Genomic DNA, 72,089 nt, shown 5'->3' with positions numbered 1-72,089 from the left:
GTCCCTTTTTTTCCCTTCCTTTCTCACTACTCCTTTTTTTCTGAAAGCATTTGAAGCTATAAATTGTTAAAATAATGAAGAGAGTCTACTTTCATCTGGAATGAAATCAAAGGGAGTTACATGTTTCTGTTACATCACTGTACACAGGGTTTGAAATAATAGCTTCCATAATGGAAAAGAAAGAAGAAGGAGAGCAATAAAAGGTCAAAGGAGAACACACAGAAAAGTCACTCCTCTTTGTTGCTCAGTAAGTGTTTCTAGGAAACCCAAGAGGAGGACAGTAGTGTCCCTTGTGGGATCTAGAGCGGCCACAGTGGCTGGGATTCTGGGAGCTGTGTTCAAAAAAGGGGGCAGTACGGGTGTCAGGCTGTCTGAGAAGTGTAAAGGCCCCCCAAACAAACTCTGCTTCATGGAAAGAAAGGGACACTGTGGAGAGAGCTCTGGAGCTGTGGAGGAGGCCTGTGAAATCTTCAGTTGAGGCCTGGCTGACACTTGCACTAGAGAAGACCACCCAAGGCCAAGAAAAACATGCTCTAGGGGGAGTAGATGCTCAAACCCGGGGACACATGGACCCAGAAACAAGTTACATCCCTAACAGCTATTATAAGGGCTCTCAATACACAGAGCATCAAGACCTGTACTCAAGGGGGCATTATCTCCTTGAAGGGGCACAGCAAAGTGAACAGAGTATCAGTGAGCTATGGAATAATTTCACAGGGCCCAATTGAGGTGCCCCTGGAATCACAGCATGAAAAAGAAAGAAAAACATTCAAAGGTATACTTCCAAAAAACGCTTTAAGTTTGATTGACATTATAAAACCCCAAATACAAGAAGCTCACCAGAGATGCCCTCTGACCACCATACCTGCACTGTTGTGTATGCCCATACATAAACACATATGTATGTGTGCATACACACATACTACACACACATATATATTAAATATACACATAAATAAAAATAAAATTAAAGAAGTTTTAAATGTAGTTTTGCTTTTATCAGCTTTCTTTGGGTTGCTTTTGGTCATGTCTCTCTGTTATACTGGTATTGGCTTCTCTTTGAAATCATGCTGGCAGTGGCTCTATAAACTACTGTTAATACAACGGACATGATTAATTTTGACACGCAACAGTTTGTTTTGGAGCCTCACTCCTATAGTAAAGGAAGATTAAATGAGTCTATCTTTTGACTCTCTGTGTTTCTCTCCTAGACAAACAATTTTTAAAAAGTGAGTGGAATTGAACACGAGCATAGGGTTAAAATAAGCAAAATTAATTTCATAAATATAGATTAATTTCCACATTGTAGCTAATATATCAAAATGGAATAAGCCTCTACATTTTAAATAATAAAAACTCCTGAGATTTAGGTGACAAACAGGAGTGCTGAATTAAAGTAATTAGAATCATTAAGACAGCAGGTTGAATGATACTTTCAAGACTAAGGTGGTTTTTAACAGAAGTCATGATTCATGTTCAGCAAAAAAGGAAACTTAGAAACAACAGCAACAATTTATTCAACTTTTAAGATCTAGATCAAAACCCACCATAAACCGGGCGTGGTGGCACAATCCTTTAATCCCAGCACTTGGGAGGCAGAGGCAGGTGAATCTCCCTGAGTTCGAGGCCACCCTAGGCTACAAAGAGAGTTTAGGAACAGTCAAGGCTACAAAGAAAAACCCTGACTCAAGGGAAAATAAAATCAGAAACCAATAAAACAAAACAACAGTCAAACAAGCAAAGAAACAAGAAAACTACCATAGCTTTCCCTGACTCTTCTACGTAAAAGTCACGATCCTATTCTCTTGATTCTGGGACACTGTGTAAACATCTTGAGGATTCGCCTTGGCCTCAAGTCTTCTACTCACTTTGATTAGTGGGAAAATCTCTTCTTCTGAGGCATCGGGTCTGAACTCTCAGGGCAGGCAAATGTCCTGTCTTTGTGATTTCACAGACCCCGGTCCTTCCTCTCATCTAGGCCTTACTTTGCTTGGTAATTCCTGTCTGTGCCTCTACACTGTCAACTGAACGTGGAAAAAAAGCCTCTGTCAAAATCATGTGGATTACCAGGGCTTCTTTGCATTCCTGTCATAACAGGCTCAATTTGGAAAGATCAGGTGAGTCTAAGCCCTCCTAGATTCTCAACCTTTATTATCACATGCACAGAACTTGGTGTGCAGTAATCCTTCAATAGGTATTTGTTATGCTGGATTGAAGCAAGGTTCTTGTGCATGTATGATCTAAGGAGCATGGATATGTAAATGGTCCATAATAAAGCTAGTGATGAGCCAAACACTAACAGAATAATTTAGTTCTAATTGGAAGCAAAATAGAAAACTAGATTTTTAAGCACATGGATATAATGGCTAAAGAGGGAACTCTAGGAAAAGCAAAGTCTCTGGCATAGCAGAGTGCTCTGCAGAATAGTGTGCTGCTGTAAGGACTGCGGAACACTTCTGGGTCTTTGCCACACGGAATGTGAGGTGCCTGAGGATAGGGTGAGAGGAAAGAGTTGCAGACTCTGAGCTAGACTAACAAAGTGAGTGGATTGGATGCGATTTTGTCACTTTCTCTTCCCGAATCATTCTTTGAATGCAAAGGGAAGAGTATATATTTAGTGCAGAAGAGAATATATTTAGTGCCATTGAATGTATTATGACCCTAAATCTATTATTTGCTTTGGAATAGCATTGTTAGGAGATAATGTACATGCTATGATTTAGATGTAAAATGCCCTCTTCAGACTTGCACGTTTGAATCTTTGGTCCCCAGCTGGCACTACTGCTCTGGGAGGTTATTAGAATCTCCGAGATGGGGCCTACCCAGAGGAAGTGGGTTGCTGAAGGGGCTGGGTCTTATGGGTTATAGTTGGGCCTTTTGGTTTCTGTTCTGAAACTAAGGAAATGAAGACTCTCAACTGTCCACTCCCGGAAGGCTACTTGTTTCCTTGTGCCTTTCTCATCACGATGGACTGAACCCCCTCTAACTGTGAACCAATATAACTTCTTCCACCCTTAAACTGATGGTCTTTTGGTTTGTTTTGCTATTGCTTTTTTTTGGGGGGGGTTCAGCTATTTGATTACAGAGACGATAAGGTAATTAATAAATTATATTTGACAAAAGGGGAAACTGAGGCTCATGAAGCTAAACTAAATTTGACCCAGTCAGACAGTGGTCGGGGCAGGATTTAGACCAGGTATATCTCAGTATAACCCATCTGCTCTGTCTTACACAACAGCCTCATCACACAATATACAGTACACAAGAGCTGCCCCGCTCCCCTACATCCTTTAATGATCTTTACAGTTCTTGTTCAAATTGATAAATAATGTTTATAAAATTAGAACTATGTGCGCATCGGTCACTATAAGACTAAATAGCACACACATACAGACTTTCTCATAACAATTTTTGGTTGACTGAGGTTGACAATTAATTTGATTTTTATAGTTTCTTTTCTTTGCATCAAATGTTGTCTCAGATTCACATCTTCCGGTAAATGCTTGTTACCTACAGTTCTAAGCTGCAGGCTCTTTTATGCCCCTGGGAACCGGCCTTCTGCATTAGCACTGCCTTTTCTGGGTGGGCAGTTTCCTTCCTGGCCTGACACATTATGGTATTTCTGGGCCCTCCCTTTACTAAAACAATGCTACTGAGTGGGATCTGCTTCCCAGATCCTGGGTGCCTTCCTACGGTCCTTCATTTCATTACATGCTTCACCAACACTTTCCTGTAAGAGGATAAGAAGAAGGGAAATTTAATTGACTTTTATAATCCCATTTTGCTTTGTTTTGTTTTGACAAGTCTGAAGCTGTTTTCGTCTTCTTTTGGAGTTGATGGAGAGCGTGTCTCTAGATGGGAAATGTGCTGGGGACTGGTTCACTCAACAGCTATTTTATCCTCCCTTTTCTATGCTTTCATGTAATTTAAAAGTCTAGGAAATTAAAAATGAATTCCACTGACTTCCATCCACAGTGCAGTCCTACGGTCTCTCTTTTATTTCTCCTGCTGAAAAGAAATATGAAGCTGGGAAAAAATACACAGGGTTATTCTGCTCAGGCAGCGGGGAATAGTCGATGTGTTTCTGCATTGTTCAGAGAAGGAATCCTCCTGAAGAGAATCTCATGATCATCAGCTTTAAGCCAATAGTCCCTTCCTGTCTGGGATACCAAGCTAGATTCCAAGCAGAGCACATAACCTGTGTGAGCCAAGGAGACAGCAGAGGTGAACACTTGACACAAACAGCATCTCAGAGCTGGGAACTGGACAGGAGGGGCTTGTCTAGAAAGGAGGTTCTGTAGTTTGACTTGGAAATCACAGAGATTTCCAACAACAGTGTTGTTGAGGGTTAACTGCATGGGGCCAACCACCTATGCCTGTCACACAGAATCTTGAGTAATGCTGGAAGCAGCATAGATATATAACACATGTCAGGTAGTGGCCAGAGAGGTGAAAGGTTCAGAGCATTGGAGTTCTCTGCCAAAGTAGACACATTACTTCAGTACTCCAGCATCTAGCTGGGATACCAGAAAGCCCACAAAGAGAGAGGAGAATATCATGGTCCATTCTAATCATGCAAGGTCCGTGAGGAGAATGAATTAGAAGTTTGTGCTCTATAAAATGAAGGGGGCTGGTCAAATGCCTTCAGTTTTCTACAGACTCGACAGAATGATATATTTTTAAATATTTTTTATTGGCAAATTTTCATTGTGTATAAAATGAGTTTCATAAGGACATAATTCTATCTGTGACTGTGTTTATTCCTCGTGCTCTACCCTCTCCTTCTACTTTTAGGTTCCTTCCTTGTCCCAGGCAGTCTTTCAATATCTGATCTCTTAATTTGACGTCTGTTTTTATGGTCTCCCCCACTTCTCCTGTGTGTGTGTCTGTGTGTGTGTGTATACATATTTAGAAATTACTTTGTATATCTGTATAAAATCTAGGCTGCATAAAAGGGAGAAAATTATGTTCATTTTATGTTTGGTTTGTTTCCTATACTATCATGATCTCCTCTTGCATTCATTTCCCAGCAAATGACATAATTTATTCTTCTTTATGCTGAAGAAGGTACTGAACCAAGGTTTATTTTATGATATTGAAATCAAAGTTTTTATAATGTCTTTTCTATGGTCTAAAGCATTAAATAAAAATATGATTAGCCATTGGGCTAAAATATGACCAGATCAGAGGTTAAGAGCACTTACCACTCCTGCAGATGAACTGAGTTTACTTCCCAGCATCCATTTTAAGTGGCTCACAACCACTTATTCTAGCTCTAGGAGGATCCAAGGGCTGGCAGTTTTCATTCTTAGTTTTATTTGTAATGACTGCCATTCTAATTGGAGTGAGATGATACTATGTGTAGTTATGATTAGCACTTCCCCTACACTTATTTTAAAATCTGCACCATGCCTTAGGAATAAATACTTTTTCCTTAAACAACTTGTGTGATTTTGTGGTCTTCAACACGAACCTTAGCATTCTGCTTGTAGAAATAAAACGATCTCCAGCTCATAGTGTGTTGAATTATGAGTGTTTGATCTTAGGATAATGCACACGTGACACACACTGAATGGGAACAATGCACAGAACCTTGACCTTTACCCTGTACCCGCAGAGTGATCCTCTCACAATGGTGGTCAGTGACTGTGATCCATATCTCCTCATCATCTGTGCCATCAGGAGGGAGTAACTGCTAAGGAGGGTTTGGGTCACTGCATGTAGTTCTTGCTTGTGGCAGTTTGAATTTACAATGGGCTTGTTGGGTCGTAACCCTATCATAAGTTGAAGAGAGTCTGTATGTTTTATTCATGTATACATCTTAGAAATGCCTGCCTTATTTTTTAGGTGTTAATGCTGCTATTAAAAAAGGAGAGGAGGGGTAAGGGGAAAAGGGTGGAGGGCAGGCTCTAACCTTCTTGATATTTCTCTGATGCTTCTAGTATCCTTCCCATCATTGCTCTGGACACTTATTGTCCCTTCATTTTTTTTCTTCATTACCCTCCTTTCTGGGGGTGTGCAGCTGGTAGGCTCAGGAAATTCTCGTCTCATATTCTACATTTTTCTTCAGCGAATTCTTTCTAAATCTCAAGGTTATGTGTGACTTGATGAGAAAGGACTGAATGCAGGAAGTCCTTGCTGAGTCATGAATGAAAATGTAAAACTAATTGTTTCTCTAGTTTGAACTCTGCCATGAACTTTTCATTTTTTGGTGATGAGTAAGTGCATCGAAATACATTTGACAGTGAAAGTGTACACTCTGGTGTGAAGAGCCGCAGCTTCGGGATGACTGATCGGACTGTAGAGAAGTTCACTGAGATTTATTATAGGTAGACTTTGGTTAATTTTGCTGGATGACATTTTCAATTTGTAAGTTTGTTATAAGAAGTTTTAGTTCTATAAAATCTTTATTTTGTATTGAAAAGTAGATTTTTTCATACAATATATCTTGAATAATTTCCTCTTCTTTAACTAATAAAATTTTATTTTATAAAACCTTATTTTGAAGGATCATGTATTTTATATCTTTGATATATTTTTTTTTAAATTGAAAGTATCTTTTTTCTTTTTCTTTTTTGAGTGTTATTTGTGTGAGGTTTTCCTTTTAAATTCTAGGCTTTTTGCTTTGCTTTTAAATTTTAATTTTCATGTCTTGTTTTTATATTTCTGAAAACTTAGTTTTTCTGGTTTCCATTTTTCTCCTTGCTCTTTATGCTTTTTTGTCACATTGTCTCATTCCTTTGGAGAGACAGAGAACTTTTTAGCAAGGTTTGTCATCCCCGCTCTTACTGTTTCTTTGATCACTTCATCCTACTGTGTGATTTTCTGTCTGTTTCACTTCAGACGTTTTCCTCAGTGACTTCATGATTTCTTGCCACCACATCCCAAATCAGAAGCAAGTGAGCACGTCATAAAGATGAGGATGGTGAACTAGGTGACCAGATAGTGAAATCCCAGACTTTGTCCCAGGACTGCGTGTGAGCTGACTTTCCCAGAGGGAAGCTGAGATGTGGCATCAGCCTTGAGCAGCTTCTTAGTACTAAGACTAGGTAGCAGGATTGTCCTCGCTTCTGTGCCCCTATTTGGTCACACAAAAAAATTGGAATAAAACAGTACTTACCTTTACAGTTGAGCCAGAATGAATAAATTAGAGCGAACCCTCAGGAAAGGGCTAGACACAGAGAGCTGAGGAATTTTTATCATTATTCCATTGCCATTAACCATCATCACCAAAGTAGATAAATCCATCACGTGCTTCTGAACAGGCTGGCTCCTGCGGTTCTAATGCATGAGAAGGGGTGGAGCCAGGTGGTCTCATCAGACCCTCCTGCTCCCATTTTGACCCCTACTTCTCCTGTGCCTGGTGTCACTGTAATCTAACAACTCTTCACATTCATTCATAGGAACGAGAATGCTGAGACCTTGCGAGGGTGCATGTGGACAGACACCTGTGTGAGTGCTTGTTAGGTTGGTCAGGGTCAGGCAGGTACTGAGTGGCTACTGCTTTTCTCAGGATGCACTTAGACCTGCAGTCCACCCCTTGTCTTGACTTGGCCTTACAGCTGCCTTCCTACATAAAACCTACTATTGCATGCTACGTGGTTTTCTTTGGAACAGTTTGACTCATTTCTTAGAAATCCTGAAAGCATAGAAGGAAGAAACACCGGCAAGCATCCTAGCCTGATTCTGGGGTTCAGACCATTGGAGGTAAAGGGGTGTGTAGTTTCTTTTCTTCCCGTTTGTCCCTTTTCCGTCCCCTTTCCTCATCTCTGTACCTCCTCCCCCAGCTTATTCCTGTATGGATTTCAACCTTCTCAGGCTGCTTTGGGGACTGACATTTGTAATCACTGCAGCATGGTGCATAATGTCTGTGGCAAATTTATTTCCTCTCATATTTCTTGTAAGTGTTCCTGATGTAGAATGAATACTTTAGGTGGCTCAGAAGCAAATAAATGAGATGCAAAACTTGCCTATAATAAGCCTTTGTCATGAAGAACACATGGCTCTCCTTTTTGTCTGAAGCTATGAGGCCAATTAGAAGCTAGTTCTGGGACATGACAGTCCACCTCTTTCCAGGATGCATGGGTTTCCTCCTCAGCAGGGCTAGTCCCAGGCTGAAAGGAGTGATGCATGGTGCAGAGCCTAGACTCCTGTCTAGGGCCTTCTTCCACCGAGGATGCTTCAAGTATCTGTGAAGCTAGAGCTTGTGCAGTCACCCATAATGAGGGAGAAAGTTGTGATTAAGACACTAGAGTCAACATCTGTACATTAAAACCAGCCAATGGTCAGACTAGAGCCTGAGTCCCATCAAACCCATACTTCTTCCTGTCATGACAAATGATCCAGTCCCATGCAGTCCATCCATCTGGCTCCTGCTGCCTGCAATTGCCCTTAGTACTCTGGGGTTGGTTTATGTATTGCTTGCTTTTAATAAATTTGTTCTGCAAATATTTACGGAGTTAAAAGGTTCTGGGCAACACTGGTACAATCTCTGTCCTTTTATTTCTCACTAACAATGGAAACTGACCTGGATCAGGACTTCTCCATTCTACGTTGGTGGCAAGACACAGGGCAATCTGAAAGCATTAGAGAAAAATGGAGTCTCTGTTTTCTGGAAGCTTCTAATGGGTGGCTGGAACTGAGTTTTAAAAAGAGGAAAGAACAAGTAGGAGAGGTACCTATGTATGATGCTGAAATTGGGATTCAAATTCAAGTCTAAGTTGGTGGGTCCCAGCGTCAAGATCTTTCCTCTTGGTCACACATCCTCCCAGTCTGGAGCCAGGTTGGGCACTGATGATTTTTTTCTATAGAATAAGACGAGTCAGTACAGAATATTTTATACCCAAACTCTATATCCCCAAACTCAATACTGTTTTATCCTCCCAATGGAATCATGGGATTGTCCATGATATAGATCATCCAGGCTCAAAGTTCCAGCATAATACCATTGTTTGTCCATCTTTTTTCTTTTTCTAGGAGACAATGCTAGGCTGGTGATGTGAGATTTGTAATGACCAGGGATGTGGCATTTGGAAGAAAAAGTCTCTGTTGGGAGCTTGACACTAGATTTGGCAGAGGATCTTTCCTGTATTTACAATGCTCTCCTAATGATTATGCATGGAGAAACCACAGCTTTTTACTTACATTTGGTTGATAGTCGAATAGGAAATATGCCCTCTCCCTATAAGTTTGTGTGTCTGTATACTCTGTCCTCAATTGGTGGCACTGTTTGGGAAGGTTATGGAGTCTTTAGAAAGTGGAGTTTTGCTGGAGAAAGTATGTCACTGGGGGTGGGCTTTACGATTTTATTCTTGACATCACTTCCTGTTCTGTCTCTTTGCTTCCCATGTGTGGATAAAATGTGATGACCTGCTGCCTGCTAGGCTGTATTCCCTCCAGGGCTATAAACCTATAGAGCCTACTAAAGCCTACTTTTTTTTCTCAAGCTTGCCTTTTGTCAGGTTATTCTATGACAACAGAAAAAAAATCACAGCTGTATACCTGACCTGTTCAGGAGACACAGGATTCTCCTGTACTATGCTGAATCCACACTGTGCTAACCCCTATCTCTAAGTTGAGGCTCAGAGAGTTTAAGAGACCCTCCTAAGGGAAATCACGATACAGATGCAAGTTCAGCTGACCCCATAGCATTCTGTGTGTTGGCAAGGAGAAGGGTGTTTATATTGGAGCAGTCAAAATAATTTTACCATCATCTTCTACAGCTCCAAAGAAAAGAAAGCAAACTCTGTGTACAAAAATGTTCCTGAAATTTCAAAGGGACCAGGGTAATACCCCAGAACCAGCCTCCAAATCCCGCTGGCTTAAAATACTTGGAAATAAACTGGCTCAGAGACAGATCATATGCTGAAGGTTTAAGGCTTTATTTGACCACATGACTGTGTGACCCAGATCTTCAAAGCCAGTCTAGGGGCAGTTGGTGGGAGGATAGCCATCGAGGAAGAGACACTGTATTGTGCTATTCTGGGCATCGTCCGCACCTGTGGATGTTGTAGCTGTAGGACCTCTGGTGATGAAACAGGCTTTCTGGGAGCATCAAGGTTCTTGCTACTCAGAGATGGGAGAATGGAGGTTGATTTAGACCATCTTCTGTTACTGATGCCTAAGCCTGGATAATGTATAATGAAAAGATCTATTTATCTCAGAGCTTTGAGTTTTAAGAGCATCATACCAGCATCTGATTGGCTCTTGTGGAGCCCCCATGCCACATGATGAATGGGTTTACTGCCAGAACACATATGACAGAGTAAGTTCTTCCATGTACAGGAACAGAAAACCAGAGAGAGATAGAGGTGGAGAGGCCAGGTTTGTGCTTTTATAAGATCCTTCTTGCCAGAACTAGCCAGAATCCTATGAAAACTACTTGAATTCCTTGTGGGGACAGGCACTTTCCAATGACCTAAAAACCTGCCAGCAGGCTCTACCTCTCTCCACAGTCCTCACCACCTCTCAAACCTGTCAGGCCAAAGCCCACTCTCCTAACACACGAGCTCTTGGGGGAGCAAAATCCATTCAAACCATCACGCACACTTGTCGTGGAAACCATAGAGAAACTCCTGTCCCAGGCAGAAAATCACTGATTAGATTAAGTTAAACCCAACAAGAGATAAGGGCCATTTATTGAACCTGCAGCATATGGATGGCAGGAAATTATCTCTCTCTGCATAGCAATAAAAGAACAATTGAATGTAGATGTAGAAGGAAGGTAACTTGTGGGACACTCATAGTTTGCTAAGTACAGGACAGTCCCTGTTGGAATAAGAGGATCTCTGTAAATGGAGACTGCTCTTTTGTTCCTGGTAGCCCAGCTCTGAATGATGACACAGAAATTAATTACAACACTGTTCTGCCTCTTAGCTCAGGCTTCTTATTTACTAACTCTTACATCTTAAATTAACCCATTTCTACTATTTTATACTTTACCATGAGACTAGTGATTTGTTACCTCTTGATTCTTGGGCAGCTACATGGCATCTCCCTGACTCCACCTTCTGTCTCCATGTATTCAGTTTAGTTTTTCCACCTACCCTTACTCTGCCCTGCCATAGGCCAAAGTGCTTCTTTATTAGTCAGTGGTAATAAAACCTATTCATAGCATACAGAGGGGAATCCCATATGATGTGTGTGTTTTCTGGAATAGACCAGGGCCTTAGATTTATATAGTGGAGGGTAACAAACATTGTTGATCATTGGTAATAAGAGTGCTATTCTATATGTGGAACCCATGAGTCACAAGTATTTATCTGCAGTATGTTAGTTACCTTTCTGGCTGTGACAAAACACTGACAGATGCAATTTAAGGAGGAAAGGGTTTGTTTGGACTCGTGGTTTGAGGCAATACATTCCAACATGGTGGAACATTCATGAAGACAGAGGGGGCAAAGCAGTCAATTCCATTTTATCTGCAGTCACGGAGCAGAGAGAGATGAATGCTAGTGTTCATCCACCTTCTCTCTTCCAGAACTCTTACTCAGTGTAGGACCCCAGCCCATGGATAGTGGTGTTGCCCACAGTTAGGGTGGACCTTCCTACCTCCAGTAATCCAATATAGAAATTCTCCCATGGAAATGCTTAGAGGTTTATTCACTGGGTGATATCAAGTTGATAATAAATATTAATCCTGGATTCCTTAGAGCAAGGTCCTGAGTTTAGAAGCAGAGACTCAAACAACCTATCCTATAGGATCATAGGAGACTTCTCCTAGAAGCCCCAACTGAGAGACAACGATATGGAAGAAGGGGGAAGGAATGTGCTTAGGCTGTCGGGAAGTCATAGATGAACAAGGGCCGTACATGCGGCACAGCCCAGTGTGCCCTGGAGGATGTGGTAGAGCTCCACTCACAGCATCCAATATCCAGCTGGGTGGGAATTGAAGACCAGCTTAACTAGTCCCAGCGGAGGGCAATTCAGAAGAGGCAGGATCTCTGACTAAGTTTCTTCCAAAAAATATATTCTTTGCCTCTGTTTATATGTCAGCAAAATTAATTCGTTGGAGGAGAACTTGGCCACCTGGGGAACTATACATTGATGTGCCTACACTCCACTAGCAGAGGTGAGCTCAGGCTTGACATTACCCCTGCTGATTTATCTCTTAAGTAGGGAATTGTATTTTGACAGAGTGAAGCAAAAGCAAAAAGGTTTTTAAACAATAGTTATTTCTGAAGTAGCCATTCTGTAGCCAAGTTTTCTTTGAACTATCAGCTCTTGAATAATGACATGGAGACTTATTATTAATTATGAAAGCTTGGTCTTTGCTTAGGCTTGTGCCCAACTATCTCTTATAGCTTAAATTAACCTGTTTATATAAATGCACATTCCGCCATGTGACTCATTACCTCCCCTCCATACTGTGTATCTGACTTCCTCTTAGTCTTTCTGGTGAATTTCTGCCTCTCAGATTCTTTCCCCAGTTCCTCTTTCTGCCCAGAAGTCCTGCCTATCCTTTCCTGCCTAGCTATTGGTTTCTCAGGTTGTCATTAAACCAATCAGAAGGCACCTTAGGCAGATGAGGTAAAACGGAGACACATCTTTACACAGTGTGAGCAAATATCCCACAACATCATTCTGTTGCTGAGAGTCTCAAAGTGCTGCAAGAAACAAAATGTGATTCTTCACCTGTCTTGAAAAAGTAAGTTTTTACTCACATAACTGAAGAGTCTAGAAATAAATGTTGACCTAGGTTTGACTTTTTCCTCCTGTCATTGCTTAACTGAACCCATGTGATGTTTGTTCTATAATTTATACAGAATTTGTGCTCATGGTGTCCAGGGAGTTGCAGCAGCTCCTGCCTGTGTTTTAATAACATCATCCTTGGTAGAAAAGGTCAATTGCTATGTTCGCTACGATTGAAGTAAACGTTCCATTTCAAGCCACCCTTTCTTTGCTTAACTAATCCTTGACATCACTTTCTTATGTCAAAGTTTCATACTCTCTAGCTCAGACCTGAAGGCAGTCATGTTAAAATCATAGATGGTAAGGGACAGGTCACACCAGTAAAGGCAGGGATCTGTTCCCACCATTAGCTTAAGAGAATGGCAAGAAGTGGCCAAAGCATTCACACAAGTCTACTGTACTTTCCAACATATTCCTCTATTTGTATAGGCTGCATTTGTGTATGAGTTTGTGTTTGCATGTTAATATATACTCTTGTGTGGGCATACATGGGTGCTGTGGAATAATCCTTTTACCTACTGTAAGATTAGTAACTTGAATTTGTTTAGTAAAACACTGACTGGCCAGTACCATGTAGGAAGCATAAATGTCATGACCAAACTAAGGATGATGAAAGGAGAAAGAGTATGGAGTTGCCAAGCAGATGCAGAGGGAGCAGGAAATAAACTTCTCATACTAATAAAGGTACTGCCTCATGGAAGAGTGTAAATAAGGAATATGGATTAATTTGAGTGTAAGAGTTATCTAGGAATAAGCCTGAGCTATTGGGCAAGCATTTACAATTAACATAAGCCTCAGAGTGGTTGTTTGGAAACGGGTGATCTAGATGAGAAATTTTTGTTTACACGTGGGGGGCAGATATAGATATCAAGTGTCTTCTTCAATCTCAACTTTTTTGAAGGGCAGAATTTCTCATTGAATCTAGAGCTCCCCAGTTTGACTAAACTAGCTGGATGGAAATCTCAAGGATTCTCTGTCTCCACCTCTGAGTGCTGAGATTATATTGCATGGTGCTGTTGCCAACATTTTATGTAGATGTAGGGATCCAGACTCAGGTCTTTGTGCTTATATGACTAGCACTCTGTTGACCAAGCCATCTCCCCAGCCCACACTTTATTTTTGAAATTAGTCATAACTAGTGATGCTTTCTATTAGATTCCACTGCTAATTCTAATGTGTTCATTCCCTGGTCAGATGGCCAATATGAGTTCCAAGTGCCTATAACTCAACAAAACCTGAACAACAAATGGATCTAAGGCTTGTCCCATATGGATGCAGTTTTGCTTCTGCATGGACAACGTTAGGAAGGATTGCTGTCTAGTTCAAGCCTGTCTTCAAAATCAGAGTCCCTTGGATTAGCTGGGAAGAGACATTACTGGTATCTCTCTGTTTGACAACCGTATCAGATGAAATCAGTGAGAGCAAGCTTATTCATACAGTCTACAGTCATGGAAAAAGGACACTTGCACAGAAGGCCTCGTCTAGCCAGGAGTCTCTAATGAACAAGTTCTGAGCCTTGAATTCTGGAAGAACTGAGTTTATATCTCAGCTTCCATATAAATAAGCTGGGGGTGGGAATAGATAAGTCCCAAGCCTACCTGACCTTTTTATGAAATAGGCAAACCATAGTTCTCACCGGACAGACCTAAGATTCAATGAGATGGCATGCAGGGTCTGGCACCTTGCATTCCTCATGAGACTGTGCAGTTCCCTGTCATGTATGTTGCTGCCATTGTTAGTGTCTCTCATAGATGCTGAAATACCTGACTACCAAGCTAGTGCTTTAACACAAGACTGTTATGATCTCACACTTCTGAAGCTCAGACACCTGATTTGGTCTCACTGTGCCCCAAGTGTTAGCAAATGTCTGGGTACTGTAGGGAAGAACTCATATTCTTGCCTTTTCCTGCCTCTAGATGCCACCTATGTCCCCTAACTGAGGTTGAGGTTGTCTTCCTCAGCCTCATAGATAGCAATGCTATATCTCTCTGACTTTATTTAACTCTCTCTCTCTCTCTCTTTCCTGCTGCTGTTGCTTTTAAGGACTTGTGAGATTCATTGTGCCCCTCTGAATAATCTTGTAGGACTCTCCTACCTCAAGGTCATATTAGCAAAGCCCGCCAACTCTATTTTTGTTGGTTCTGTGATGTATTTGTGGATATGAGTGATGAATGTGTGGGCATCCACGGTATCCATTGTTCTACCACAATCATCCTTCCACCTGTGCTCTTCTCTTTGACATCACAGTCACAAATAGAAAGTAACATTCGCTGAACTGTGCTTGTTTCAGTGACCATAAAGGACACACAATACAGTGAATCTAACAGAAGTGATGACAGTGGAAACGGGACACTTAGAATGAATGGGTGGAGAGTTGGCGGGACTGAGGAGGCCAGTTTCAAGGACACAAATCACACATCTCAAACAAAAAGCAAAAGACATGAAGTCTAACAAAGACACAATGACTTAAAGGGACAATAGTGACCCTGCTGGGAAGATTGAGGGATCTGTAATTGTAAGAGTAGATTTGGGGGTGATTCATTAAAGATATACTTGTGAGCTACTACACAGAAAATTCCATTTAAAAAATAAAAAGGCAGATTCCCTTCAAAGGTGTGATCTCAGAAGAATGGCTGCTATTCCATAGTCCTATTGGGCAAGGTTGTTTTTTCCCCCTCTTATTCTGTAATGACCACATTGTTTTGCTCTTTCAGGGCTTGGCAGTACTTCTTTTTTATCCCCTCTTTGCCAGTGCCATGCTCATCTGGTCCTCACTCCCATTAGACCCAGTCTCCTTGTTCCTGGGATTCCAGCTTTGGGCAGTGTGTTGGCAGTGAATTTGCTGAAATTGACATAGCTGGGAGTTCTTCAGTTGGAAAGGGATCTTTGTTGGTTCCCTTTCTCTCTACCCTGACAGACTACTTGACCAAAGCATTTTAAAGAAGGAAAGACTTATTTCTGTTTGCAATATTAGGATTTGTAGTCTGTCATAGAAGCAAAGGCATGGTAGCGAGCGCAGTTCATTGCTGAAGAAGCAAGTAACAGAGCTGCTTGCTCAAATCCAGGTAAAACAGGAAGCAGGGCTGAACAGCACACCAATGGTCTGCCTCTCAGCAACCCCTTTCTTCAACTAACACCCCTAAAGATTCCATGACTTCCCCAAACTTTACCACCCTTTGGGGATGAAGCACTCAAACACATGAACAAGTGGGGGGCATTTCAAATCAAAACCATGATGGCATCCGAGGCCCATTGCTTTTGGAATTGTGGACAGAATGCAGGAGCATGACAGACTTGATTGATACTGGGAAATTTTGTTCTGGGTTGGGTGAAGTCCTGGATCTTTTCTGGGTGTGCTGTGACTCCAGTCTTCTTCCCGTGGCCTTTAGGAGGTTCTCAAGGACTTAGGAAGAACTGCCACCACAACAAACCCTTCCCTCTGAACTTCCCCATTAATTATCATCCAGAAAAACAAGTGAAGGCCAACATCCTGCCACTCACTACGTAGTTCTATATGGAGTACCAAATCAAATGTGCTGTAGCCAACTGGGGTCTAGGATGGGAAGTAAACAAAGTGACAGGATCCCTGTGTACCTGGCTTATGTTCTGGGTGTTCCCATGCTTGGTCATGTTTTGACACCTTTGAGACCCTCTTGGAAGGCTTATCAGTCATCCAAGATGGATGCCCATACTTACACCTCTGTCAACATTTCTCAAACAACTGCCAAGTAAGATGTGGTACTTTGGAGACGTCTGAGAAATAGTCCTTTCCTCCAGGAAAGAAAGGTGAGAAATGAAGCTACTGTGATCACAACGTTGTTGGGACAAAGATGTAAAAAGGTCAGGATAAAGATTGGGACCAGGCTGAGTGGGAGAAGTGTCTGGGGAACAGTGGAGGGAAGGGATCCTGGGCTGGGGCTGGTCTATGGGGATAGTCTGGGAGCTCAGCGATGCAGGTAAATAGAGTGTAGGGGACACTGGAAACTACAGACTGGGGTGGTGATGAATTGAGAGCAGTAGACAGGATGCAAAGATCCTTGTCTGGGACAGATGGGAACCCTTGGTGGGGGTAAGCAAGCCTCAGTGCATTAGAGGATGAACTGGTGAACTTCAGGAGAAATGGGGTTCCAGGAGAGTGTGAGGCTGCTAACTTCGCAGGTATAGGGATGGCAAATTGACCCCTCCTATCTTGGAGCCTAGCCCACTGGCACTCCCAGGTCACTGGGTACTGTCCCTAGACGGGCGTTCTTTTCTACTGGAGGAAGCCACTGTTGTCCTTGACTGGAGCTCCTGACTCACGCTGTGATGTCTGTGACATGATGTCTGGGACAGATAGGAGCTCTCTGTGTGTTTGCTGGAAACAAAGGGCAGATGCAGACCGGCCTGCTGAGCATTAGATGCCAAAGCCTCTGGTGCCGGTACCTACAGGATGTCCCACGATGGCAGCATGCCAGGGTATCTCAAGGACTCTGGCTCTCTATTTTGCTTGGATCTAGGTAGAATTTCCCCACAGGATTGTGGATTATGGAATATATGGACAATATTTGAGAAAACTGAGTCTGTCAGCCTCCTTGCCTCCCATTCCTAACCTTTCTCCATGACTCTTATCTCCTCTACTGGTTCTCTTCCTGGTATGCTATGCATGGTTGTTCAGGCTATATATGGCAGTACATGGCATACAGTAAGTGAGCTATAAAAGGGGCATCATTTACACTGTTGATAGTAACTGATATGAGAATAGGGACAGTTGTAAAGCTGTGGCTGCCACCGCTGAGTCCCGGTACGTCAAGGGGGAAGGTTTTTGATTCAGAGCCAGGGACACACTCTAACCACAGGTATGCTCTGGGTTTCACAGGAGATCTCTGTTCTTGCCGTTTGCTAATCTTGCAGACTAAATCCTATCCCCATCTAACACAGATGGGGGTAGAAGGGCTTGGTGGGTACAGAGCTTCCTGTCAGGTGTGGGGTTCTCTGGTGGCCAGGAAACTCAAGCTTTGAAGGTATAGGAGCTGCACGGGAAGTGATAACTCAGACTGAAACCCCCAGCTCTTGAGAGTCAGAACCCCAAACGAGGTTACACAATCAGACAGGAAATGCAGCAAGGAAGTCTGCAAAGCTTGAGGTAGCTACTGGAAGTGAAAGTAACGTTCAGACAGCTCCTCCCCAGTTGACCCCATTGCCAACCGTGTTCGTGTGCACACAGAGAGCCACCCAGGGTCCGGTCGACACTCCATAAATTTGAAAACCCAGTGACCGCAGAACACAAGACTAAGAGAGGTTCATGAAGGAGGGAAAAGAGAAACTGATGGAGAGAGCTTGCCCACTCCTGGCTGCTGAGGTTTCCTCCCTGTGTGGGGCACTCGCTCCAGCCAGCATCCAGCTGCAGCAGGAAGAGGGACTCTTGCTGCTTCACCCTGAAAGACCCGTGACTCCATCCTTAAGACCTGCTGGAGACAGGACATGTGGCTCTGCCCCTCCTGTCAGTGACCTGCAAGCTTGCTCTGCAAGAGACTGCTCTTGCCTGTCACTTTGAAGTCTTCTGAGAGCATGAAGTCTCTCACTCAGGCATCTGAAGTCTGCTAAAGACCCAGTGTCTCTGTGAGTATCCTTTGGCCTCTGAGGGTCTCAGAGTGCTTTCCTGCTTCGATTTTTATTCCCAAGTGGCAAATGGAGTGACCCTATTTCCCTCTTGCTGTCTACCCACCCCATTCTTAGATGAAAGGCTGACAAGAAATCTGTCAGGGAGAGGAGATGATGTCTACCAACTGCTTCAACACTGTCTGCAAGGTGCCCACATCAAGGAGGCAGTGGGAGATGCAGACTGGGTATGTTGATAGGTGTTAGGGCAGACGTGAGCTGGAGTATGTAAGGGAGTATGTGCGTGCTTGCATGCGTGTGTGTGTGCGTGTGTGTGTGAGAGTGAGTGTGTGCATGTGTGTGTGTGTTTGTGTGTGTGTGTGTGTGTGTGTGTGTGATGTTTCCTGTAGCCAAGACTTGAAGGGCCCACAGAAAAGTGATGCTGAGGCAAGGGGCAGACTTTGCACTGTACTCTCCTGATTAAAGACCCAAGCTGAGCAACTCTGGTCCCTCCCACTCCCTGCTACTGAAGCCCTTCCAACCACAAGTGAGTAACTTTTCTGTTCCATTTACTCCAGGGGGCAGGAGAGCCATATCTTCACCTTCTCACTCCCCTCAGGCTTACACCATTATTTTCTGACTTTGCCAACTTTATTTAAGAAAGGGTACTTTAAAAAATGTTACACAGATATCTATGGACACCCTACAGAGGTGGGCTTCAGACTTGGGGAGCAGGGATGAGGAACTGCCTCCTTTCTCTGAAACCCTGTCTGAAGACATGGGGCAGTTAGAGTTTCAACTACACAGGGTCCCTTCCTTCATCTTCCATGGGCATCGTGGTGGAGGATTCCAGGTACATTCCACACCTGACCATGGGTGGGGTCCCATGGTTAGGAATCAGTGACACAGGAACCAAAGTTGACTACTGAGAATTTCTATCATCCGAGGAAGAGACCTGTTTAGCAATTGGACCACAGTGAGGCTCTAGGAAGACAGTGGCCATGAGACTAGAGAAAGCCACCTGCTCATGTGGCCCCTTGGAGATTGTCACAGTTTGACTACAATAAACACACCATGTTCCATTAAGGGATAATACCTGAAACTCCCTACCTTCAATACTGAACATCCAATCTATCTTGTTTTTATTTTGTTTTGTTTTTGGTTTGGCTTTTTGAGACAGCATCTTGCTATATAGCTCAGGCTAGCCTCAAACTCATGTCTTAGCCCACTGAGTGCTAGGATTACACTATGCCAAGGCACAACCACCTTCTCTTGTCTGTTTTGTTTGTTTGTTTGTTTGTTGCAGCTGAATATCAGCTACATTCATCCGTGTGCTAGGGAAAATGCCCTGGATTTGTCCCCATCCACCCTGTTCTGCAAGTTTGCCCATCTCAAATTCTTGAAGTGTTTCATCTTTTCTTTCTCCACGAAATGGTCTCCTTTCCTAAATCTTTTGATCCTAGACGAAAGGAAGGTGATGACCCAGCAGACTTTATTGGATTTTGCTTCACAGTCAGGTATGTCTCTGGACCCCACAATGGCAGATTTTGTATTACTGTGACAATAAGAGCAAGTGATCCTTCCTGGAGATCTGCAGATGCCCATCACTGACCCCAGCATTTGTGCGATCTCTATAGACAGCTGGCATTATTCTTATCCTTGTCATTTTCTTTGTCCTCAAATTCATTTTCTACACAAAGAGTCTACAGCACAAACAGGGTCACTTGCTGGTAAGCGATAGAGTTGGGACTGACACTCAGACAAGCTCCAACTACTGCACTTATCCACCATGCTCTGGAAGGGAGGCATCTTCAACATTTCTGAAGCTAAGGAAAACCTGTGGTTATCTTCGAGTAAGGAAATGGCAGGCTGGAGCTCTGCTCTTTAATGGGACCAGTGAAAAGGTGAGGATGGATCTGGATGCAGACAGGCAGGTGGCTTTGACTCAGATACTGGTGGCGAGAGCAGAGCAGGTGTAAGCCACAGTAAACCCTACAGACACGCTGACAATGGTCTAGAATCCTGAGCTTTGACCTTGGTAGTGAGTATGCCAGATGGCATTTTATAAATGGGAAACCAAAAGATGGGGAGCTGTGTCACATACATGGGACCAGTGAGCATGCAGCAGAAACAGATTCTGAAAGCTGTTCTCTAGCTCCTAGCTGCAGAGCTGGGTAAAACTGAGCCCCGGGTATGGATCAGGGTCCTGAGCCTACTTTCCCCAGTCTGTATGGTGTTAGAGTGGCTGTTGGGGGATATTCAATCACACTGGGAACCCTGGGTTTGCGTTTGTGTTAATTAAATAAAATTCGCCTTGGGTCAGGAGGCTGAGTTAGCAACTAGTTGGCAGGAAGTAATCATAGAGCCTCACAGGGCATCTGGGAGAGCTAGAGAGACACAGGAAGCAGAAGGATAGGGTTTGGAGTGGTGCAGTTTTTTTTCTGGTTTGGCAAAGCCAAAGCATGGGGTCTTCTAGCAAGTAGAAAGGGTTAGCTAGGTGCTTATCAGCTTCTCTGAGTTCATAGGTTTTCATCCTAGTCATTGAATCTCAAGTCTTATTCATAATTAGAATGATAGAGATTTAGTTAAAGCTACCCTTGGAGGCTGCAACAGGGTCACTGCCTATGGGAGCAGAATTCTTACCCGGCTGCAGCCTGAGCTGCCCGACCACTGTTAGAGTAGCAGGCTGTTAGCTGCAGGGTTGCAATTGCTGGCTGGGATAGCAGTAGATTAAGGCGTAGCCATTAATCTAAAGATACAACAACAGAGTGGCTCCTGTCCTGTTTGCTGTAACTCACCAGGACATTCAGCCAGAACCCGAAAGTCCATTTATATATAGCCGTAATTTTGTCTTCAGACCAGTGCCCAAGGCCCAGGTCATCACGGGGTGGATGTAGTCCGGGAACATAGCTGGAAAACAGGTTAACTCTCGACTCCTGGGCAGGGTGACAATGACTGTAAAGCTGTCATCCCCCCGACCAACCTTGCTAAATCCCAACAAAACACTGGACATGATGCCTAAAAGCCAGAAGAATTGCCTAGGCTACAATGTGGGGTTGAGCTTGGGATCACTCTCTTTTATCTTCTTGGGTGTCATTTGAGTGTGTGTGGTTACATTATGTAGTTACATATATTATCTTATACTCCGTGTGGTCCTGGCTTGCTCTGACTGACTGTTAGAATTCTAAAGTCATCCTTGGCCTATGCTGGGGAAACCAATCCTTGAAATTCAAGAAGACATTTTTCTTGGTCAATTTTGCACCTTATGAAATCTTGAGTCCCTGGAAGATGTTATCTGCTAAAGGAAGAAGGATCTTGCACCTGCCAGGTTATCAATCTTTGGTGATTTCTTCAAGAAGGTCCTCCTTCCCTTGAGGCTGCAGTGGAGGTGACAGAGGAAAACTCAGAAGAGGCTGGAGAATTCGCCAGTCAGGAAGGCTAAGTTCAGGGAGTATGCTGGTCCCACATGGTGAGGAAGAATATGAATATTCACATGTACATGCGTATGTATGTTTGTGTGTGTGCACATGTGTGCTGATAAAGTGCAAGTGTTTCCAGCACTGCTGGGGTCCAGAGGAGGGAGCCAGCAAGGCCATTTCTAACTAAGTCATGTGGAAATGGCTCAGTGGGTAAAGTGCTTAAGACAGAAGCATGAAGATCTAAGAGTTTACTGTTCATCACTCACGAAAAAAAAAATCAAATAAAGCAGGCTACAACCAAACTCACATGTAATCCCAGCTCTTGCTGGCAGAGTAGCAGAAACCCAAGTATCCTAGGGTCTTACTGCCAGTCAGACAAGATGAAATAAAGATCTCTAGGTTCTGTGAGAAACGCTGCCTCAAAAAACACAAACAAAAAAAAAAACAAAACAAAATGAAGCTAAAACAAAACCAAAACAAAACAAACAAGCAAAACAAAAAAACAAAACAAAACAAAAAAATATGGTGGAATGTGATAGAGAAAGGTACCCGACATGTATACACATACGTATACACACACCACACACACACACATACACACACACCACACACACACACAAGCACACACACACAAAACAGAGCATCATACAACCTTCACAGTGGAACACTGAGCTTCAGACTTTGCAGTAAAATCTTTCATGCTGACTCCAGGAAAGGGTATTGAGTAATGAAAAGAATACTGACCCAGGACATAGGACATGCAAATCTAACTGCCCAGTTCATTGTGTGATATCAGGAGCTCAGTGCCCTCACTAAGCCTCCTTTCCAAATAATAAAGCTACAAAGCCCAGACTGTTAGTATTCACGCATTATACTGGCCTACCTCCCATCACCTGACAAGATGCGCCTGTCAGAACTCAGGCAAATACCTAGCCAACCCAGGGACTTACGGCCATGCATGTGCTTGTCAACACTCAGGTAAATATTTAGTCAGCTCAGGGTCCTACGGCCTTACGTCACTATGTGTATTGGTACGTGTGCTGTGCTGCATGGGTGCCCAATGCTCTGTACACAAAAGTCCCCTGTTTAAAGCAAGCCCCACGCATTTCTGGCTCTCTGCACTGCTTCCCTTTCCTGGTAAACCACAGGACCTCCTCTTTTATACCCTATTGATAAACTTCCACATGAGTTTGTTGTATATCGTGATTCATTCTTGCCTCCACCATACCTTTGCAGAGTCAGCGAGGCTTATAGAAGGGCCTGTGGCATACAACCCTCCTTTGGGGATGAGTTCCTTTTGATTCTGTGCATATAAGTGCAGGAGCTATAGCCGTCCAGAAATGAAAGAAGCCTTGTCTCCCAATGTCACAACCTCCTTTCCTTGATAATGGGCTAATAGGTGACAGGCCAATTACAGGTCATGATGAGTCTGCAAGGCCTGGCCAGCCCAGTCCAGCTTGAAGCTCCAGGGCAGTCAACAGAGGGCATCCTTGTATCTACACTGCAGACCACTTTCTCCCTGAACATCCTGTTTCCCATCTACAACCTTTTGTCCCCAGTCGTCTGTCCTGAACACTGACTGCTGTTTCAGCCATTCCCCTCTTAGAACCCTGGTTAAGTCTCCAGTAACCTGCCCTGTGACACAGGTATTTATGATCTGAGAAGTGAACACGTAAACATGTCTCAGTCTGGCATGGAGGGTACCCTTGTCTTCTGTGAGCTTCCTCTGTCATCTGCAACTGCGATGGGCTTAGCTCTGTCAACTGGAGAACTCTGCCCAAGCCCTCTGCAAACTAGGCCAGCATTGCTACCTTACCTACAGAACATGTTAGGTGACTCTCGAGATAACTGTCCGTCTACTTGAGATCAGTTGCCCGCCTGAAGTGCTTTCAGGATGAATACGTCAAGCTTCAAGGAGGAGCCATGTGTGACCTCAGATGGGAATCTATATCCCGGGAGATGTATTGGGATCTGGCCTGGATGGATTTGTATTATATTTGGGCCTGCCTAGCAGAAGCCACCCCAGAACAGAACTTGCAGCCTTAAACTTGGAGTGAGCTAGCAAACGTCCCTGATCTTCTGTCCATGGTTCTGTTAGAAACAAGACTGCAGGTTTCCAGAGAGGAAACTGAGATGAGTCATTGTTTTCGGAAGAGCTTCATTAGGAGGGACAAGAATATCATCCAGGAAGCAGTGATGGAGCCCTAGAGTAAGAGACAGGCCCTTCACTACTGAAGAACTTCATTAGGAGAGAAAGTCACCACAACAGCATGATGGGGGACGTGAAGGACAAAAAACAAACAAACAAAAAAGCAAAGGGTTCTTATAGGTATGTTCTTATAGGTATGAAGACTGTGTGTGTGTGTGTGTGTGTGTTTGTGTGTGCGTGTGTGTGTGTGAGAGAGAGAGAGAGAGTCTGCACCATGTGAGTAGCCCTTTTATGAAGACTCACAAGGCAGAAAATACCTATACAAGGAGATAAATAGAAGTCATTTTAAGGCAGTCTTGGTCCTGGGTATGGAGGTGGTGTTGTTGGTTGAGGGTCGGGCTTGAGGCAATAAGGCAGAAGAGATTTCGGGCTCCAGTAGGGTTATTTACCAATGTTGCTAGCTGTGTCTGGTATTTACTATAGGGCTGTGTGGACTTGTTTATGGGAGAAGGTGATTTGAAAGGTTATACATAAGATAATGGAGAACGTTGTCCATAAGATAACACTGACATGTGAAATGGAGGAAAAGTCCTTAAAGCCTTCCTCTCTTACAGAATTATGAGGGCTGGAATGAGATAGGGAATGGGGATACCATAACAATATGAGCTTGTAAAAGCATTTTTCCCTATGGTTCACAGCTTTGGAAGTGGTTAAGTGTAATATCAGATGGCGCTATGGTTAGGTCTCTATTCATGATAGTGGATAATGGAATATCATGGGGGCATTTTGTATAAAAACAAACAACGCCATCTCAAATTGAGACAGACTAGGGCTCCATGACCCAGCATGGGGGTATCTCCTAATCTTTAATGACCTAAAGACCTCCCATTAAGCCCCTTATTAAAGCACCTCCTATGTTGAAAACTCTTGAGTCAAGTCTTTACGTGTGGCCCTTTAGAGAATACTGGACCACAAAAGTGATCCTCTTCCCTTACGCAGCTCAGGGTAATTTTCTTTTGCTTTGTTGGGTATGGAGTGCTGTAGGGTCAGTGAATGAGATATTGGGGATGTCTGTTCAGATGCTTTTGGAAAAATGTTCCTGACTTTACCCAAAATACCCATGATGGGTAATCACCCATTGCCTCAGATCAGCCATGAAAACCCAGCTCTGACAGTGTCTCCAGACCATGAGGTTGGCAGGGAAGAATAGACAGTCTCAGGAGTCATGATAAGACTGCTTAGCGAGAGAGTCGGTGCTGGGGCAACCCTTTTCGTCTTCTGTGAACTTGAATTCCTTCTGACTGTGCAGTTTCAAATGGGATGTCTTTTTACTTGTAGCCATTCAAACCAGTGTTAGAATACACTTGGAATCAGGGCAAGTGGTGCTAGCACATTAGAAGAATTGAGAAGGAAAGCTCGGTGGGTGGTTCTCTGATAGCTATTGCAGGTCTAAGGTTCCACACATCCCTGCTTTCTCAGCCCTGATCAGGATGCTGAGCCTATACAGTAGTTCTGTAGTTGCAGAACTCGACAGTAATTCCTGCCTGAAGGAGCCTCCTTGACCAAACTCACAGTAACCCTCAAGATCACCGACTGCCATAGTTACGTCAGTAGCTTGAGCAAAGGACAGATCTTTTTATATTTCCAGTAAGCTTCAGTTTCTGTTTTACAGTTTTTCATCTCTGATGCTGAAATAATAACAACAACAATAATTATTATTTTAATATAAAGTTTTACTATATTGCCCTGGCTGGCTTGGAACTTGCCAAGTTGGTTGAGTTCCAAGCTGGTCTTGAACTCACAGGAATTTACCTGCCTCTGCCCTCTGAATGTAGTGATACTATGCCTGGAACTGTAATCATTATTAATAAATGAAATTATAAATATGTGCTGCCACTAATTGACTTTGGACTATACAGTGTCCCCTACACACCAGGTCCGATGGTAATGGTGTGCTGTGTCATCTTAGTGATCCAGGCATCTAGAAAGGTTATTCACACAAGGTATGGGAACTGATCTCAAGGTTCAGAGAATGGATGGATGTAGCCAAACACCTACATTCTGGGTGGAAATCAGCAGAGCTAGGAAGGACCCCAGTGTGATTCTCCTTGGTTTAACTGCCCTGAAAGGAGCTGGCAGACAACCAGTGGCATCTGCTTTGGATTTGCACCAGTTGTTGGATTATCCTAGTGGCTAAAAAAGAAACAACACTGTCCTTGGCTTCAAGGATCTATGATTGAATCTTCCCACCACAGGGTTGCCAGGGCGGGCAGGTCGTCATTGTTCGGAATTACTTCTTTTTTCTCTCTGAGAGTGAGTTTTGCTTTTTTTTTTTTTTTTTAAAAAAAAAAGGGAACAAAGCACTCAACCTCAGGCAGTTAATTCCCAACAGAAATAACAAATGCAAAATTGTCCAGGAATAGGTGTCAATAATCTATTTTAAGTTCCCATATTCATCCATCCACTTATCCATCTGTCCCTCCGTTTATTATTCACAATCCTTCACACACCCTTTATGCTATTTCTGGGACTGCAAGAGGCAATGTGTAGGAACCTTGATTCTGGGGCTGGAATGCAGACTTTACCACTTACCAGCTGGGAAGTGCTGGGCACATGGTTAACCTCTGTCAACCTTCCACTCCAAATGAAAGCTCTTCTCCTGTGCCAGACACATTAATTGCTTTATGCATATTAACTCATTAAATCTTCTTAACAGCTTTTGAGGTCAGCATATATCATTGCACGTGCTATGACCTGTTGGTCATGCAGGATGAATGAGGAACTGAGAGATTCAATAACTGCCATGTCCCTTGGCTGGTGAGGACTGGAGTTGGCCATTTATTCCTGTGGAATTAGATTGCGAGCTCACAGTGTCATACAGCTATTGCTTCTCTTGGAAGTACTATATGGATTCCATATGTGTCAAGTAAATATGGGAAGCATGTGTCAACATTCTGAAGGTGCTAGCCTAACCTGTGGGCAGTGCTGTGTGTGTTGCAGGAACAGATCTTGGGCCTGGGTTCTATCAGAGCTGTCCTCTAGCTCCGCAGCTAAGCTGGGTCTTGGGCAAGAGTTTTAGATCTTGTGTCAGCAGAAGAGGCACAGAAAGTAAATCCCATGAAGGTTTTAACAAACTATTTTTATTATTTTTAATTATTTGCATCTGTGTATTATTTGCATCTGTGCATGTGGGTGTGTGCATGAGTGTAGGTGCCTACTGAAGCCAGAGGCATTAGATCTCCTGAAGTTGGAGTTACACACAGTTGTGCCATGTCTGACATGGGTCCTGGAAATTGAACTTGGGTCCTCTAGAAGAGCAGCAAATATTTTTAATTGCTGAGCACCTCTCTAGTCCCACCTGAGGGTTTTGGGAGGGCCTCCTTCAGCTAGTACTAGAAGGAATGGTAGAATGGTGAGCCAGCATATTTTAGATTCACTGCGAGCATTGACTTGAGAAAACTTTTTACCACTTTCTACCCACTGTGGTGATGAACCCACACAGATCTCTTCTGGAGGTGGGGTGGAGTGATGATTTAGTTAATACGGTCTCCCCACATCTTAGCCCATGACATCTTATCTGGCATAGGGTTGAGGCTCTGGTGTTGACAAAATTAAATAGGCTGATATGAATATTGGGGTATTGGGCAAGCCTCTCTGGGATGCTATTGATCTGACTAGAAGTTCCCAGGTCTGTTGTGTCCTGAGTAATCCTCTCGCATCACAGGCTGCAGCTGAGGGTTTCCCAGCTGGAAGGAAAAAGGCAGGGTGATAGTGAAGCCTGGGATTTCCTGCCCTCCAATAACTCTTTCAGAGCTGACATTGAAGGCATTTGTAATTCCTCTCTATATCCATTCAATCATCCACGGTTGGGAGCGTCCATTTCTGTTTATTTCCTCTGGAGAGGCAAAGCCGAGCATTTAATTACTCCTTCCTTTCTTCATCTCTCTAGAAGCAGAGACCTTTCAGTCAGGTGGCACGGAACCCAGTATGTCCTCTGCCATGGGAGAAGCTGGGCAGCACACACTAACACTCTCATCTTTTGTTTTCCTCTTCAGCGATCACTTTCTCCTCCTCCCCAGATCACCTGGAGGCCCCTTCCCTTGCGTACACTCATACGCTTACCTATTGACCCATTAGCTTCCAGTCCTGCCCATCCTCATTGCCTTCTACCCCTGCATTCCCCCTCTTTCCTGTGGCCAGAGCAATTTTAAAAAAAAAGAGATCCACCTCACATCTCTGTTTCTATTGCACTGGAAAGAAAACATCAAACAAACGGATGTAGGTCAAGTCCTCATGGTCCTAACCATCCCCTCTGTGCTATTGTATGTAGTTGTGACCATTTCAACTGTTCAGATAGATAAAGCTCACTAGTCTACCTGGGACCGTCACAGGCTACCTTGCGAGGTGGCAGGTGAACTGAGTGTGAACAATGAGGAGGCTGTGCAGGGTACACTGGGGAGGGGACTGTATATACTAAGATAAATAGTAAGACACATGCCTGTGTTCTCACTGCACTGGGCACATCATCGCCTCAGCTATCATCTCTGTGCATGTATTCATGGTTCTTGCCATGTCTCTAGGCCTCCAAGGGCCCTGCTTTCTCTCACCCAGTGTTCAGAAGCAATTTAGTCAACATCTTTGTAAGTGGAGGGTTTAATAAATAGATGGGTAGTCTGTTTCATTAAGAAAGTCCTGAGTATGTGTGTAAGTGCTCGGACAAGCATAGTGGGGGCACACCGGTGACATGGCGTGTCTGTGGAGATTCAAAGACAGATGTAGATGGAGGCCCTCACCTTCTGCCTTGCTTGTGAAAGGCTCTCTCCATTGCTCGCTGCTGCTAGCTGGATCACAAACTTCAAGGGGTTCTTCTGTGTCTGCCCCCATTAGGCTATAAGAGCACTGGGATTACTGATGTGCCCCCACTTTTCCTGGCTCTCTATGGCTTCTGGGGATTTGAGCTTCAGTCCTCAAACTTATGTGGAAAGCATTTTACTCATTGCACCGTCTCCCCAGCCCTGACAGCTTCTCTCTTATCATTTTATGTATGCACCAACTTCCTCGAGTCTCCTCTCGTACCCCATTGGCTGAATCTTTCCTTCTCAGAAGTGCACCAAGGACCTTATTCCTTCTAGGCCCAATGCCTGTTTTACCTGCGTGATGCATAGAAAACATACATAGAGCATCTCAGGGCAGATGTGAAAGTCTCCAAGTAGCACAGTCTGAGGATGAGGTGCCTGAATCTCCCAACTTCCTGCCTTCTAGGAGAAAGAGCAGTAAGAGCGTTCCACAAAGCAACAGGTAGAAGATTTGTGTGTGTTTGTGGTAATTCAGCGTTTATTTAGTGGAGATTGCATTGCAATCCTTAAATCAAAGACTGTAGATTCTAGTCTATATGGGAATTTATTGCCATACTGTCATTGGATCTTGAGTGTTCTATTTCCTCATCAGTGAAATGGTCATAAACTTCCCCTTGGGGAAATAGAAGAGATAGAAGCACTGAATTTTAAATACCTGGCATCTAGGGGTTTGAGGGTTTTGATGAAGTGTACTAATCTCACCAGCAGCAACACTTTGGGGTCCATCCTACCCTAGCAGATGCACTGATGACATCAGCTTTCTCATGCCAATTAGACCTGTTCAGTGGTTTCTTGAATCATGGCAAGCTCAGAAAAAGAACTAGGAGTTCTGAGCCAGCACCACGGCAGTTGGAAATATAAATGTGTGTGTGTGTGAATATATATATATATATATATATATTCCATCTTCTCACAAGCAGGCAGTGTGATGTGAAGGCAGAGCTTAGTTCAAGGCCAACTTGTTAGGTCTAATCCACAAGCCTCCCTGGAACCTTGTGTCTAAAGCACTGAAAACAGCAGGGAAGTGGGCCGCTGTCCCCAACTGTCATGTCCCTTTAATCCTGTGCTTTGGGTGAATATAAAAACCGAAAGTAACAGGGGTTCACCATCTCTTTTAAGTTGCAAGCATGAGAACAGCTATTTATGCCTGCTACAGAATTTGGCTATCACAGTCATCCTCTGAAGTATGACTCTCAATTGCCTTCTCCAACACAGCTTGGTCCCAGAACCCTGACTAGGAATCACAAGTGAATGAATACAGGACAGACACATGTAGAGACACTTGTAACTGGAATTAGCTGGGATGTGCTCACTGGGATGGAGACACCAGCTACTATAGCAGCCTCGGTACAGCACAAAGGCTGGTCTTTGTAGGCTATCTCTGTAGGGGATCAGTCTTGGACTGTAAATGCCTGGGAGAAAGAAGCTGTCATTGCTATCTTTTTGTACACATTGATTAATTGTTTGCAAATGGACCCAGGAGTAAGGATTTGTATTTCTTTTGAACCTAACCTGGGTAAGGTTTTGCCACTACCACTATGACAAAGCTGAGACACTGGGGTATTTGATATTGCTGTGCCTTTGTCAATAATATTCATTCACTTAGGACTTCCTCCATTCCCAACACTCAATGTGGTGACCTTTAACCCCACAAAACAATTTTTAACATCTATAGACAAGTTAATAAGATTTACTTAATAATCTCATTAGGCACAGAAAACTCAAATGACAGAAATCTATAACCATTTTTTGTTTGTTTGTTTTGAGTTTCAGGACTTATTTTTAACATATTTTTATTGATTCTTTGAGAATTTCACATCATGCTCCCCATTTCTACTCATTTCCTAGTCCTTCTGTGTCAGCCCTCCACCCTTGCAGCCTCCCCCCCAAAAAAAAATAGAAAGAAAAATAAAAAGAAACACATTTTACTTCTCTGCCCTTCCTTCATCTCCAGGTATTCATTTGTTGTAGAGGCCTTGAAAACTCTGGTATGTCACACAGTGTACCCTTTTGCCCAGACAGCTTTACTTGCAAATGTTCGTTATTATGAGTTGTTTGTCTGGTTCAAGGCCTCTGGCTTTTGGTCAGGTTTTTATACAGTTCAGGCTGGCCTCGAAATTGCAAAATAGCAGAGGATGACCTGGATCTCTTGTTTTCTTTGTCTCCACCTCTGAAGCACTGGATTGCCTGTGTGTTTAACCACACCCAGTATTCATAACTCATCTTTGATTTTACAAAAATTTAATAAACTGCATACAGAAATTTCTCACCCTGATAAGGTTTCTCTGTGAAATGAACAGCCAATACTGCAGTCAAAACTGCAAAATGTAAAACTTGTCCTAACAGAGAACATGGCAACTGTGTTTTCTATTACATCATTTATTCAACATTATCCTGATATGTTCAGCTACGGCAATTTGTAAGAAAAAGAAGAAATAATAAGAAAGAAGAAAAGGAAAGGGAAAGGGAGGTTGGAGGAAAGAGACATGGTATCCTTTATTCACAAAGAAGGATGTAAAACCATTTTCATGGGGCTGTTAAAAAAGTTCAGTGGTTAAGGGCATTTGCTGCCCTTGCAGAGGACCCAGGCTTGGTTTCCAGCACCCACACAGGGCAGCTCACAACTGCTGCAGCTTCAGCTGCAGGAGATCTGTTGTTCTGTTCTTGCCTGTCTAGGCACCTGCATACACATATGAAGACACACACACACACATACACACACACACACGTAAAAATAAAATAGATACTTAAAAATGTTTCAGTAGCATGTCCTATGATCATGTGTATGAAATTCAAAGGTCTCTACCAAAAAATGGTGAGAACTAGTAAATGAATTCATCAGGGCTGTGCAGTGCAAGATAACAATTTCAATTCATTGTCTATATACAATGAATATTCCTTGAAGGAAATTAAGAAAATGATTCACTTATAGTACAACATAAAAGAAGAAAGTACCTAAAAACAAATTTAACAAAAACAGCGCAAAATATTACACTCTACAAGCCAAAAAATAAAAAAATAAAAACAACCCACTGTGAAAGAAATTGTAACTGAATGAAGTGGCTCGTCATGCTCATGCTTTGGAGACTTAGCATTTCCAACACAGCAATGATCCTTCATGTGGACTTCATATTGACTACAAGCTTAGCTAGCATTGCAATTACTAGCTTCTGAAGAATTGCCCTGATCATAAAATGGTGTAGAAATTCAAGAGACCCACTACATCTGAACAATCCTGACAAAAGCCAAAGAATGAAGTGGGTGATCTTTCACTTTCAAATTTCAGAACTTGCAGACATCAGGTGGGTGACAAGTCATGGAGATGGCATGGTCATCAACAGTGGGGAACGGTGGAAGACAAAGGAAGACAGAGTAATGCCTGTCTGATGAGCTGATGTGCAGGGCAGATCAAGGAGGAGGTAACGTTCTCCAGCAATGATAAGGGACAAACTGCCCATCCACAAGCAACACTATGAAGTTGGACCACTTCCTCACACCATACACAAACATTGTTTCAAAATAATTAACAGACTCAAGAGGAAGAGCCAGAAAAAAAAGAAAAAAAGTATAGTAGATCTTCATGACTCTTGGTCAGGCAAATCCTTCTCTAAGACATAATACCAAAAGCTCATACTGAAAAGTAGATAGATTCAGCTCCTTTAAAAATTAAACATCTGTGCTTCTAGAATTCCACTAAGAATGATTAATGCTAATGTACAGAATAGAAATTGTCACAAGGAACTTAAAAGTACATGAGAGAAAGAGAAAGAACACTTACAAGGCAATACAGACAGCTAACAAGCAACTTAGAAGAGGCTCTGGGCCATTCACTGTTAGGCCAATATAAAAGATCATACAGAACGAGGCACTTGACTTCACATCCATGAAGGTTGTAATAGGTATAGAAGATAACAAATGTCAATGGGAGATACCAGCACCCTCACACACTGCTGGTGGGAATGCAGAATTGGATGGAAGTCCTCAGACTATAAAGTTACCGCATGATTCATCAGTTCTAGCCTTAGGTACACAGCCAAGAGGAAAGAAATAGATGTTCACATAAAATCTTGCTTACGGATGCGTATTGTAGCCTTATTTGTAAAAGTCAAGGAAGAAGAAGAAGTGCATTGAAATGTCCTAAAGATAGAAGATGGCTTCTGAGCTATACAAATCTGACTCTGCACTCAGCCACTGGGGAGCCGACCCCACCTCTGGGCAGACCTCCCATCCCAACCCCGGTAGGGCTGAATCAATCCTTTTGTAAATTCAGAAGGTAAACACTTGTGAAGTAGCAGGTTCAGTGGTCATGTGGTACTAGTTATCTATTTCTTCCCATTTTCATAATGGTGAAAATGCTGGTTTTGCTCTGTGCACCTGGAAGTGATTAAACAGGGAGCAAGATTGGTAATTCTCATAATAATGAGTGACAACAAAGAAGCAGTTTTGCAGAGAGGATTCGTCTTTGTTCAAGAAGCTTTGCACACCCCCCTTTCTGCAGTGCTGCTCAAGCCATTGCAAGGAGCCTGTAAAGGGGAGAACAGGGCAGACAGGGGCCTCTGAAGGATTTTCTGGACAGCTGAGCTCGGCTGGAGCCAACCCTTATGCCCAGCTTCTCGTCCTCATTTGGATTTCCCACTGGGTTCAGACTGCTTCTTCATCATTGCTGGCAGATCTCTTTGGCTCAGAACACAGCATTCTGATAAGTCCAATCAGTGCTCAGAGTCCTTGGGAGGTCAAAGAGCCTGGGACCCAAGTGTCATCTAGTGCAGTGACAGCCGCCAGATGCTGTCGACAGCCAGAGTCAAGGGGAAAATCAAATGGTAAATGAAAGGGCCAGAAGCCCAGGTTTCTCTCCTGTTCTTGGCCCAAAGAGATGGAGGAAATGCCAGAAATCTCACTGGCCCTCACTGCATGTGAGGGCCTCATTTGGAGGGACACCCTCCGCCAGCATTCCATGTCTGTTCTGGGAGGGTTTAGGGAGAGGCAGCCAGAGGACCAGCTGTCAAGAGGGGGAGGAGTGGGTTATTCTTAGCTTTCAGGGGGATATGGAGCTTATCCATCCTCAGTAGTCGGATGGAATGCATGGAATGGAGAATGAATGTGATATAATAAAATCTTATAGCAAACACTTACATGTGAGGTTTCTCCCACGGACCAGAGAACTGACTTGAGATCAGTAGAGGGTATACACAACCATGCGATCTTTTTAAGTCTTTAAATCAAGGTGATTTTACTTTTCTTTATTTTTGCAAACAAGGAAACCAAATTCACTCATCACCTTGGGCTCAGCAGTAGAACTGGAGTTTGCAACTACCTGTCATGTTGGTCCTGTTGGAGGGTCACCTGTGAGGGGCAGGGCTGCATTGTCAATGAGGCTGGCTGTGGAGGAGCCCAGAAATTCTAGCTAGGGAAGAGGAAGGAGGAGAGGCAGTGGCTGGAGGGAGGTAAGCTGAGGTGTCCTGGAGTCTATACTGAAAACCCAAGTCAGCTCTCTGGAGCGTGTGGTACCCAGAGTGGAGGGAGATGTGCACACAGTTTTGGAATTAGAGCATTCACAGGTTCCTTCACTTCCTGTGTTCCTGGGCTCCTTCTTATGCTGGGGACTGTAGTCACCTGGCTCCCCCAGGGCTAAGGAAATGAGTGAGCTTACTGAGCAGTTAGTCTGGGTAGGAAATGAGCCTCTGTCCTCAGAGACTTACTTATTTTCTGAGTTCAAAATAAGTTCAAGTACATCCAGTTCCTCAGCTGATTCCTCAACAACTCACCATGAAGTGTTCGAGGAGAATAGACCCTCTCCCCAATCCTGTTGTTTTACCTAAAGCCCACATTTGTAGAATGTGGGAGATGTGTCAATTCACATCTGGGATGGGGTGAAGAACAGGAAATTGAGCCTGGATATGTTTTGAGAAGAAAAAAAAAGAAAGAAAAGTGGACAAAAACTGTTGTTGGAATGGCTGCCAGCTGTTGGTCATGTTTTTCCAGGTGGATACTGTCTAGCAAAGTCCCTAAATTGAAATACGCCCTCCCGGAGGGAGGAGGAAGACTCATATGATGCAGGAAGGGGATGAGCCTTACAAGGGCCAGCAAGCTGGTGAAGGCCTCTGCTTCAGTTATGTAAGCAATTGACAATGTGGAGATAGGGAGGAGACTCCAGCCTGGGAAGCTACCTTGAACGTGGTGGAGACAGAAGCTGCAGGCTACAGCTTCCAAGTGGACTGGGGAAACCTCAGAGGCATGCGTGCTCCTGTAAGTAGCTCTAATAAACTCACTGGTCAGCAAGTTAGCCTGTGTAGAATTATCTCTTTGTTCTGCCATCAGTCTCCCATGTGCAAGTGAGGAGACTTTTGTGAAGGTCTTTGCAGGAAAAGTCTTATTATCAGTGGATGTGCCCTGGACATCTGCAATGTGGAGATGTTAGCTTGGCGGGAATGACTAGCAGAAACATGCTCCAGGGACACGTATGAAGGAGTGGCTTCCTGTCATAAAGTCACTAAAATCAACAAGCTCCTTCCGGTTTTCTTCTGTTGGTTTGGAGGACTGTGGGCTCCCATATCTGCCTTTTTTCTATCACCAACTAATCTCCACTCCTAATTCCTGCATGGCATTCATCTGACTGCCAAATCTTCAGTCACGTGATCGTACTAAAGCAGAAAGGGTGGCTGGGAAGAGCAGATGTTGGATCTTTTGTTTGTTTTGTTTTTAAATTCTTATTTAGAAGACAGTGTTTACTTGAAAAAAGAATTGTGAGCCACAGCAATTAGCAGGTGGGGAGGACTAACATAAGCCCTCCTCCAGGACACAGGAGCTTTTTGATCTGGAGGTAGATGAAGAGGGGGAGCTCCATTAGATCCCCAGTGTCTTGCAGCAAGAGCCCTGCATTGTCTTTGGAGGTGCCAGATACTTAAGGAGTGGTTTAGATGGATCCAGCATCCTTCTGTTTCTCCTGCCACCTAGAAAACTGGGGCTTAGGCACTTGGCCAGTCAGCTATGGACCATGACAACACACTAAAACTTGTATTCCTTTGATGCTAGATGTACCTGGTCTCTACATTTCTCCAGACCTGACTCTAAACTCCAAATGTAGTTATGAATAAGGTATAGTTCTTATTGATTCCCCAGAGTGGTGTTCTTTGTATTGTAGAATGTTAATTGTCTTTATGTCATATAATAAAATGCTTGAGGTAATTTACTCATAAAGAAAAAAATGTTTGTTTTGGCTCATCGTTTTGAAGGTTCCAGTTTATGATTAATAGGTTTCATTGCTTTGGGTTACTGGTGGGGATATTGGGTGACGATGGCAGGGAGTATTTAGTAAACTGTTAATATCATGACCTTGAAGTAAAAGAGATCCCATTGTAGAAGGTGCTACAACCCCTTTCTAGGATGTGAAGACCTCACTACGTTTCTCTCTTAAAGGTGCCACTACCTTCTACCAGTGCCTTGGGAAACACTTATCCAAAACATAACAGGGGGATAAGAATCAAATCAAAGCAACACAAGTAGAGCACTGTCCTGATGAAAGTGTGTGTGAGGGAGTCTTCCTGGAGGAGGAGACAGTGGAGCTAAACTGAAATGTAGGAGCTTAGTTAACAAGCAAAAAAGAAATCAAGTCTGGAAATCATCAGAGAGGTTCATCTAAGTATCATTGGCTCTCTACTGAGCTAGGAAAGGGTTGTATCCATTCCCTTCAAAGAACTTTGGCCAGTATAATTGGAAGTAGGTGAAAAGTTGGGGAGACAGTATGTTTTCCACATCCACTTTCTTCTGCTATGGTATTCATGGAAGCCAACGCAGGGACGAAGCCTTTGTTAGCTTGAATTATAAACTTTCCACAATGAGCAGATATTTTTTTCTCCCCTGCTTCCCAGTGATAGCATGGGTCATGTGGGGGAAATTTATGGAGTATTTGTTTCTGCAGCAGCCCTCTGTCACCCTGACTAATTCATAGAGGCATCAGCAAAGACAGAGAAAATGGTACCAAAATAATGCCTGCAGCTGAGAAATAGATTCTTGCCAATCAATAGCTTGGGGTGGCTATTGAATAAATCATGACACTGGGAAATGGACAGCAGAAGATGGCTGGTGGCTCACACCTGCTTTATAGAAGGTTGCAATTGTGCTCTATGAGCATGGAGAATCCAATGGACTTTATTTCAGAAAAATCACCCCAGCTGTAGTATGGAGACTAGCATTTCCAAAGGAATTCTTTTTTTTTTGGTGAAATTAAAAAAAAAACTGTTTTAATAGATGAAAGTAAAAAGGATGGCTCAAGTCACAGAATGGCAAAGAGGAAACGCCTGTAGGGACATCAATGAGGGAAAATCTATCAGACTTGGTGAGCAACTGCATGTAAAGATGAAGAAGAGAGCAGAGTCCCACCCCATAGATCACATTGCTTCCATCCACATCTGCCTCACTCGCTTAGTTTGTTTGCATGTGATGAGTGCTTTGCATCGGTCATCTCTGACTTAGACTGAGCAAATATCTTCTTCCTGAAGGAAGGAACTAAATCTCAGAAAGTGACAGGAAGACTCTTTTTAAAGTCACAGTGCTGGAGCTCAAGTCTCCTTTCTCTAAACTACCTTGACCTGACCCACTAAACTTTATGGGGAGAAAGTAGGATTTTTGGTGGAAGGATGTTAGACCAAGGCAAAGTGGGGGATGTGGGAGGCTGCTAGTTTGTCCCAGCCACCCAGAACTGAAATAATCACACAGAAACTGTATTAATTAAACCACTGCTTGGCCCATTAGCTCTAGCTTCTTATTGACTAACTGTTACATATTAACTTAACACATTTCTGTTAATCTGTGTAGTGCCAGGTGGCTGTGGCTTACTGGGTAAAGTTCCCAGCATCTGTCCCTGGCAGGCTACATGGCTTCTCTCTAACTCTGCCTCCTTTTCCCAGCATTCAGTTTAGTTTCCCTGCCTACCTAAGTTCTGCCCTATCAACAGGCCAATCCAGTTTCTTTATTCATTAATGGCAATTGCAGCATACAAAGGGGAATCCCACATCCCTGATGCTTTTTGGCCAGAACTTTGCAGCTGATTTATCTAGGAGTGTTCAGGCATATGCTGTACATATAAAAAGCAGTTTGCTCAAAGGAAGTCCCATACACAAAAGTCTGGATTTATAAGACACAAATGAGTAATTTTTATTCTGTTGTAAAGGCTCTTTTCCCTTCTTATTCTATCAAAATTTTCTTTACAGGGTTCTTGAAAGGAACAATCTTGATCTCCCATAATGCTTTTAAAGGGCACTTAGTTGCACATGTTTTATTAGTGTTCCCATGCTTAGTAAAGTGGGTACTGGTAGCACTGTGCCAGTGTTAGATGTCACTAGTTTGGTATTTCCAGTTGCTTTCAAAGTGGTTTTGAATAGAGACACAGGAAATGGAGTCAACTGTGTGTTTAAAAATGTTCTATTGTCTCCCAGTTAAACACAGGGGAAAAATTGTGAAACTTTGAGGACATGCAGAGAAGGCTCCAGGGGTTTTGGACAGCTCCTTCTGGTTTCTCTTCTAAGTGGGAAGACAGATAAGTCACTGGCTTGATGCCTATGCAGGTAACCCTTGAACTATGAAGGGATTATGTCCTAATAAACCCATTGCATCTAAGACACTTGACTTAGCAATATCACAGATCAGCCTAAGCGTATATGCACTATGCCAGTCTACAGTTGACTGACATTACCTGGTGTAAAGCCTGCTTTGTGATAAAGTGTTGGATGTCATGTGTAATTCATTGAACACTGAATTGAGGTGAAGACCAGGACGTCTGAGCTCTTTCAAACATTCCTGACATCAAAACACCATAATAAGCCATCATGACTTTGAGATCTTACACATTGATTTATTTGATTGTTTTCATGGCTGCTATTTTTTTAAGATGCTGAAGTCCTTTCAAAGTGTAGTACTGCACAGAAACTCTATAAACAGGTATTTTCATATTGCATTTTGTGGGCTCTGATAACGACAACATATTATTGGTACAACATATGGGTACAACATATTATTTAGAATCCGTATATATTTAGTATGCATGTTACACACAGAGAGAGGGGGGCATTTGCTTAGTGTTAAATACAGCACTGTATACATCATTCATTTAGTTGTTGCAACATCATGGTTCATGCCCTCCTGTGTATTTACAGATGAAAAGAACAAGCCTCAGGTTGAGTAACTTCTTAAAGGTCAAAAGGCTAGGATGTAGTGAATGAGCCCCAGAAGTTTTACTCATATTGATTACAGTTCTGGTCTAAAAGTTGAATAAGATCTTCCAAGGAGGCAGAGTTAGGTGACATACCTATGAGTCAGCAGTCCATGCCTAAACTACTAGCTACCCATAATAATACATTTCATCTGGGACTTAAGCCAGTTTAAAAGGGGCTTATCCACAGAGATACCACTGGCACGATCCCCCCAGGAGTAGTTGACACTTGAGGTAATAGTCATTGTCCGGGAGAGATAATATGGATAGAGGTATTTTTTAACTTTTAACTGAAGGATACCATGGAAGCTGCATGGTCATGTGTGTCAGAAGTGTCACAGATGACCAACAAAACTCATGACAATGGCTGCATTGAAGCTGTCTCTGTAACAGGTTATTACCCCTTCTTAGCCTTAGATGACTGTGTGAGAAATGATGACAATGACAGGCAACTTTGGCCACTTGCTGCAAACTCGTCTCCATGTTCAGGCCTTTATAATCAAAATCTTATTAAATTGCCACCCCCTTTCTTAGAGACAACAGCAGTGATTTTAAAAAAGTAGGTTCTATAATTTTCTTGTGAAGCACGTACAGACATAGAGGCCCATATGTCATCAGGACCCACCTGGAAGGAATGGCCATCCTTTGGGGATAGCACTGAAGGATAGCACTGAGGTAAAATAGCTGTGTCTGCATGGCTGGTGTCCCGTGCTAGTTTAACAAAAAGGACCAAAATGCTGGGCAGATACCAGTCTTTGAAGGAGGTGGTTTTTCTGGATCAGTTTCCTGGAGATATGGGGTTAGTACCAGAGATGATAGTGGATGGGATTTCTCCTGTACCACATTGACTGATGCTGTCTACAAATCCACCTGTAAATTCTGCCCTTGCCTTTGTGTGGTATGGGTTTAAAGTCAGAGTGGGGACTCAAGCTTCACTGTGGCCTTTCACATATCTTTTTGCCTTTCTTGCTCACATTGTGAAGAGCCTATACATGTTCTTCCCTGAGGTGCTTTGTGGGTCTGGTGGGCAAGCGATGTCAGACTCTATGGGGGGATCTGTTGGTATAAAACTGGGCATGAGAATATGTAGTATTTGATGCCATGCTTAAAACCTAGGGAAACCTCATTTCCAGACCTTATCATATCTTACCTCTCTACATCTCCATAGCTACCCAAAAGGACAATCTATTAACTTTTTCTATCTCAACAGTCCCCAGATGTCAGTGAATTCCAAACTTGAACCTGCATCAAGATCACCTTAGGTAGGATTTGTTAAAATGTAGATACTGGTAGATGGGGGAGCAGTATGTGTAGCTGCTAAGAGAAAAGGAAACATTTTTCTTTGGTGGTGTAGCCACTGTTAAGTTGCCACAATCTAGTAAATAACTGCACACTTGTGCACTTGCAAAGAACCCTAGTTGAACTCAGTGGGCTATAAAAAAAAGATACATGAGAGTAAGAACAGGATGTGTGTTGAGAAGAAGGGATTCAGAGGGGGTAGAATAGGACAGGAGAAGGGAACGGAGGGGACTGTGATAAAAATTCATCATATATGTGTGTACAATTGTCAGTGAATTAATAGAAGATATTGAAAACATAGATGCTAGACCCTTGTACTAGTCAGGGTTCTCTGGAGTAACAGAACTTATAGAATACATTTCCCCCTCTTTATCTGTCAGTCTATCTATCTATCTATCTATCTATCTATCTATCTATCTATCTATCTATCTATCATCTATTTATCTATGGGATTTATTAGCATGACTTATAGGCTGCAGTTAAGCTAATCCAACAATGGTTGGCTATGAACTGAAAGTTCAAGAATACAGTAGTTATTCAGTTCAGAAGGCTGAATATCTTAGCTGGTCTTCAGTATATGCTGGATTCCCAAAGAAGTAGACTCTAATGCCAGTGAAGGAATGGACCAGATAGCAAGGAGACAAAGGGGGAAAGCACAGTTTTTCTAACTCCTTATATAGGCTTCTAGCAAAAGGTGTGACTCAAACTAAAGATGAGTCTTCCTGCCACAATATCTGAATTAAAATCATGTGTCTTCCTACTTCAAAGTTTCAGATTAGAAGTAGATCTACCTAGTTCAAATTAAGCAAAAGTCCCTCACAGGCATGCCACCCATTTTTGGATTTTTGGTTAATTCCAGATGTAGTCAAGTTGACAACCAAGAATAGCCATTACAAGTCTACCACTTGTCAACTTGACTCACAATCACATCTCCTTATGTTGTGATTACCCAAGACCTAGAAGTTCTGGTTCAGTGGGTTTGGACTTTGTATCTCTGAACATGTGATACTTGTGCTGCTGGTCCATGGAGCTTGCCTTGGAGATCAAAGCTCTGTGAGAGCAGACAACAGACATAGGTCTTGGGTAGGCGTGGGTTTCTACTTTAGGCTGCCTGTGGAGTCAGGTTGCTACACCTAATGTTTACTCCAAGACCCAGATTAAGTTGTAACAGTGTCCCCCATGGCCTTCTAGTAGTGTATGGTTGGAGCCCAAGATTCTAATCTTAACCATTCATGAGTAAATCCTAGCTCTCTCCTGACTTGGCAGTAGCCTAATCATTTATTCAGCAGCATATTTGATATGAGGCCAGCTCTGATGGGCTGAGAGGTGCTGTGAGGGAGGGGTAAATTCAAGAAGATGGAGTACCAGAGTATCTTCAGTATGTATCACTCAGCATGACATGAAAGGCAAAACTGAGGTTTGAAGCCAGAACAGGTCTATATTGTCAAGGTGCTACCAAGGTCTGGGTGATGAGGAGGAGTTTCTCAAAGCAATAGCAAGCTTCCTGAGGATCCTAAGAAGGTCACCCTGGGGAGGAGTGGCTGTGGGATCTTGGCAGACAGACACACTTGCAAATGAAATTTTACTCTGTCCAGTTGGACTATTTCGGGAATAGAAACTGAGGGACCCAATGAACCTTGGCTTCCCTATTGATGAACAGAGATGTGACTATGTAGCTCATAATACTAAAGTAAGAATTAGGAGTCATCCAGGTAAAATGTCCCTAAGATAGTGCCTTGATGAAGGGAACCAATAGGGAAGGTTTAAAAATGACAGAGAAGTCCAGTCAACAGTGGGAAAGGCTGAGGCGCTATGCTGCCCACTCCTCTTGCCTCCCACCTTAAAGAAACCCACCTGCTCCAGCTGTATACCATTCTTCTCTTGCAGCTGGATTGGGTAAAGAAGTTGTATTTTCTAAGCCCAGAAAATCCCAGAAGATCTAGAAGCCCAGGATGACGGATCAAGTGTTTTTTTCAAGTGTTGGAATTCAGTTAATATTCCTGATAGGGTTAGGAGCCTGTCGTTTCCTAGGAGCTACTTAAACATTATATGGATCACATTTGTATCCAACATTAACGCCTCCCTGGAAATATAGACTTGAGCATCTTTTAGTTGCATTTAATACAACTTTGCTGAATTTATTTTTTCCCTTGGATGCTTTGCTCTAAAGACTATTTTCTCTCCTATTACTTTTTGTCAAGAGAAGTGTGAGCCATTATGACTATGGTCAAGTTGTACCAGGGCTGTTCATCCAGAACTCCTTGCTCTGTGTCCTGTTCTTTTCATCCAGCCAACACAATGAAACTGCCCAGTCAGTGCTCATCTCCCCCTTAATCACGAACCTCAGCTAAAAAAGCAGCTTGTAATCAGCCACACCCACTCATGCAAATTTATTAAAGTGCTGCTGTGTACCAGCCATCGCCACATATTTTTGGGTTTGTCTTTCCAGCATCTACCTCTTTCCTCTTTTTCTTGAAGAGATTCATTGGTAGGTCAATACTAGAGCTTTTCCTTCTGCGCTCTCAAAACATGGTCCGTGGATGGGACTGATTGCATCCCTGGCTTTAGAGGCTAGGAATATGAGCCAGGTCAATCAGAGAAGTCTAGAAAGTTGACTACAATCACACTCACTGATTTGAGTTAATCAGAAGATGATATACATTGACATTTATTGAAAGTGTGTGTGTGTGTGCGCACATGCATGTGTATGTTTTCATCAGAATGTTTGCCAAATAAAAGATTAGGGTTGTGAGCTTGTTCACATGGTTGATAACCTTGTCACCATGAGGCTAAACTTGTTTGAGAACAGAACAAAAATAATAGACAGAAGCAATGTGAGGAAACTGAGACCAGGTTTGGCAAACAAGGCTTGAGTGTTAGTTAAGCCATCCCAGTACCAGGCATGAGTTCCCTGTTTGTTTTTGGTCTTTTAGTTAATAGTCATGGGATTATTTATTTCTTATTACCTTATAGGTGTGGTTAGCCTCTTCAGACTTGTGGTAGTTTGAGAGAAAATGGTCCCCATAAGCTTTTAGGGTGTGGCATTATTTGAAAAGATTAAGACTTGTGGCCTTGTTGGAGTAGCTGTGGCCTTACTGGAGGAAGTGTATCATTAGGGGTGGGTTTTGAAGTTTCAGAAGCTCAAGCCAGTTCTAGTGTCTCACTCTTTCTTCCTGCTGCCTGCAGATTGGGATAGGACATAGGACTCTCTTCCTTCTCTAGTACTGCCTGTGTGCCACTATGCTTGCCACCATGATGATAATGGACTAAACCGCTGAAACTACAAGCCAGTCCCAAATAAATGTTTTCATTTATAAGAGCTGCCATGGTCAGGGTCTCTTGCGCAGCAATGGGAACCCTAAGACAAGACTGAAATTTTCCTTCTGGCATATTTTGTAGTGGATTGCTGGACAGACATTTTTAAATTTGTTTTTAATCATGAATTCTTTCTCCTTTGACTGTGATAGATAGCTAGTTTTACTGGGTATAGCAGTCTGTGCTCACATTTGTGGTCTCTCAGACTTTATAGAATAACCATTCAGGCCCTTCTGGCTTTCAGAGTCTCTATTGAAAAGTCACATGTTATTCTAATTGACCTGCCTTTATATGTAATTTGGTCTTTTTCCTTGTAGTTTTTAATATTTTTTCTTTGTTTGGTATATTTAATATTTCAAATATTATGAGTACCAGGGAGTTTGTCTTCTGGTCCTATCTTTTGGTATTCTAAAAGTACATTGATAGTCATCTCTTTCTTTAGATCTGGGAACTTTTATTCGAAGATGCTAAAAATTATTTACTATGCCTTTAACATGGTCTTTTTCTTCATCTAAATATTTTATTTGTAGGTTAGGTCTTTTTATACTATCTCAGAATTCCTGGATGTTTTGTGCCTGGATTGTTTTTAGATTTAATATTTTCTTCAACTGAGCTATTCATTTCTTCTCACTTGTCATCAAAATGCGAAATTTTTTCATCTTCTCTATTCAGACTTAACTCTGACCTTTTTGTTGTATTTCCAGAGGTTTTTATTTTTATTAAGTCTGGCTTTTCTTTAATGATTCCATTTCCTTGATAAATTCTATTTTCATATCTTGAACTATTTTCATTATTTCATGCAATTATTGTGGGGTATCCAGCAGAGAAGAGGGATCAGCCATGGGCTTAAGCCAATAGAAAGTCTTTATTAGTTGGCTGGCTACTTACTATCCTGGGTGTTTGGCATCTCAGTGAAGTCCTGTCTTTCTCAGTGTGAGCTTCTAAGCATAAAATCTACATTTTGAGTTAGCATACTTCAGCTAACAGCAGCCATTAGCCAGAAGTAGAACTACAGAAGAAAAACAAAACAAAATCAAACAAACAAAAAGAAATGATGCAGCACAACAAAGCAAAACAACACCAACAATTGTACATTTAGAGACTTTCCCAGAACATAGACTTTGAAGGATTAATACTTTGTTTTAGTTTTGGCTGATATCATGGTTCTGTGCCAAGTTTTACAGCTTGAATGGCATTTCCATCATGGAGTCAGTTTTTCTAAGTTATGGAGACTTACTAAAGTCTGGAGCCCTGTTACATTTTTATGCTTGGCATTGAGTCATTTATTCATATCCTCTTTAAGGTCCTCGATCAGATTCATAATTGCTATTTGGAAGTCCTTATCTTGCGCTTCCGCTAAATTGCTTTGCTCAGCATCTATTACAATAGGGTTGCTGGTTTCTGGAGGGGGTATGTTGTCTTGGTTGTTCATGTTTGTGTTTTTGTGATGGTTTCTGGTATCATGATATGTGTAGTGTTTCTTGGTGTGGATATGTTTTCTCCTTTGTTGAGTTAGCCTTCACTTCTTTGGTTATTGTTACCTCAATCTGATAGGTTGTGGATGGGCAAATGATGTTTTTCTTTTAGTCTTGGGGCTCTTCTGGGTTTTAGGATTAAGATTCCTATTAGTATCAGTTCTGAGGGACTGGCTGAACCTCTGGGTTCAGACACTAAGCAGTCCTAGATTGGACTTGGGTTGCTAATAGGCTAGCAGGCAGGAACAGGGCCTGACTCTAGAGGTTTCTTGGGCAAGACTAGGGATCTAGAGTCATGGAAAGCAGAAGAGGCAGAACTAGGGACAGCCTTGGTCTGTCCATTAGTATGTCCTAAGGGAATGGAGATGGGCTGACATGAAGAGATGAGGCATGTAACAGTTGCTACTAGGGCTCCACTAGAGAAACAAGATTGATGGAGAGGAAAAAGCACATGGATAGTCTTCCTGTTCATGGCCAAGTGTTCTGGCAGTGGAGATCCTGGCAGAGATAGGTTCTGTGGTCAGAGGGAAGTCACAAAGGAATGGAGATTGGACGGGACGAATGGATGAGGAGAGTGGTGGGGAATAACTAGGGGTCCCTGGATCTCTACTTGGAGGCTGGGTGCCAAGAAGATCAAATGGGCTGGGTGTGTTATGCACTTTTAAAATTAGGTAGAATTCAGTATCAAATCTTGATCATAAGTTTTTATTTGTAAGGCAATTTTTATTGCCGCTTCTATATCATTGCTTGTTGTATGGATCTATATAAGTTGGTTTTCTCTTCTCGATGTAATTTGGCAGGTAATATTTGCCTAAGAATTTGTCCATTTTTGTCTAGATTTTCTAGTTCTCTGGAATATAAATTTTTAAAACATTCTGCAGTAATGAATTGGTTTTTATTGCTATTTGTTGTAGCAATTCCCCTTTACATTTCTAATTTTATTAACCTGTGCCTCCCTCCCTCTTTTGACTGATTTGGCTAGCATCTTGCTATATTTATATAAGAACCAATTTTTTTCTAATTCTGTGTATTTTTTGAACATGCATATGTGTGTGTGTTTGTGTGTGTATGCATGTGCAAGTATGTGTATGTGAGCATGGAAGCCAGGGTCAACTTTGGATGACAGTCCTTGAGCACTTCATCATTGTTTTTTGAGAAAGGGGTGCTCAGTGGCTTGGGTTTTACTGATTAAATTAGGCTGGTTGCCAGCAAAGCCCTGCCACCCACCGATCTCTACTTTCCTAGTACTAGGTTTGCAAGCTTGTGCCAGCTGCCCCAGATTTTTTAAATGGGTTCTGAGCACTGAAACCAGGCCCTTCACCTTAAATTAGCAAACAGTTTTTATTCTAAACTATCTCCTCAGTGTTGACATTTTAGTGTCCATATTATTAATCTCTGCTCCAGCCATTACTATTTCTTGCAACCTACTGCACTGGAGTTGATTTGTTCTGGTACTTCTTTTATCTTAAGTGTACCATTAGATTATTTGTGATTGCTCTGATTTTGTAATGTAAGCACTTTTAGGTATAAATGTTCCTTTAGACCTGCCTTATCTGTATCTCAGAAGTTCTGTCAAAGCTGTATTTTGCCTTATTGGATTATGGTAACTTTTAATTGCCTTCTTGATTTTTTCAGTCATTTAATTACCTTCTTTATTTTTTTCAGACATTTGCGAGTGTATTGTCTAGCCTCCAAGTATTTTTGTAATTTTTATAGTATCTCTTAATATTGATTTCTAGTTCTATTCTAATAAGTTGTAATAAGATAAAATAAATTAGTAGTATTTTTTTTTTTGCTTGCTAAAACTACCTCTGTGACCCAGAATATCATCTGGGTCATTTCTAATGATTGTGATTGCATGGACTGTTAAGGATAATCTATATTCTGTTTTTACTGGATGTGAAATTTTGTAGATTTTGGTCAGGTTTATGTCATCTATGGTTTAGTTTAACTTTGAGGCTTCAGTTTAAATGCTCTTATGAAGATGAGAATGAAGCACTCGCAATATTGTACCAGGACTTCTCAGACCCTTTGTACCCATTTGTTTTGATAAGACTGGGAGCTCAAACGTTTGGCACATACATTTTTAAATTATGATATCTTCTTGATGGGCATTTCCCATTATTAATGTGCAGTGGATCATTTACAGCTCATGACTAATTTTCATTTGCAGTTTTCTTTTTCAGATATCAAACTAGTGATGCTCCCTTGTCTGGAGCTTCCGCTCACTTGATGACTCCCAAACTTCCACTCAGGCTGTGTGTGTTTTTACAAACTTGCAGACGAAGAAAGGTATCTCTTATTTTTAAATTCAATATAATCATTCGTAGGTTGAAGCCATTTACATTCATCATAATTATTGAGAGATGCTTGCTAATTCTTTTGATTTATTTATATTTTTAGGTTACATACTCTTTCCTTCTCCTTTATTATTATACTACTAAGACTTTGCTGGTTTACTGTGTTGCACATAGTGAATTCCTTCCTAGCTGTGTTGCATTAATCTATTTCTCTATTATATGTATTCTTTCCTATGTTCCTGAGATTGAAATTTCTTTTCCTCTGATGCTGTATACAGTATTTCTTCAAGTGACGTCTGCAAGATGATTTGTTACTGAACTGCCTTAGTTGTGTTTTTGTATTGAAATATACTTATTTTATCACCAATTGAAAGGATATCTTTGTTAAATATAGCAGTTTGGATTCTCAATTATTTGTTTAGTTTCAGATCTTTAAGTATATTATTCTATGCTTTCCTAGATTTTAGATCTGCTAATGTAAGGTCTGATATGCTTATCTTTGTAGTTGAGCTGAAATGCTTTCCATTAAAGCTTTTATGGTGTGTGTGTGTGTGTGTGTGTGTGTGTGTGTGTGTGTGTGTGTGACCTAGATAACAGCTTCAGTTGTTTCTCAGGAGCTGTCTCAGGAACTGTACCCTTGCTTTTTAGACAGTGTCTCCCATTGGCTTGGTGCTTCCTAACTAGATCAGGACAGCTGGCCAGTGATCTCATAAGATAGACTTATTTCTGTCACCCCTCCCCCACCAGAGCTGGGAGTGACATAGGTCAAGCTATATTTGTCTTAAAATTTTCTTGGGGACCACCCAATTGCCCCAACTATTTCAAATCCTGGCAACATACATTTCTGAAGTACTTCTTTTCTTTAGAGCCTATAAATTGTTATTCTGTCTTTTCCCTTTTTAGATCACCTGAACCAAATCTCAGTCTACCTTCCTACCTGAAATAGTCTCTCTCTTTTTGTCTCAATTACTCCTCTCTCTTACCTCCTTCTCCCTCTGTCTTGAACTACCTGATATGGATGTATATAAGGAAGATATTATAAAACATTCTCAGTGGATAAGCAGTTTGCTTGCCTACAATGTGGGTGGACAGTGGAGGTGTGATGCTTGTTAAACACAGGTGGCACATAGACTCTTGGAGCAGTGGTTCTCAGCCTGTAGATGGCAACCCCTTTGGGAATTAAATGGCACTTTCACAAGGGTTACATATTAGATATTTTTCATACCAGATATTTATTTTGCTTATCAGGTATACATTATGATTTGTAGCAGGAACACATTTACAGTTATGAAGTAACAACAAAATAACTTTATTGTTGGGAGTCACTACAACATGAGGAACTGTAATTAAGGATTATAGCATTAGGAGGGAGGGTTGAGCCTTATTTTTTGAGCAGTAGAGACTTTATTTGGGCTACAGGTATGCTTAAACTTATGGTGAGTACTTAGAAGGAATGATACTGGGTCTGCACACTAGAGACTTGACCTGATTAGTTGGGTCCCTCTAAAGCAGTGGCTCTCAACTTTCCTATTGATGTGACCTTTTAATGCAGTTCCTCATGTTGTGGTGACCCCCAAGCGTAAAATTACTTTTTGTTGCTACTTCATTTCTGTAATTTTGCTATTGTTATGAATTGTAATATAAATAACTGTGTTTTCTGATGATCTTAGGTGACCCATGTGAAAGGTCCATTCAACCCTTAAAGGGGTCGTGACCTACAGACTGAGAACCATGGCTCTAAAGCATCAGCGGTCACTGGAGTTATTTCACTTTCCCAGAAGATGCTTAGCAACATCTGGAGATACTGAGGTTATGGCAATTAGAGAGATGGTATGAAGAACCAGCCCAACTTCATTTTGTTCCAGGGAGCCATTTTGAGTCTGTAGCTAAATTCAGTTTCTGTTTACAGAAAGATGAACATGGTATGTACTCACTTATAAGTGGATACTCCTCTAAAGCAAAGGATAATGAGCCTATAGTCCATGACCCTAGAGAAGCTAATTATCAAGGTGAACCTGAAGAAAAACACATATAGATCCTCCTGGGAAGGGGAAATAGACAAGATCACTTGACAAAATTGAGAGCATGGGATTAGGGGGAGAAGGAAGGGCAGAAGGGGAAGAGGAGAGGAGAAAGGGAGAGGAGAGGATGACTTGAGGAACAGGGTAGTCGAGATAAAGGAAGGACAGAGATGGAGAGCAAAGAAAGAGATATTTTGATTGAGGGAGCCATTATGGAGCTAGCAAGAAACCTAGCACTAGAGAAATTTCCAGGAATCCACAAGCATGACCCCAACTAAGACCCTAAGCAGTAGAGGCGAGGGTGCCTGAACTGGCCTTGCCCTGTAGTCAGATTGATGAATATCTTAAATGTCACCACAGAACTTTTATCCAGCAACTGAAGGAAGCAGAGGCGGAGACCTACAGCTGAGCACTGGGCTAAGCTCCCAAAGTCCAGTTGAATAATGGAAGGAGTGATAATATGAGCAAAGAGGTCAAAACCATAATGGGGACACCCACAGAAACAGTTTACCTGAGCTAATGGGAGCTCACCAACTCCAGCTGGTCAGGGAAGGAACCAGCAGAGGACCAAACTAGACCCTCTGAATATGGGTGACAGTTGTATGAGTGAGGCAGACTGCGAGACTCCTGACAGTGGTACCAGGATTTATCCCTACTGCTTGTACTGACTTTTTGGAAACCCATTCTCTTTGGAAGGATACCTTACTCAGCCTAGATATAGTAGGGAAGGTCTTGGATCTTCCCTAAAGCTAGGTGCCTCACCCTCTCTAAGGAATGAAGGGGTGTCGGTTTGGGGGGAGGGTGGAGGAAATGGGAGGAGCTAATGGGAACTCAGATTGGTTTTGTAAAATGAAAAAAAAATAGTTTGTTTTCTTTTTTAAAAAAATAAAATAAAAAATAAAAAAATGCTATGTGACCATGGATATGTAAAAACAAAACAAAAACAAAACAAAAACATCCCTTAAGATTCTGTTTCTTAGAATTTGACCTTAGAATTTCCTTGAATCTTCCTGGAATTTGAGTAGGTCAGCACCTTGATGGTGCCTTGACCTATACCCTCCCAAAACCACAAGATGTTTTGCCAAGTAATCTCAAAATTGCTATCAGTTTCTGTATTTTGCTTGCTAAGTTCCTTGTCAGAAATCCCTCATTTTTTCTTTATTATTTTTAATTTTTATTTTGGAAATCCCCCATTTTTGAGGTATAAAAATCTTACATTCCCTGCATTCAGAGCTGGTCTCTTGAATCCTGTCTTAGGGGAAGATGGGTATGGGCACAGTCCAGCTTGCTTCGATTTGATAATTTGAGTCAGTGGTCTTTGTCTTCTAGTCTGTGGGATTAACGGGCAGTGCTACCAACACCTAATGTGTGCAATCCAAGGATGTCACTATCTTACTATGTTTTGACTAAGAACTCTCTGGTTCTAAATGTCCCATGGCTCTGAGATGGAGGAACTCCATTTCAAGTCCTAAATACTAGATTGATAATTAAAAGTGGCAAGGGGGTGACAAAGGATAAATAGAGTATTTTAGGAACAGGGAATCCAGTGGAGGAGGCTGAATTGAGGAGGAGCTTATGGAAGATTAGAGAAACAGGGTTAGGAAGGAGTAGTATCTGGCATTGAGTAGGAGGGCAGAACTCTCACACTGGTTTTTCTTGATACAGCTCTGGGTTGGACTCATTGTTCTAGAATCCTCTTGGAGTATACTAGGAAAAGCGATGGCAGCGATGTCACATGCCTCGCATTTCTAAGGGGCTTCTGTGGCTGCATTAGGAAGAGTCAGGCACAGTGGATGCACAGGACTGTGGAAAGACCAGTCAAGAATTGTGGGAAATTTTCAGCAATAGATGGTTCTTGCTTGGACCAGCATTACCTGAGTAGGCAGGCAGATAAGCAAAGACTTTAGTCCTATAATATAGTGTGAAGAGGCTGTCCCATAATGATACAGACAGAGGGATGTGCCTGATATAGCCCTTCAGCCTCTTTTATAGATGGGACAGGTGCCTCACAGTGGGTCTGAGTGTCACATTCAAGTTCATAGAGATTCATAGTGCAGAACTGACCTGAAAACCAGGCTTCTTCTCTGGATCACGAATGTCTTAGTTACCTTTGTGTCATGATAAAGAACACTCAAGACTGCACACTATATAAAGAAAAGAGGTTCATATGAATCACCATTCTGGTGACTGTGGGGTGTCTGGACAGGGCAAGGGAGTCTTGGTTGTGTTCCAATATGTAGAAAGGTAGAAAGGTACTGGCCATGTGCTGAAGGGGTGTATATATGAACAGGGATGTTGCAGGAAGAGGGGCCTGCTTGTTCATCCCAGCTGCCTGGCTAGCTTAGCCCCAAAATAACCACACAGAAATTGTATTAATTAAAACACTGTTTGTCCCATTTGCTCTAGCGTCTTATTGACTAACTCTCATATCTTGACTTAACCCATTTGTATTCATCTGTATATTACCACGTGGCAGTGGCTTACTGGGAAAGCTTTAGCATTTCTGACTCTGGCTGCTCTATGGCGTTTCTCTCTCTGCCCTTCTTCCTCCCAGCATTCAGTTCTGTTTTCTCCCTGCCTACCCAAGTTCTGCCCTATCAAAAGGCCAAAGCAGTTTCTTTATTCATTAACCAATGAAAGCAGCACATAAACAGAAGGACCTCCTACACCACAGGGAAGTTGGGGATGAGAAAGAAAAGGAGGGACCAGGTTTGTTTACTCTGTCCTAGCCCACTGTCTCCTTTTAGTTCAACCCTGAGACAGCAGTGATCAGTACACTAAGAGTGTAGCCTTGAGGGCACAGTCTCCTTCCCTTGGGTGAGTGCTTAGAGCCTCAAGCATTTCAACACAGCCACACAGGAGACAAATCTTCAAGCACTTGCACCTTGGAGTGAAAAACCATGGAGACATTTGCCCACCAATCTGTCACTTTCAGTTACTGCATTATAGAAACAATATAAACTGTCTGTGGGACAACAAGGGATCCTCCATGGTGGCTGTCAATCTCATATGGAATTACAGTGTATACACAGAACATTAATGACATGGCTAACTAAACAAGTGCATGTGGAGTAGGGTGTCAAGTCTCTGGGAACATAGTTGAGTCATAGAGGATATCCACCTACAGCTCTTGAGAATTCTACACACTGATTTCCAAAGTGGCTCTTCCAGTTGGCATCCCGTAAGCAGCAAAGTTTGTCTTAAGTTTCATTTTGACAATGAAGGAGTTGTATGAAAAAGGAGGAGGAGGAGTATAAAATAAGCTAAATGTGTGTCTGCCCCATGCACTCCTTGCTTCCATTATTTTCCCTCTGCATGTCAGCTAACAAGAGCAGTGGTGCAGAAGGTAGCAGTGGACTGCTTCCCTCGGACCTTCCAAGTCCTGGAGTGGTGGCCATGAGAATTACTCAAGCTGCCTTCTCATGATTTTACTTCACCAACTTCTTCCCTGGGTTTGTACAAACACTTCAAAATGCAAATAAAGGAAAAGATCCTGTGTGCCTGCAAACGATACATTTTAAAAATCAGCACGTTTAACACATTGCTTAAATATTCAGCCAGTCATCCAATTCTATTTCTCAAAGTGAGAAAAGTCAAAGACGAGAGCTGGCTCAGCCGTGTTTATTCTGACCTAGCTAAACATTACCACTGTACGTGGTCCAGAGAGTAGTGAGAGTGAGATCACTCCCTGCCTTCGACTTCCTGGTCCTTGCAGGAAACAACTATCTGGTTATTACCATGCAGATGGATGGATGGATCGGCCAGGTAGGAATAAGGTCATTGAAACAGGGTGGCAAAAAGATCATCGGATTTGGTGCCACAGAGAACATCTTGACTCTGTCAGCAACAGAGTTTAACTTCTTTCCCTGTCAAACAGTTGGTACCCCTGAGAATTATAAATTTCACCCACGATCTATTTTGAGAATGAACGAAGTTGACATACATAATTACATTTGATGGACAGCAGACACTTGCTGTGTCCATGTTCCTCCTTCTCTTTCTTCTAAAGGCTCCCATTCTTTCTTCCACTCTGCCCTTTGCGCGCCACCCAAGTCCAGTTGACTTGTCTAAGAGGAGAACGTAGGCACAAATGGTTTGTGTGGGGACCGCCTCAGGAAGCAGGGATGCTAAGAGAGATTGGATGCACAGGGCAGTGAAGGGGAAGAAGTAGCAGGAGGGCTGCCAGATGGACACCATAGCATCTTGATGTCGTTAGGTATCCGGGACATGTGGAAGGTGATTTGTCAATCACCCTTCTTGTTTACTGACTGGGTGTCACCCCAGGGTGCCATCTGCTTTCTCCCCTTTAAACAAGCACACATCCGGTTCCGGCCTATGCACAGAACACAGGAAATGGGAAATATAAGTGCCTTGACTGTTCACTAAACCTGCGAGTGAAGTTAGATATGATCCATGGAGGTCTGATGCTCGGTGCCAGAACTGTGTACTATACGTGTTCACCTCCTCTCTCCCTCTTTCTCTGTCTATTTTTCTTCTAAAGAGGTAGCCTCTGCCTTCTCCCTTCCTCTTTCCCTTTCTCTCCTTTTCCCGCCCCCCCCCCCCAATTAGGGGCAACCGCTGTTTGTTTGAGTTTAAGAAAGGGAGGGAGGAGCCACAGACTCGTAAGTTTCTGCCCCAGCCCAACAGTATAGCAGGTTACCCACATGATTTGCTTTAAGCCATGAGCTATGATTTTAAAAATTACTTTTTTGCTTGTTTACATTGGATGTGTTTGCATGATGGTCCACTTTGGCAAGGCTCACTGAGGCGCCCATTAGACACAGAGACACACCTCTGCAGTACATCTTCTCCCCTGCAATAACTCTACTTTCCTGACAAAAAGCCAGCTTTCTTTCGTTCACTTTTTATTTAACTTTATGCATAACTTAATTTCAACTGTGTCTAAGTGTACATATACTTACTGTTAAATGTTTTAAGTAGCCCCAGAACTAATGAGCTCTGTTCACTGTATCTCTTTCCAGACTAAGAAAACAATGCATCTCTTGTTAGGAGGATGCTTGTTTGTTCCCATCTGCTCAGTCCCGAAATAACCACACGAAAACTGTATTAATTAAATCAGTGTTTGGCCAATCACTACAGCATATTCCTAGCAAGCTCTTACATACTAAATTAACCCATTTCTATTAATTTATATTTTATCACAAGGCTCGTGGCCTACTGGTAAGTGTAGTAATAAGGATGGCGGCGGGGCTGCCTGCCCGGCTAGCTTTTGCCCCGAAATAACTACACAGACACTGTATTCTTTTAATCACTGATTGGCCCTTAGCTCTAGCCCTTACTGGCTAATTCTGATATCCCAATCAACCCATCTCTAACAATCAGTGAGCACCGGTCTTACCGGAAGATTCTAGTTCAGAGCTTCATCGCGTGTGTCTGCCCAGGAGCCTGGAGCATGGCGTCTCTCCTGCTTCTGCTACGGAGAGGAGAGCTGTCGAGTCTGACCTCACTTCCTTTTCCTCCCGGCATTCTGTTCTGTTTACTCCACCCACCTAAGGGTGGGCCTATCAAATGGGCCTAGCAGTTTCTTTATTGCTTAGCCAATGAAATCAACAGATTGATATATGACACTCCCACATCAGGTAAGGTTCCAGCTGGCAGCTCATGTCTTTCCCCTCTGGCGGCTACATGATGTCCCTTGACTCCACCTTCTTTCTCCCAGTATTCAGTTTAGTTTTCCCCTAACTCTGCTAAGCCACTGGCCTAAAAAGCTTCTTTATTCATTAACCAATAACAGCAACACATATACAGAAAAACTTTTGACATCACGCCTCAAATATTTTAAATTGTTATATACTTTTAAATCTGTTACAACATACTATATATGTGATCAACTCTGCTTTGAAATATATTCTATATAATGATAAAAAATTTAAAGTTATAAAAGTCTGCTTTTTCTTCTTTATCCTTCACAAGTATAAATCTCACCTGATAAGTTAAAAGCCAGTACAGTCAAGCTTGGACCCAGCTCTCTAGGCAGATCCTATACTGTAGTCATAACTTATCTATATCCAATAAACAGCCCTCAAGTGCTCAAAGATCTGGGGAATATATCATTTAAATGTTTAAGTATTAAAAGGCTTTTTGTAACAGAAAAACAGGTTGATTCCTAGTAGTACCACCCCATTTCCTCCTAAAAAGACAGAAGACAGGCACAGAACAACATCCACACACAAATTTTATCAAATGAAAGTGCTGACCACTGGGAAAAACTGCCTTTCATCTAAAATCCTGAAGATCTCCAGACAGTGGACAGAACAGACAGGAACGCATGGCCTAGCTGCAAAGGGCAAGGTAGGTTTTTCTTCCTAAAGATTCCTAACCCATAGGATCTTCTGAAGCCTGGCAGGCCCTGTACTAACGACAGAAGACAAATGCAGTCCTGAAGCTCCTGCCCTCAATGGCCATGGAGAACCTTGAGGAGTGGCTCTAGGTAGCCAATCAAGTAAGTTCTCTGTCATTTTTTAAATCAATAACTCAAGCAAAATTATATCCTTCTGAAAGATCTCTGATTTAGTTTGACAGCTGAGAGGTTTTGGCAGTTTAAGAAGGACAACCTCACAAAACAGGTTTAAGTTATTGAGGTATAATAGAGGAAAAATTCAAGTTATCAAATTTCTCTCTCTCATTATGCTGTCATTCATAGAGTTAACATTATCAGGAAAATGCCAATGAGCTATTAATCTAACTCTAGCAGATTATTATCACTACTATATTGAAAGATCAAGATTTTAAGTTCATTCTGGTCGTTTTCTAATGATACTTTTCATTCTGCAAAAACATCTATCACAGTCACTGTGGCATAACTATGCTGCTGTCTGTACAGCATATGTGTCTCAAACTTATGTTTTCGCAAACTCAAAGAATTCTTGTGAGTTCCCAGGGAACCGAATTGAAGGCTTCACCTTATGAATAGGCCAGATATAACCCCCTCTCACCTTAAACAGGTCAGATACACCCCTCTCTCAATTCCCTGATCCTGGCACCCTCCTTCTCAATTACCAGCACCTAAAGAAAAAGTTTATCTTCTGAAACTTAACTTTGTTCTTTGCTCTGCCAATACCTTTCCAGGTCAAGAGACATCGGAAAATTCCATACCAAAAATTCTGGACAGGAGTGAAGCAACCAGATACCCCAGGACAGGACAAGCACCCCAGGTTTTCAGGTCCCCAAGAATCTGATGTCCACAAATCAGCAGGAAGCAGTCTTGAGTACATGACTCCCTCATCCCCTTAACCTGCCATGCATAACTCCTTGCCTTTTTGTTTTAAGAGAAATGTTATAATTTTGCTGTCCTGCTGTCACCTGAGTACCTTGTCCCTTTAAGAGACAAACTCTGTTCACTCCCAGTCTCCCCTTTTTACCGAGGCAAGCTGATCTTGTGCCTCCTCTCTTACTTTTTCTGTTTATTCTTCTTCTGAAAAGGCAGCATCTGTTTTCTCCCTTCCCAGCTTCTTCCTCCCCGTCTCTCTTCCCTTTATAACCTTCATACCCTTATACCCTCCAAATACCCACAAAATAAACTCTACACCCAAGCTCTCTTCATGTGTGGTCTCCCACCATTGTGCTGAGCTGCCAGTGTCATCCCTACCATAAGCCATAACAGTGTACCCTCTATTTTTGGATTGCAGTTCATTCCAGATATAGTTAAGTTGACAACCAACAATAGTCATCACAGACTGCTAGGACTAATATCCCCTTTTCTTTATCATAGGGAACAGCACTGTACCAGCAAAGCCCTGGGAGCAGACTGAAAACACTTGCCAGTATACACATTGATTTATGCTGGTCGCATTCAACTGCGATAGTCACCTGCCAGGCAATACTTTTAAAGTGGAGATAGTCAAACAAATGATAAGGGACAAATTTTGTATCTCCTCAGAGTTCTCACTCAAGTGAAGAAGTGGATATGTAAATCTTGTGTAATTTGTTGTAGGTGACTGGTTGTAGATAAGTGTGACATGGTCTTTGGTGGAAGGCGATAGAGGCAGCTCTGAGACAGTGGGAACTAGCGTGAAGGGAGAAGGAGATTCTATGGCATAGGAGTTCCAGGAGCAGAAGGGACCATTAGGGAAGTGCCCTGAGGTGTTACATTGGAAACAAAGCTGCAAGAGAAGGAAGACGGTGACCTCAGGTCAGACTGCTGTGCCACTTTATGCTGCCAGTATCTTTAGTGCAGCTAGTATTTCTTTTCTTTTTATTTAATTTTTTCTATGCACTATACTGCAATTATATTCTTTCTTCTTCCCCATCTCCTCCCAGACTTCCTCTACTTTCTGCCCACCAACTTTTAAGTTCTCTCTTTAAAACAAAGAAAACACACTGAACAAAACAAAACACCCCACAAAAACAAAAGGAAACAAAAATCACCCACCTCCCCTCTTTCCCTGTAAACACAAAAAGCAAACACAGAGTCCCAATTGTTCTAGTTAACTACTCCTGGGCATGAGGCCTGCACGGAGCATGGTTGATATACCTAGGGACACTCCACTGGAGCTTCTCTACACTAAGCAACTTAAACCACTCATTTCTATTTCAGTGGTGGCGTTTTCTCATCCCTCCAGCCGAGGCATGAGACTTCAAGATGACAGAACCACATGGCACTGATCCATCACAGAGTAGAGTCCTAATAGTGCACATATACTCCAAACCGCTGCATAGATGCTAGGCTTTTGCCATCTACAGGTAACTGTCTCAGAATGTTCTCCTGTCACCTCAGAGGATCATTTTCCAGAGTGAGTGAACATTGGAAGGATGCTGTTGGAGTCATTGAAGTGGGAGTGGTGGGCAAAAGGGAGGGGCTGAGGCAGTTTATGGTGCGTGGTGATGATATCTGGGTGAGGTGGAGTCGGGGTGGGAAAGATGGCTGGGTTTCAGCATAGATAACAGGGCACTAGACTGCTTGTCTAGAGGGCAGACTTCCTAACCAAGTCACCCCCACCCCCGTGAAGTAGACCTGCCTGTCCCAGCCAGGCAGTGGCTCCCCAAGGATACCTCTTAATAGTTGTGGGGTGTCTCACTGCCACATTCAGTGGGACTGAAACCTGTTCCACTGAAGATCAGGGGTACCAGGCAGGTGAAGTGCTCTGCATCCACCTACAAGGGTGAAGAGGGATTTGGTCCTGGCTCCTCTTCTTTCCCTGTGTCCTTCCTTCTCCTGTCCTTCTTTTCTTGCTGCTTCCCTCCCCACCTTCCTCCTTTTCTTTTTCTCTCCCTTCTTTTCTTCATCATCCTCCTATCCTTCCCTCCTTCCCTCTTTTCTTCCTCCCTTCCTCCCTCTTTTCTTCCTCCCTTCCTCCCTCTTTTCTTACCCCCCCTCGCTTCTTCTTATCTTTTCTTACTTTTTTCCTCCCATCCTAATGTGGAATTCCCCTCTGTATGCTGTGAATACCATTGGTTAATAAAGAAACTGACTTGGCCTGTTGATAGGGCAGAGTAGAACTACACCAGGAAAACTAAACTGAATGCTGGGAGAAAGAAGGCAGAGTCAGGAGAAGACATAAAGCTGCTATCAGAGACAGATGTAAGCTGTCAGCCAGAACCTTGCCAGTAGGCCATGAACCTCATGGCAAAATATAAATTTATTATTATAAAATAATAATGAAGATGGGTTAATTCTAAGTGTAAGAGCTATCTAGGAATACACTTAAGCTATTGGCCTAACAGTATTGCAAATAATATAGTTTCTGTGTGATTATTTTGGGGCTGAGCAGCTGGGAACAAACAGCCTCCTATAACACCATCCATTCTCCCTTCCTCTCCTCGTTCCTCCCTCCCCTTCCCTTCCTGTCTTTTCATTTACTTTCATCCATTCTGCATCATTCATTCCCTGCGGTGCACAAGGACCCATTCAAGGGGCCCAGGTCCTCTGCTACCTTTTGTAACCCACTACCCCCTGACTGAAGTTCAGGAGCTACCTCCTGAGCACCTTTTGTGTGCTTGATTTTTCAGTGCCCCTGGGCATCTCATGGTGGTGAAGATGCAGTTCGTGTCTCAGAGCTCTCTGGCTGATGCCCCACACCGGTGTAGAGACCTGAAATTGTGGTAGGCAGAGGTAGGTGGGAGGAATAGACTGCATGTAGGCCCTCCCAGGACCCCATCTTCCCTCCTCATAAAGTAGCCCCATTTCTTCTAACATGTCTTGTTCTGATTCCCCTGTGCACTGTATTTTCAAAATGAAAACTGAGAAGAAGCTGTACTGGGTCTCCCAGTTTGTGTTCACGCCAACACAGAGCACTCGTGTTCCGCACTGTCTGCCTTCCAGAATCCCTTATTAAATAAGGGGAAAACGTCTTTAAAAATTTATATTTTTAAGGTTTAACATCCTACAAAGTAATAACACTGCACACAAACAAATTTCATCTGAAATTACAGAGTTCTCCATGTCAGTGTATCAGGGGATGCTTCCCAGATACGCTCAACATCTTATAAGACTGAATAATAAATAACATGAAGAGAGATGGTAAATATTTATATGATGTAGTAAAAGTTTGACTCACTCATAAAAGAGTTTGAGGAGGAGAAAATTAAAAAGTATTGACATATGCACGAGAGAGAGATAAAATAAACATTAAGAGAATCAAATGAAATGTTAAAAGAGCTTTCTTTTCTGGGACTAAGGACTGTATATGAAGTTTATTTCCTTTTTACATATTTTTATATGTTTTCCAAAATATTCTGCAGTGAGCGTGTGTCACTCACATTCTTAGGAAACAGGCATCACTTAGAGCAATCCTTGGTGGCGTGCAGGGTCGGTTCTGTTGGTGCCGGTGGGCTTCAGCGTCCCTGGAGGATTCGGATTGCCTGATGCGGAGCACTTTTGATTTTAAAGTTAAATCTGACATAACGTTTTGAGGAGGAATCCGAATGAGACAGCAGCACCTTCCCTTGTGCAAAGTGAACTGAGGGTGCTGTAACCCCAGTTTTCTGTAGAAGAGGCTTTACCGGAGGGCCTAAACAGGCACTTCTAAATTCCATTAGTAACGCGCCCGACCGGAAGTGAATCGATGCTCAGCACTCATACCCGGGGAGCTTCACTCGACTCTGTGCTGAACACCTCATATGTTAATTTATTTTACTAATTGTGACTAGGTTAGCAAGTCAAGAGAAAGCGTTCAAAAAAACTGGGGCTTCACCACCCTAATACGCTGTTCATGATTCTCTGCAAAAACAGTTTGCTTTGTGTTGGCTGCATCCCAGGAGCTGTACAAAAGGTGAGATGGGATTATGTAAGTGAGCTCAACTCCCTCCGCACTTCACTAATTCATTCAATAAACACTGCTTCACATTTCCTTTAATCCTTATTTGATTTGATTTGATATTGAGGGAAAAAAAATCAGGGCCTGGAGCAGTCTCGACTTGTTCTTTACCTAGGAGGGCTACTCAGAGCCATCTAGGGTTCCTGCTCTCAGCCTACCGTCCACTCTCTCCTACTCTGCAGTGCTGACTTTCCATGGTCATTTGGAAAATCTCTACAAAGGAGATAGATGTAGCCCCAGTGTGATTGCCAGACACATTCTGAAGGTCTTTCAAGCATATATTAAGTCTTCAAAATAATTAAGTCTGACCTGAATATGTGCATATTTTGTCCCATAATTATTTCCTAAACATGGGAGCATAACTATTTATACCACATTTACATCTTATTAGGTATTATATGTAATCTAGAGGCGCTTGAGAGGTGGCTCAGTAGTTAAGAGCACTGGCTGCTCTTCCAGAGGTCCTGAGTTCAATTCCCCGCAACAATATGATGGCTCACAACCATCTGTAATGAGATCTGGTGTCCTTCTGTGGCATGCAGACACACATGCAGGCAGAACACTGTATATATACATAATAAATAAATATCTAAAACATAAATAATTTATAAATGTAATTTATAAATATTACCAGTAGTTGTAGGTAAGTTATAAAAATATACTGTACTATTTTAGGTAAAGCTCTTGGACAACCCCATAGTTGGGCATGGCAGGGCTATTGTTAGACCTAGTCTTCCCTGAAGCCCCCATAGACACCAAGGAACAACTAACTATATTCACACTACATAGTATTGTGATGCCCACCTAGAATGTTCTTGGCTTCTTGGTACTACTGAGACTACAGGCAAGATATTAAGTCTATTCCATTTCACAATGGATTCTACCCCACCTTGTAGACTTTGCATATGGTTTTTGTCAGATCCAAAAGAAATTCAGGACAAATAGCTAACTGTGGTGCCTATTAGCATATCAAAGCACATGTTGGCCACTGGGATCTCTCAGTGTCTGAATACTTGCTACACATTCTACACTGGCATCCTAGATCTTCTCATTCCACCCTGCCTAAATGTCCTCTGTAGTCTTCTCTTCCCTCAGCACCTATCTAACTCACTGTATTTTGCCATGCAACTTCTTCGCTCTCTGTCTCTCTTGATCCTCTTGGCTTCTCTCTCTTGAAGCCCTTTCTCTTCTTAGCTCTCTCTTTTCTTCTTTGCTCTTTTTCTCTTACTCTCCTCTCATGGCCTTGTTCAGTCTACTGGCCATGTTTAGTCTATTACTTTTCTTGCTTCTCTGGACTATTCCAGATGTCTCTGGCTGTAGCCTCCCTCATATTTACAATGAAAACTTTCTCCTCGACCATGCCTTGGAGTGGTCATGTCCTCATTTGCTACAGTGTTATCAAGTGAATGTTTATTTTGCCCCAACATTTATGTTCAAATCAAATCCTCAATGAGACAAGTTTCAGAAGTTGGGGATTTAAAGAGTGATTAGACCATGAGGATGGAGTCCTCATGAATGAAATTTACACCCTGATAACAGACTCTAGAAATACCCTCATCCTTTCTCCTGGGTAAAGACACAGCAAGATGTCAGGCATCAATAACCCAGGAGGATAGACCTTATACCTAATTACTTGATTTTGGACTTTCTAACCTCTAGATCCACAGTAAACCAATTACTGTTTTTATTTTTTTTAAAATAAGTTATCTTCTCTGGCTTCTGTGTTATAGGAGCCTAAAGAAACAAGACAGGCACTCTCTCCTGATTCAGTGAGTTTAGCCAGTTCTATTCTCAGCCCCACTTGACCTTCCTAACTTGTCTGCCAGTAACTGCACTTCGCACTTCCCACCTTTACTTAGTGTTTTGTGTTTGCTTACCTCTGCCCCACCCTGGCCCCAGATGGAGGAAAAGAAATAAATCTAATACCCAGGATCTCAGCTGTTGCAGTCCATCAACCTGCTTTCTGATATTCAAGGCTCAGGTCATAGAAGAATTCAAATGTCATCCATCCCAACCTCATTATCCTTTGCCTTGTCTTGCACAAGCTGGTCAGCCAAATATTTTCTTCCCCAAAGTTTCTCTCAGTCAAAACTGGGTGAGTACCTACCCATGATTAGATTTTGGTGGCTATTGCATCTAGATAGCCTAAAATGCACCTATTTGTGAATGAAAGAGCAGTCTTAAGAAAACCATGTCTCCTTTTGCTCTGACCTTTTATTTCTGTCTGTAATACTGATATGATATTCTGTGCACAGTGAATACACAAGACACCTTGTGGCTATGAGGTACTAAGTAGAACAAAGAAAGCCCATATAGTGGGATGTCAGAGCTTGGGAGAGATGTAGCCTACAGCCCTCTTGGCATCCCTGAAGGCTCACTCTGGTCCTCTGCTACTCGCCACTGGGATACTTGTATTGGGACATAGATAAATTCTGCTTGTTTTCACCACTATGTTAAACTTTCTGCTGTAGGTAGTAGGTCCCACATGTAAATGGTTCTCTGTGGAAGGATGAGGGACCTCAGGATAAAGGATGTCAAAGGACATCAGCCTGGACTTGGACCAAGTCAAAGGATAATATTCGTGGTGTCTATTGGTCTATAGGAATTCAGGGAAGAAGATGGCTTGCTAAATAATGGCCAATTGAACACTGGCAAATCGACCCACATTCCTTGCCTTGTGTCCCAGTGTTCCTTTTACAAACACATTGCAATGTGCTGTGCATACAGAAGGTATTTATTTCCTTGCTTAGTTAAATAATAACAGCAAAAATGAAGTAAGTGATGGCAGATAGTGGCCTCAGTGTGATATACTACATCCCAAGATAGTTTATACAAATACAGCATTGGTTCCCTTTCTGCCCTCTATAGTGCTAGGAGTTCTTGGACATTACAAGCATTATTGATTCTTAGCTTAGCACAAATACAGATGTGATGTGTCACCCTCTAAGGAAATATCATTTGAGGAAATGGATCAATACAGTTGATTATTCACATTAAAGAATCCACACTAATGCACTAGAATAGTTGGTTATTGCAAACAGGTGAGTACAGAGAGGCTGCCTGGCTTGGTGCAAGAGTCCCAGACTCTGACAGTTCTTGCTTTGGATGCTCCTTTTATAAAGGGTCTTCATACACAGATACTATTAAGGGCAAAGACACAATGATATTGATTTAACTTTGTTGCATAGTTATTTTGTGAACTGTATAAAAGAAAACAAACAAAACTCCACAAAATCCTCCAAGCACTACAAGACCACTGATGTTATAGAAATAAATACACAACATTAAGATGATAGTTACAGAAGCTCTCAACAGTTTGAAAGAGAAAATGTTTCAAAGAGCCAAGGGATGTGGTCAAAAATTTTTCAGTAACAATGTGTTACTGGATGAACAATATTTGACTAGTGAAACTGTCTTTGCTGGAAAACCAAATGTAGACTCTACATTTCATTTTCAGGACTAGGGACACAATCTCACATTCTTTGGAGTCTTGCCCAGAAGCCCTTCTAGTACTATTTGGGAAGTGTCTTTATGCTACAGACAAATAAAGAATTCTCTCAAAAAGGTATGGAGGAAAAACAGGCCATCATATTGTCAGCATGGAATGGGTTGACAGCAGATCTTTTTCAAATAGACTTGACTCATCTCAACCCTTAGAGGGGAGGCTATTGCTGACAATGTAACTGTGGCTGTCACCATCATGAGGACAGAAACCATCTCTTTATTCTTTTTATTCTTGGTGGTGTCCAGAACATAGTATACACCTAACAGATGTTTATAGAGCTGCATGTTGTAGGCACCATTCATGATTGTGCCGGGAACTTGAACTAAAGCAGACTGGCATTCTGCTCCTTTCCCCATCATTCATAAGTTTTGTATCCTTGGCCGTGTGATTTCCCTCTCAGAACATTGCCACTTTGGAGTTGGCTCTGAGCCACAGAAAGAACCAAAACAGATGTGGCAAGTCACCTCATCTCACATTCCAGGATCAAACAGCTGTGATCTCATAGTAGGTGATAGCAAGCATTGCTCTGAAGCATCCCCCAGGTGGTAAAAGCTGAAGTGGGGAAGAAGACCTTGAGTTGAGAAAAGCAAATATTAGATATGCAGGCTTCCCAACCTGCCTGCCAGCTCTCTGAAGGGGAGTCTACCACCAGAGCCACTCTGGTAAGGAGTGAGTGTAGAGTTCCTTCAGCTGAGCCCTTATGAAACCGAGTATGGATCTCTTCTCTAGTGCAGAACTCTGAGTGGAAAGAGGAAGCAGGTGGTAGCCCCATTGGGTGTGCCACAAGTGGCAACAGAAAATGGCAGTGTCCAGGCAACATGTCTGATCAAAGTATGGCAGGAAACTTCATGACTCTCCCATGGCCATGCTGTACTATGTGGGGAGGGGAATACTAGGGTACCTGAGATGATTATTTTCTTGGCAGTCAGTAGGGGAAATAGATCCCAGGAGATCCTAGGAGAAAAGATGTGTGCAGAATGAATGAGACTCGTCTGACTCAGAGACCATCAAAAGACCTGTAAGGTACAAAGTTGGGAGATAGATGTAATTTTCACAAACATTGGGGTGTTGGATTTGTTAAGAAAAGCAGCCACGACAACAACAGCAACAACAAAAAGTCTGTGAAGTGAAGAAGTAAATGTCAGTGTTTGCTAGTTCTCAGGAAGTTTGTGTCAATGGCAGCTTGCTCATAACATACGATTGTTAGATTCCAGGAATTTTGCGAACTGCAGTTGATACTGACATCCTGGTAACTATGTCAGGCCAATACCAACCTTTAAATAAGGTATGACCTCAGTTGCTTCGCGATGGTTGACATCATAAGTGACAATCATGTGTAGAGCCATCTGCCAGATGCTGTGAACAATTAGAACTGCTGTCCAGTAGCTGAAGTGGACGGGATACTCAGAATTGAGCCTCATTACTCATTGAGCCTCTAAGACTCATTCATTACTCATTCTTACAATGGGAAGCAGAATGTTCTACAAACCAAGCTGAAAACAGGTCTAGGTTTGGTTGAGATCCTCCTGACCCCAGAGCCCACAGCCTGTAACAAATGCCTTGAACATTCTTAGGGAGGGGCAGGACAACCTTTTGAAAGAGCTTCCTTTACTTCCCTGCAGAGGAATTGAAGGGTGGTATAGAGAAAGCCCAGCTTTTATGTTGTTTCCATCAGGGACGAAGCCCTAACTCAGCCCCCAAGCGGTGCAGTGTGCTTGAGCTATCAGTTCGGCCTGTCTGAGTCTCCCTGCTCTCATTTGTGAAATGCAATGAGAATCGGGCTTGCCTCACAGAGCAGCCAGCCATGAAACTCACTTCAGATTGAGTAAATAAAGCTAGCTAGCAAGGTGAAGAGAGAAGCTGGGGCTCCCAGTCTCCTCTGCTGACAAAGTCTGCTTCTGGGACTGGTGAGGTAGTATGCTGGAGGACCAAATGATGCTCAAGAGAGAACCTACGTTGGTAGATATGAGAGAACTGAAGCTCAGGGCAAAGGACAGGGCAGGATTCATTCAAGTTCATATTGAGTTATAGCTCCAGTTGCCTTAGACCATTTCTCATAGTTTGTCAGTCCTGTCCCTGCCCACTACTGCTACTATTACTTTTAATATCCCTACATGCCTCCCCAGTTTCTTTCTAAAATGTCCAGAAGGGTGCAACAGCCATCCAGGAGCCCTTCCTTTCTTTATATCTGTCTCCCTGTCCCACCTAAGTATATGTTCCATATTGTCACAGACCACAGCTCTTGATGCTAGCTGTATTCTAGCTTTCAGTATGATGCCTGGGTCTATGTGAGGACATTGGGCAATTTTTTACACTTATCTATCTATCTATCTATCTATCTATCTATCTATCTATCTATCATCTATCTATCTATCTATCTATCTATTATCTATCTATCATCTATCTATCTATCTATCTATCTATCTATCTATCTATCTATCATCTATCTATCTATCTATCTATCTATCTATCTATCTATCTATCTATCTATCTATCTTGTGTGTGTTGTATGTGTGCATGCATGTGCACATGTGCAAGTCTGCCATGAAATGGGTATGAAGATCAGAGGCCAACTTGCAGGAGTCAGTTATTTTTTTATCTTCCATCATGTGAGTTCTGGGCCTCAAACTCAGGGCGTCAGGTTGTCAGCAGGTACCTTTACCTGCTGAGCCATCTTGCCATCCTTGACTTAATGTATTTTTATATAACAAATGGATATGAAGCCATGCGCGCACACACGCACACACACAATTTCTAAACCATACTTCAGATCTTCAGGCGAGGTAATATTAGCAAGAAGGGATAATCAGGAAGTAAGAAAGTGTAGGATGGAGACAGGAGAAGGATGGAGAAGCTGTGGGCTCACGGGTGGTGCTGAAGATACCAGGGTCCTCGGTGGGATGATGAGTCTGAGCAGACGGTGTCCTGCTTTATGGGCTCCTACAGACGTGCTGACAATTTCTTTCACATTAGGGTAGTTTTGTGAGTGATGACTTTGGAAAGGATCTCAAACTGTGCAGGGCATCAAGTAGAAAATGACCCCAGTGGGTCAGACAGGATACCCTGAACCATGGGGCAGAAGGCCAAAGGAGATCTTCAGATAGGGACTCTGGTACTGAATTTTAGGGTATGCTGAAATACTGTTCTTTAGAAGTAGTTTAGACACAGGCTTGTCCAGGGTCTAGGACTAGGTGGCTCAAGGTTCATGGCTATGCTAAACCTAAGCTGTTTCTGCTTTATATCTGCCAGTCATGTTGGCAACCTGCCTCCAGTTCCATCATGATGTGGAGACTTAGAGTGAGCATCTAGGTCTTAGAGGCTCAGGGTTTGGAGGTGGGCCAATTCTAAGCTACATCATCTCTGACAGTGAAGCTACATGGTGTTTATGCATCTAGAATTGGACTCTTATTTGCTAATCAGAAAAAACCACCAGTACATGCACCTTTCCCATGAAGGATGCCTTAACTCATTACTGTCTACCATTGCTACTGCTGTTGTTAGGATTTGGTTTGGGGTTTTCTGTTTTTTTGAAAGAGGGTCTTGCTATGTAACTGTGTCTGTCTCTAAACTTGTGCTTCCCAAGAATGTAGGTCAATTATGATTTCTGCACTTCCTATGTTGATGTCTTAAGCAGGTAGTAGCAGTCTGTCTTGTAGCAATTACATTTACCTGGTGTGACTTTCATATTTTTGCTCTTTAATTTGTGTAGCAGAGAATGAAACCTTGAATTTCCCTCTCTGCGAGGCCTTGGCAAGGCTATCAGTATCACTGTCCTTGCCAGCCCAATGCTTGAGCAATACCATCTCTCAGGAGACCCGGATAGTCTCTCTTAAGGAAACTCTAAGGCCCAGTTCTATGATTCTACAGAAGCTTATGATTATCACTGATATGTTAGCTGGTTTTATGTCAACCTGACATAAGCTATTTACCATTTGGGAAGCAGGGACCTCAGTTGAGAAAATGTTCCCCAGAAAGTTGACCTATGGGCAATCAGTATATTTTCTTAATTGATAATTGATATGGGAGGGCCGAGCCCCTTGTGGATGGTACCACTCACGAGCAGGTGGTCCTGGGATAGATAAGAAAACAAGCTAAGCAAGCTACCAGTAACAAGTCAGTAAGCAGCACCCTCCTCCATATCCTTTGCATCAGCTCCTGCCACCAGGCTCTTGCCCTGCTTGAGTTCCTGTCCTGACTTCCACCGGTGCTGGGCCATTACCTGCAGATGTAAGATGACATACCACAGCAATAGGAAGGAACCTTCACTAGGAGAAACAGGAGAGGACTCATCCTGATATGGGAGTGTCATATATCAATCTGTTGATTTCATTGGCTAAGCAATAAAGAAACTGCTAGGCCCATTGGATAGGCCCACCCTTAGGTGGGTGGAGTAAACAGAACAGAATGCCGGGAGGAAGAGGAAGTGAGGTCAGACTCGACAGCTCTCCTCTCCGGAGCAGATGCCTTCAGAGAGACGCCATGCTACCTGCTCCAGGGAAGACGCACGCTATGAAGCTCCGACCCAGGATGGACTTAGGCTAGAATCTTCCCGGTAAGCGCACCTAGGGGCGCTACACAGATGATTAGAAATGGGCCAAAGCAGTGTTTAAAAGAATACAGTGTCTGTGTAATTATTTCGGGGCATAAGCTAGCCAGGCAGGGCAGGTGGCTTGGGTGTTTGGGGACGCAGCCCCACCGCCGTCCATATTACTACATCATCCTATCTGAGTAAGACACTTAAGGCCAAACCAAGTCTGACACCACTGTACAGAGAATTTTCTGATGGGCATTGAGTCTCACATGGTCTCAGAGTGTCTATGGTCTAGGACTGGAGGAAGAGGGCTGGAGTTATGAAGGAGGTGAGAGGGCCATTTCCAGCTCAGGAGTAACTACAGACAGAGAACTGGCCACGCGAGCTGGGCAAGGAATGCCAGCAGCCTCCTGTCTCTTCTCATTCATTCTTTTGGGAACAAAGGTATTGTCACCTTAGTGCGAGTCTGGCACATTGCTTCTCTGAGGCTTCTATTTTCATCTGTGAAACATAGCTTGTTCCAAGGTTGATGTGATGTATAGGCTCACAAATGATGCCTAGGGGTGCTGTTCTGTAACTCCAAACTCAAATGCACTGGAGTAGTGAAGACAAATTGTTACTGTTTGAATCTCGCTTCCCTTCCAAAATTCATGTTGAGACTGAAATTCACAACACGTCAATATTGGAAAGTGTGTCTCTGGGGAGGTTTCTGAGTCACGAAGGCCAGGATGTTGGGAATGGGAACGGGGGCCTTATGAAAAAGCTTGACAGAGGGAGTTCAGTCTTCCACCTCTGTGAAGACATAGCCCTCCTCCACTCTGAGGGTCACAGGATCTATCTTAGAAGCAGAGCAGAAACTAGGCTGTGCCTTTGATCGCCCACCATTTGGAATTGTGAGAAATAAATGTATGCTCTTAAAAGTTAACCAGACTCTGGAATTTGGGTATAGAAGCACAGACAGAATAAGACATCAGCGAAAGCTCCTCTTGTTCTCTAACAACTACTTGACCTCATCTTGGCCCCTCTAACCTGGTTCCATCCCTTGGAGTGTTGCAAAAAGGAGGAACTCTGTTTTCCTAGCCCAGGAAGCAACCTTCAGACATTGAAGATAGTGTTTTGTTTCTTCTAGGCATAAGTGCCTGCAAAAGCAGGTCTCTCTTCTAATTCCTTCTTTTTATATTTTCATCTATCTATCTATCTATCTATCTATCTATCTATCTATCTATCTATCTATCTATCTATCCCCATCTATCATCATCATCATCATCATCATCATCATCATCATCTATCCATCCATCTATCTCTTATTCCACAGTTCCTCTATACTTAACCTACTTGTCAATCCATCCACCTATTCATCCAATCATCCATGTCCCTCAAGTTTTTACTTCAAGAAGAAAACCATCAATAAAGCATGTGAATCAACATATGCACTTAAATTTTAAAATTTAAGTGGATTTAAATTTAAAAGTTTAAGTAAATTAAAATTCAAATTTAAAAATTTCCAGATACGGTGGTTATGCCTTTAATTCCAGTACTTGTAGGCAGAGGCAAGTGGATCACTGAGTAGAGTTGGTCTACACAGTGAATTCCAGTACAGCCAGCAAAACATAGAGAAACCCTGTCTCAAAACAAAACAAAATAACAACACCCTCATTTTAAAACAAAGTTGGACTTTCTTATTAAACTGTACATTGGGTTTGGTGGATGAGTTTTACAGCAAGGAAAGGCAAATTAGGGTACATAACAAACATTTTCATAAATTAGTACCTCTTGAATTTTAACTCCAAGATTTTGACAAAGAAGAATCGACAAAGTTAATCAGTCCCTCAGAACCACATTCTAATGTGGTAGCCCCAAGCACATGGGACATGTGACTGTGCTTAGTTCAAACTGAGGTGTGCTTTAGCTATAAAATACAAGAAAATATTATAAAAAATGAGATATCTCAGAATGATTTTATATTGACTACATGTTGAAGTGTTCTTATGTTGACTCTATTGAGTGAAATAAAATATGTTTCTTAAAAATAATTTTACCCTTTGTTTTACTTCTTCCATTGTAGAATCAAGAAACTTTTAAATAATATGGGAGAATTTCATTGTATTCCTATTGAATATAGCTTCTTCAGACAAACCATCCCATGGAATCATATAATCAGATGGCAACATTTTCAGATTCCTGTTTATAATGTCATAGTGATAGAAGGTTTTACAATTTTCCTTCCAAATTTACCATAGCAGGTTCCCTAGTTCTATAAGTGGAGAAAGTTTGGCTCAGAAACAGAGCCTAAGGCCTATATTTGTGCCTTTTATGAATTGTACAATGGTTGTAGAAGGTTCATGTATGACTTACTGAGTCTTGATGAATATACGGTGTTAACCTTTTCCAGTTCACAAAGGTTCAACAAAAGCTTCCCTTGAAGAGCACATGCCTTTGCATTCTGAGACTGTATTTGGCAACTATGAAGAAGCTAAGTGTTTCTCCTTCCCTCTGCATCCTACCCTGGATTAGAAAGATTGTGTAGCATCAGTGAAGAAGACTGAGGGGAAACAGGATGAAGTCAGGGTCCCATTCTTGGGAGTTTGGGCATAGTTTTTTAGACAATATCTGGCTGATTGCAGGTGCTGTTAATCATGGGGTATCCTGTGTGGTTGGTCCATCTCAGTCATCAATTCTGAAGCTGTCATGGATGTTGGACCACCTAAACTATCACTTCAGGGGGTCTTGTTTGGTCAATCCATATTAGCTAGTAAGAAATACACAGCTCTCTATCCTCTTTGTAAGCAAAAACAGAACCTCTTTTCCAAAGTAACATGTCCTTAGACTTAAATTTTGAAGTCAAGATACCTTTAAAAAAATGTATGTTGGTTTAGCTTAGCAGCCTGTACAATAAAATGTCTCTCCGTAGTTAGTTCATTCACAGTCAAAAAATTTAAAGAAAACACAATAATATACAGTATCCAGACTTTTTCTGTATTTTCCATCTTAAATGACTTATTTTGCTCTATTTCTTTTATTTTTATTTTTTAATTTTTGGGATTTTTTGAGACAGGGTTTCTCTGTGTGTCTTTGGCTGTCCTAGATCTCACTCTGTAGACCTGGCCTTTAACTCACAGAGATACACCTGCCTCTGCCTCCCAAGTGCTGGGATTAAAGGCATGGACCACCATGCCCAGCTACTCTATTTCATTTTTAAGGACTTTCTCTATCCTTTTTCTTTTCTTTTCCAAGCCTATGTATATTTTTAAACACACTATAAACTCTTTAGAGTTTTTTTTATCTGAATCTGTCTTTGCTGTATATCTCTATCTTTTTCTGATCACATGAGTGTTTAATATGCTAAGCAATATGGCTAGGATTAAAGCTGCAGCTTTGGCAGCTGGCTCTACTCCCTTAGCTTTTTGAGAGTCTAGCCTCATGGTGGAGATAAAGGTGGGATCCACATTTATAACTCTGTAGAGTTTCT

The 72,089-nt window shown here is 42.4% G+C and overlaps 1 long non-coding RNA gene across 1 annotated transcript; it reads left to right on the top strand.

Moving 5' to 3' along the window:
* The first annotated feature begins 17,880 nt into the window (after nucleotides 1-17,880).
* On the top strand, nucleotides 17,881-55,156 carry LOC142843471 (uncharacterized). The gene is made up of 4 exons (XR_012909631.1): nucleotides 17,881-18,288; nucleotides 18,406-18,515; nucleotides 34,674-34,937; nucleotides 47,174-55,156. It is a non-coding gene; the product is annotated as an uncharacterized LOC142843471 (long non-coding RNA).
* Nucleotides 55,157-72,089: the final 16,933 nt, after the last annotated feature.

Source organism: Microtus pennsylvanicus, chromosome 2 (assembly GCF_037038515.1).
Source record: "Microtus pennsylvanicus isolate mMicPen1 chromosome 2, mMicPen1.hap1, whole genome shotgun sequence".
In the NCBI taxonomy this organism is placed as follows: domain Eukaryota; kingdom Metazoa; phylum Chordata; class Mammalia; order Rodentia; family Cricetidae; genus Microtus; species Microtus pennsylvanicus.
Note: the sequence above shows the minus strand (reverse complement) of the source record. Positions and strands in the feature narration are given on the sequence as shown.